Here is a 60,664-nt window from a genome sequence, read left to right as displayed (position 1 = left end):
ACCATCCTTCTAGCAAAGTTTCTTTATTATTTCCCTTTTCTGCAAATAAAGCTTGTGATATAAGCCAATGTTCTATTTGCCCTTTGGCCAAACAAACCAGAATGTCTTTTCCCTTACGTACTATCTCAAGTGAGTCTTATTTTGAATCAGAGAGAGAGAAAGATCTATAGATATATACAGATACAAAGAGAGATAGAGAGAGAAAGAGGCTCTGGATATACGAAGTATGAAGAAGAAGAAGAAGAAGAAGAAGAAGGGTGCAGTAAGAGCATCGGTCTCGCTCAGGTCATTGTGCTCGATGTTCTTGACCTTCTTGCGGTCGGGATCCGGCTTTTTGAAGGCCTGGATGACCAGAGCGGCAGCGGAAACCAGAGAGGAAGAGAAAAATGAGAGAACTAACGACCCTTCCACTCCTTGGCGATCTTAAGTTCTTGACGACGACAAGAAAACTAAGAACAACTCCAACAGCTTCTCTATAATTTCTGTATTATAGGGAAGCAAAAGTCAAAGCTTTAGCCTCTTTTTCTTCTCCAACTTCAACAAATTCCCTATTTTACAACAATCTCTAAAATCTCCATATTCTTCCTTAAAATTTTGGAGTTTGCTGTAAATATAGGGAATTTGGTTTTCTCTTTCCTTACTTTCCCTAAAATAGGGATAGTTATAGGGAATCTGTTGGAGCAAAAGAGGCTTATTTTTTCCTAAAATAGATAAAAATCAAAATATGAGGAATCTGTTGGAGTTGCTCTAAGAGAATTGATGAAGAGAAGAAAGAGATGGCGAGAGGCCAGAGAAGAAAGAGAAACTTAAATGAAAGGGTGAGAGAAAAAAGAGAGGCGAGAGGCATAGAAGTCGTGGACCCTTAGGGTTTCTAAAGTCAAGACGACATAGTTTTAACTGGTTCGGTTTTTTCCATGCTAAAACCGAAAACGGAACTGAACCGGTTACTTTAAGTTTGGTGCGGTTTTTTTTTCGATTCAGCGTTTTTCAGCTTCAGTTCGGCTTTCGGCTCGATTTTTTTTCTGTTTTCGATTTCTCGAACCCACCCCTAGCGACGAGGCTAACGGCAAACAATTTTTTTTATTTTCTAGGGTTTTGGCTTCTTGGTTTCAGGGTTAGGGCTTGGTGCTGATAACATGTTTTAGGGAATTTGAATATGGGAGAGAATGATCTATACTTTCATTGATAATAGAGGCCTCTTTATATAGAGGATTACAAGCAAAGAATCAGAGTCTTACAAGGAAACATAATCGTACAATGATTTGGATATCTAGGAAGATGTCTATAAGACTAACCCTATTACAACTTGGACAAGTCACTAGATCGATTTTGGGCCAGACACATAAACTAGATGTACTTAAACAATATATACTTTATTGAGATGCAAAAAATAAAAACTCATAGTACAGTAACGACTCACTCATAAGGGTCCTTTCAGAAATAGCTATAAACACACTCACCTTTTAAGACTGCATCCAAAATAAATAAAAAACTAAGAATCCCGAATAAAATACTTTTTTTTTTTTTAAGAGGATCCAAGGATTTCACTCCTACCCCCATGGTGACTCAAACCCATGACCTCGATCTTAGGTAGTGGGTGCTCTAACCACTGAGCTAACACCACTTAATCAGAATCCCGAATAAAATAATGACCTAACATCTTACAAAATAATGCAAGCCCAAAGATAAAACAAAAAATATCAATATAAATACCAAACAGATCCAAATCCACACTCAAGGGAGGTCCAATATCCAACTTCGAGCCCAGCATGCATTGGGAAAAAGGAAAAAAAAATGTAGAAGAAATCAACAAAAATACTCAAAATAGGAAATAGCTATAAACACACCCAAAATAAATAAATAAACTAAGAATCTCGAATAAAGTAATGACCTAACATCTTACAACAGAATGCAAGCCCAAAGATAAAACAAAAAATACAAACATAAAAACCAAACCGATCCAAATCCACACACAAGGGAGGCCCCATATCCAACTTCGAGCCCAGCATGCATTGGGAGAAAGAAAAAAAAACATTTAGAAAAAAATCAAGAAAATAGGAAGTAAGAGAAAAAAATAACTAAATGATTGCTATTGATGCGATTCGGACTTGGATGGGTTTGGTATTAGTTAAAACACTAAACCAAGACTATAAGTCCTTGACATCTATAAATATTACATATACCTAGTGATTTATCAAATCTCAGGTGGGCTTCAGCCCAATGAGGCTTGTATGTAGATATGCCCCTACATATCTTCATCACCTGATGATGCATTTATTTGAAGGGCAATCTTTGGAGCAATGTCCTATCCCACCACACTTGAAGCATTTATATGAAGGGCAGTCTTTGGCGTAATGTCCTATCCCACCACACTTGAAGCATTCATCTGAAGGGCAGTCTTTGGCCCAATGTCCTATCCCACCACACTCGGAGCATTTATCTGCTAAAGGGCTGTCTTCATCACTCGTTGAAGGGCTGTCTTCATCACTTGCTGAAGGGCTGTCATCACCCCATTGTCCTATCCCACCATACTCGAAGCATTTATATGCTGAAGGGCTGTCTTCATCACTCGATGAAGGGCTATCATCGGCCCAATGTCCTATCCCACCATACTCGAAGCATTTATCTGCTGAATGGCTGTCTTCATCACCTACTGAAGGGCAGTCTCTGTCCCAATGTCCTATCCCACCACACTTGAAGCAATTATCTGAAGGGCAGTCTCTGTCCCAATGTCCTATCCCACCACACTTGGAGCAATTATCTGAAGGGCAGTCTCTGCGCCAATGTCCTATCCCACCACACTTGAAGCAATTATCTTTAGCCCTGTCGGGCTCATTCCCATTGATAAGTTGCCGTGAGCTGAACTCTGAATAATATAGTCACAAGAAATTCAAATATTTTAGTGGACAAAAACAAAATTATGAACAAGGGACATATTCAAGTGTGCAAAGAGTGTAAAGATAACGAAGGAAAAGGATAACATTACAGTGTCCATATCAATAAAGCTCTTCTTAGCTAAAGAAGGATAGTCGTTAAGAAAAACCGAAACCATAAAACAAGAGAAAATACTCCTGCATTTCTAAATAATTTGGATACACACATCCAAGACCTCCCCTCTCACTTGCTTCCATTATGTCATGATTTGAACGTTCATTTTCTACACCCATTACCTAAGATTCAGGTCATGGGTTCGAGTCACCATGAGGGTAGAAGTGAAATCTTTTGATCCTCTTTATTAAAAATAAAAAAAACGTTCATTTTCTACACCCGTTTCAAGGATCGTTTTTATAAACAACCAATAAATTGAATATGGTTTAGTCAACTAATTGTTTCAAACATAATTAGAAAATTAACATTTACCAAAACGTATTTGATACTTTCAAGTTTATAAAAGAGTTGATTTAGTTAATATTTCAAAGATATTCATCACTATTCAGACGAAAAAACAAAGATATTCATTGTAAAGTGATTTGAAAATGAACGGTCCTTATTATAACACTATGATCCCGTTCCCCTGGTCAGCTACTGACCAGGGATGATTTGGTCACTGACCGTTCGATTGAGATCGGACGGTTGACAGCTTTCATCTCAGATCTCATCACTTAGCTATCAACCGACACTATAATACAATTACAAAAAAGGGAGAATTCGCACGCATTTGTGTGCGCAAATTGAGCGGCGGACGTACCAACATCTTGTGGGGTCAAATCTCTTGAGTATTTGCGATTCAACTTCTTCTGAATAACTTTCAGAACTTCCTCAACTAACTTGGAATCGGGGCTGGCATAATGACCAACAACAAATAATTACTAGTTGAGGACTTAAGGTCGTATAGTTAACCTGTCAGAGAAATGAACTAGTAAAAAGTTGAAAAGTTACCTAGTCTTGCGTGAATCAAACCCAGCTAGATCAGAAGCTTTGGTTAAAGCCTCCCTCCACTTGAGCACCTTGTCTTGCTTGAAATGTTTCTCATGTTGAACAAATGCAGCTGCATAACTCTCCCTCTGATTCCGTACATGTGATGGATCTACCCCATAAAAAATGGGTAAAACCGATAGTTGGTGTCTTTCCTTCAATTCCAATATATGAGCGAGTTCATTCAAGCACCATCTGGAAGAAGCATAGCCTTGTGACAAAATGACTACGGAAAGTTTTGATGCCTCTATTGCTTGGAGAAGGGCTGGTGCAATTTCCTCTCCCCTCTCGATTTCATCATCTATGTAGGTGTTGATGTGATTACTAACTAAAGCCGCATAAAGATGGCTTGTAAAAGTCTTGCGGGTGTCCTCCCCTCTAAAACTAAGAAATACATCATGCTTAAAGCTGCCAGGTGCAGAAGAACAAGAAGGAGAAGCCATATTACAGAAACAAGTAAATCAATCCACAAGTCCAGACTGGCAAACTCTTTCTTGGAGCAAAAATCCCTTGCTTCAAGAAATAATTAAAACAAATACTACATTAAGTGGTGGAAGTCTATATGTACAGTATAAATCGACAGATAACGATGATGAACGTACACTGGCATGTGAAGCAAAACAGATCAAGCAGTGTGGGAGAAGAGAGAATACAGTGAGATTGTGCTGATCTGATCACCAGTTTTCTGGATCAAAGCAATGTTGGATTTGCAAAGATTTTGAACTTGCTAGTAATTAAGAAGAGAATCTTTTTTTTTTCTTTTTTTTTTTTCAGTGAAGTAAGAATCGTTGGGAGTAGAATTCTTAGTAGCAGAGATAAAAAGAAGAAACCAATGAGGAAATTTCAAGGACTTTCGTCCAGTTATTGTTCACTACTTGTGATTCAAAATTAAAGATGAGGAACGCGTAGGGGCCTACAGGGCTAAGCTTTTCAGGCTTGACCAACTCACTAAAGATAAAGTCAGTAGGAACTAGCTAGGAACAAGCATGAACAAGAAAAGTTAAAGGAAAAAACAAAAAATGAATCCAAAAGGACAAGTCCCAAAATAAACCAATCAACCAAAATAAGAAGTGACAAAAACAAAAAAATTAATGAAGATAATAAATGAGAAAACATATAACTTACCAAGGCATGAGATTGATCAAAGCTTTCAAGACTAGTGAGTGGTAATTTAAAGAAAGATTTGTATCCCAACTCTGTTTGGGATCTTTCTCTGTCCTCACAGTACTTTAACTTATAACTCACGGATAATACAACCCAACCCATGAAGTAGTGGATTCACATTACATCCACCACAATGCCAATTTATCCTGCGGGAATGATCTGAGATGATAGAAGCATTTGAGCTGATCAGATCACCCCCACAGGATAAACCGATCTTGTGGTGGATGTAATTTCTAGTAATTAAGAAGAGAATCTTTTTTTTTTTTTTTTTTTTTTTCAGTGAAGTAAGAATCACTGGGAGTAGGATTCCTAGTAGCAGGGATAAAAAGAAGAAACCAATGAGGAAATTTCAAGGACTTTCGTCCAGTTATTGTTCACTACTTGTGATTCAAAATTAAAGATGAGGAACACGCAGGGGCCTACAGGGCTAAGCTTTCCAGGCTTGACCAACTCACTAAAGATAAAGTCAGTAGGAACTAGCTAGGAACAAGAAAAGTTGCAGGAAAAAACAAAAAATGAATCCAAAAGGACAAGCCAATCAACCAAAATAAGAAGTGACAAAAACAAAAAAAATTAATGAAGATAATAAACGAGAAAACATATAACTTGTTGGGATACTCTGTCGTCACAGTACTTTATCTCATAACACGGATAATACAACCCAACCCATTACATCCACCACAAGGCCCAGTTTATCCTAGTCTGATCAAGACCAAATGCTTCTAAGGTTTAGATTCCCATCTCCTTAGACGTGAGGTACGATCCTATAGAACAGATCCCGTTCAAGTAAGGTCGTGAACTACCAGCACATGCATACTTATTTAAACGCCTATATTATTCTCTTCTCCCCTATGGGGGAGCCTCTCCTTCTCTAGTTTTATTGTACTTTTTGTCACGCCCCTGATTTTACACACATGAAAATCGATATATATAACCCCATAATTATATATGCGTGAACGTCCAGTCATCAATACAAAATACCTGGAATCTTTTTCCCTTTAACTTACACAGATATTGATGCCCTGAACCCTCAAAGTTAATATACACTCGCTCCATTGAGTTATATATTACACAAGCTTACGAATTAAATTGTCAACAACAAGATAAAACGTAAATGCTCCTCAGAGCTCACTACAACGGAAGTTCAAATAACGGTAAGGTCACAAAGATGGTTTCCTACCGTAAAGCTGCAAAGGCGCTACCTCAGCTTCAGCCCCGATTATCCTAACCTGCAGGATTAACCCCTACACCGTTTGAATAGTGTACCGGGTTGCCACACAACAAACCCGGTAAGCTTTTGCAAGCCCGTATGAGTAACTCAAACCACACACAACTCACGCCAAAAATAAGGAAAACAACTCACGCTTTGATTCCTTAAAACACGAAATAAAGGAGAATAACTCACACTTTAATTTCCTTTCAAATCGAAATAAAAGAAAGCAACTCACACCTTGTTTCCTTTTAAAACGAAACATAGAAAACAACCCGCACTTGAATTCTATCAATAAAACATAGAAAGCAACTCACACCTTGATTTCTATCAATAAAACATAGAAAGCAACTCACTCCTTGATTTCTATCAGTAAAACATAGAAAGAAACTCACTCCTTGATTTCTATCAGTAAAACATAGAAAACAACTCACACCTTGTTTCCTATCAAATGTACCATAATCGTACCATAGAAAGCAACTCACACCTTGATTTCTATCAAAACGTTAATAAGGAAAACAACTCACACCTTGTCCCCTTAAAAACCATTAATAAGGAAGCAACTCACACCTTGTTCCCTAAAAATACGTAATGTCATGAGTTGTAAATAACCAATTCCCGTTACCCCATGAATTACCTATATGGCAGACAGATTAGAGCTCTAACTGAAAAACGTAACCACTCGTCCGGCCAAAGACGTGGTCACCTGAGATTCTGCCCAAGGTCTTAGACCTTCGATCCTCGGGCCGCAATGTCCCTTGGAGCAAAACATTAAAGGAGTCGCATTGGACCCAAAATGTTACACAAATCACAACGCTTTTGAAAACAATCGAAATCAACATTCCCATAATTATTGTTTTCTGAAAAAGCCATAACACAAAACAATAAAAAGCATCAATTCATGCCTATTGTTTTCATACCCAAATCTCAACACTTTTCTCAAATCTCAACGCTTTTCAAAACAAATCGAAATCAATCATTTCCACAAATCATTTGTTTTCCAAAAGCCACACCCCAAAACAATAAAAAGCATCATTTCATGCATATTGTTTTCATAAATCCACAAACCACCAAAACATATATATTTCACGTAAACATATATCTACTAATACATGAATACGTATGTATATATATACATCCCATAATATATATATACACACACGTAATCATCTACTCTAAAGTGCCACTAATACCATCTATAGTTTGCAGTTAACTAAATAACTCTCAAAACAATAAGGGTATTCCCGTTCGTGAAATGAACTTCGTGAGATTACTCACCTCGAACTCCTGCTGCGTCTTCAATACAGAACCGAACCAACACTATCACCAACAACTCGTCCAATTCACCTTTAGAAGCACCTAATCACCAATGATCAAAATCAGTAACGATTCACATTTGATTTAAGTCCGAAACCCTTGTTTTGAACTAAAATCCCCCAAAGTGGTGCCAATCGAGGCAAAACCACATCCGAGACCTTCCAAAGTCTCAGGAATACGCCCACGATCGATGTGACCAAACCACAAGTCGATCGGACGCTCGAATCCTCAAGGATCGAATAAATCGATCGGTATGAAACTGCAAAAATCATAACAATTCCATACGAACTCCAAAATTTGCATATTATATATCGAAACGCTCGTATCAACGAGTAGAACATATATAATACCAAAACCAATTCCTTAAGTGGCCGGAACACCGCCGGAACGCCGCCACAGACGGTGGTGCACCGCCACCGGCCAAAACACATTATTTCACAAAACTCCCAACATCAAAGTTCTTCATCTAAGCATGCTTGTGAATACTCAAAACTAGCTCGAAGTCAGAAAACAAGCATAAAGGGTCGAAAACTACCTCACAAGCCGTGAACAGTAATCCCAACTGAGTTGATCGAATTCCACGTCAACCGATCAAAACAAACACCATGGATCGATCAGCGAGCTTGTTCTGAACTCAACCCAAGAAGCCTGAAGTCATGAGGTCGCCGGAGTTGTGTTTTCCGGCCGGGTCCGAAAACACAAGGCTGCACCACCTTGCAGCGCCGCCGTGGAGATGAATCGGCGCTAGAGAGCACCACAGAGACAACCAGACGGAGGAGGCGATCCTATCTGGAAAGTTTCGTCGCCGGAGACCGCCGCAGTTCGCCGGAAAAGCCGGGTCGGGTCGGCCGGGTTCGGGTCGGGTCAGTCGAAAATCTTCGACTCTGAGGGCGCGGACGAGAGAGAAGAGAGAGAGAAAAAATGGCTTCCGGAAAAGGAAATGAGGAAAATGAAAATATATTTCTGATTTTTCCTATATAAACTAAAATGGAAACTTTTTCCAATAGCCATAACTTCCTCATACGAACTCCGATTCTCGCGTTCCACATGTCCACGAACTCGTATCGACGCACTCTACAACTTTTGTGAAGGAAGTTTTCGGAGAATCCCAACGAATAAAAAGTCAACCTTTGGCAACCCCCCTAAAACCATATTCTTCAATTAATTATTCGCCCGAAACACTTCCGCTCCATCCACGAGCCACGAAACCATCCAATAGTTATAAAATTAATTCCGGAAAATCCTCGGAAAATAATTGTGAATTTCCGGGGCATGACACTTTTACACCTCTGGGAGCTGATAGTTATCTCTAGACTCGATCATACAGGAGCACACGGAAAAGATCCAGCACGTTTTCTCATTCATCAAACACTATCAAGTACGAACTCTTAATTTTTAATATTTCTTTTCAAATGCTTGAAACATCTCTTTATCAGAAGCAAAAATAACATGAAGATATGCTAGTAGCTGCCATATAGCAGAGATGACTTTCCTCCTATTCAGAACGGCCATCCCAGGCATACCTCAATTTCTCTGCGCTTTCCATCATTGCCATTATCGTTTCCACCTCCACCATTTGCTTTAGGGCACTCTCGCTGCCAATGTCCGGAGCGCCCACACTTGAAGCAGTCATCTTCCCAGTAAGGGCTTCTCCTTCCACCATATGAGTAAACAATGTAGTCATTGTTTGAGTCATCCCCTCCCGCTTGACCACTTCCATGCATTTCCTGATCATTTGCAGAGGGGCAATCTCGGGCCCAATGTCCTGGGCGGCCGCACTCGAAGCATTCATTTCTCCCCACAGATGATCCATCTCCTCCCCCATAGTTGCTCCAACCCGAGGATGAGTAGGCTTCCGTTCCCATTTTCCTTCCATACATGTCTTGATCACCTGCTGAAGGGCAATCTTTGGCCCAATATCCTGGACGACCACACTTGAAGCATTCATTTTGTTCTACAAATGTTTTAAGCTCTTTGCCAGAGTTTCTACTCCCACCAGAAGAGTAGCCATGAGCTGAACTCTGAAAAATTAATACACAAGAATTTCACACATATTAGTGGACAACGACAAAAGTATGAATAAGGGACAAATTCCAATGTACAAAGAAAACAATAAAGATACCAAAGGAAATGATAACATCAGAATCCACATCAATGAAGCTCTTCATAGCTATACAAATGTTAAGAAACCAAAACCATATATATATATATATATATATATATATATATATATATAGATCGAACCACAGAAATACTTACTCGTACATTTCTATAACAATCTGAATGTATGTACATCCCAGTAGTTCTCTCTTGTTTTCGTTATACAATCTCATTTCATGATTTGAAAGTTCACTTCCTGTACTTATATGAGCATTTTCCAAGCATAATTAGCTATAATGAGCCATGTTCATGCTACCGCTAGCGGTACCAACTCCAGCCAAATGAGTGACCTACGGGAACACAGCCAAGCAGGCTACTGCTTGAGCCCCAGCTCACCCCCAGATTACCGCTAATGCGCCGCCACGCCGCGCCAAAACAGCATCAGAAGCTCCAGAAGCTCGGAACTAAAGCATATCAGTCCCACATCGAAAATAAGGAAGAGGTCAGCCTCTTCCCAACCTATAAAAGGTCTTCTCATCTCTCTTCATTAATTACGCATTTACTACTTACCTACTGTTACTTTGTCAACATAAATACATTGACTAACTTAGGCATCGGAGAAGAGAAGACCGCCCAACGCGGTCTCCCTCTAGCGCCCTGTGTATTTTACTTGACAGCTAGCGGAAGCTCTGAGAATATCACAAGTAGCGGTCCGCCCATCGGACCAGCGTTAACCAAGGTTTAGCTACCGCTTAACTTTAGACATTAACATTGACGTCGTCTGTGGGAATCGAACCCACAACCACGTGGAACCCTTTTCTCCTTGCAAGCGAGTCTCCGCTAGGCGCAACACCGCTAGCGGAACTTCTTGATAGGAGCATTTTAATGCGACCTTTTAATTGTTATTTCCTCATATTTATTTAGTTATTTCCTTAAATGAATCATTCTTGTTTAGGAAAGTTACTATTTTTAGAAAGTTTCTATTTTTAGTAAGTTTAATAAAAGTTTCTATTTTCAGGTCCTATGGAGCAAACAAACTGAAATGAGCTCAGGAAGAGAAAGAAAAGCTAGGGAACGTTGAGAGAGGAAACTGGAAGGCACTAGGAAACCACATGGCTTGAAGATGACGTTAGAGATATTTTGGGAGATTAAATATGATTTTTGCCATGGGAAATGATGGAGATAATGTGAAAATCAAAGAGATTACGTTGAGAAAATCTTGGGAGAGTTTCAAGGGATTGTGCAACAAGAAAAGGCTCAAAACAAGTCCAGATCCATCCCTCAATTCCCTCAAGATATGTTGGCCGAAATAAAGGAATTAAAATCTGCAGTTTTAATGTGAAAATCAAGAGAAAATCAAGGGGAGGATGTTAAGGATAAAGCCATGGAGAGATTTAAGGGAGAAAATGTTCAAAATGCGTCCGGATATCTTAGACAATGTCACTCCTAGATATTTGGCCGAAAATTATGAATAAAATAAGAAATAATCCTTGAAAATTCGGCAACAATATATTAAGGATTGATTTTGGAGCTTTTTGATTAGTTGGATGACACAACAGAGCTGACGTGGCACTACGTGATTGGTCGAAGCTGTGTGACATTATCAGATTAATTCCTTGGGAAATTAAAAGAAGGATCATGAAGCTTGGCCGTCCCCCTATATAAACCCCTCCTATGCTTGACGTTTACAACACACATTTTCATTCAGAAAAAACACACCACCACAACACACACCTCTCTCCCTAAGAAATTCCAATGAAAATTCTCTCCATTCTCTAGTCTTCAGAAGCTCTGCGTCTCAAGCAAGGAGGAGAAGAAGTCATGCAATACATCAAGATCTTATTCGCCATCCACCCTTGTGTCGTCCCTAGAAGATTGCTTGCTTTCAAGGATCTTCAAGTTCTTCGTCTCAAGGCTAATTTGTCATCCATCTTTCACGGTGTATTTCATACTTTCTTTTGTTTTCCTTTATTTGATTAGTAGAGTTATGAATTCTAGTTAACATGACATTAAAGACAAAGTTTAAATCCCGTTTATATGTTTTGAAATAAAGTTGTGATTTCTATATGTTGATTTATATGTTGCTTATATGAGATTGCTTTATTGATTTTGAATTATAGAATAAGTAGGGATCTTGATCTTGACAAGTGAATGCATTCAGCTTATTGTCGTGCTTTAACTGAATGAATGAGCTCATCAACAGGGTTATAGAGCCTTACATACAACATTATTAACAACAATCCCGCAGCATAGCGCGGGCGCTTTTGCTAGTGTGGATCTAATATGTAAACGTTGTGTATAAAGCATGTAAACCAATTCAGTGAATATCAAGAAAACATATTCTTCACATACTGTTTCTCTTTAACCACCCTAGTACAATCCCAAAGCCTCTGTAGATCTATTTCTCAAACAAATGATCAGTTTCCTCACTTTCCTGTAAAACTAGGGAAACTAGCTCATCAATAACAAATGGACATATCAATAACGAAACTAGCTCATCACTTCACTCATGCTAATTTTTGTAAAACTAGGGAAGCTATATAAAGCTGCAGGTACGTGGTGTATGAAAGAAAGCTGCGATACTAATGTTAATAGTTCAAAGTACTTCAAACCCCAGTCACAATTGGCTGATATATATATCACCTTCAGCTGAGAGGTTGCAAGCAACTCCAGTAAAGCTTCTGAGACAGCTGATTCCAAGTAGTTTCATGAGTGCTTCAGTACCACCATCTCAAAAAGTTACATGAGAAGTACCATTACATGAGCATTGAGAAGTACCATTACATGAGATCGATAAGTAATTACTAATTATCAAAAAGTTACAGAATGGTGCTCAATAAAAGCAATGTTTTGGAAACTAATTGCACATTAAACCCCATCTAAACAATGCATGGATATTCCTCTTCTTATATTAGAAAAGTACACACACAAAGTGGCTGTGAATATTGAGAACTTTTATTGTCCGATTATGATTATGATTGTTGTTCGATTAGAATTCCTTGTCTTTAGGGTACAAGGATTACATGTCCTATTAGGTTAAGTACGTGTTAACTCTCAATATATAGTACTCCATAGTTTGTATCTCTTCATTCACACGTATTTCTATTTGTCTTGCTATTCAACCATATCGCCATGGGCCCATGGCTAGCCTTGAAATTAATTCACCTGTAAGATCAAATATGGACATAACACATATCATCATAAAGTAATTGATGATTAGCTTAATATCAATCCTAGTTTAACATGGATACAAACAGTAAATCAATACTAGTGACTTAATGAATAGTGTATCAATTCATTAAGGATAGTAATCTATTGCTTAGTCTACAAGGAAGGCTACAAGTTGTGATACATTAAGAATCTAACTAGGAAACCTAAACCGATATGGATAGCTTTAATGGGAAGCTTCTTGAGGTTTAAGTCACCTATATATACAGATGAATTGGTCCCTGATTACTACCGACGTTTTGCATATTGTTCTGTCCATTGAGAAGCAAGTTGGTAAGTAACAGAAGGCTATATTCAGTGTTCGTGTTTGCAGTTGCATAAGATGGAATCCATGCCAGTAATTGCTGAAGGTAAGCCTTAATCCCTTTTATGATTGTGTGCATATGTTGTGAGCATGTATATGGTTATTTTACAATTGGTATCAGAGCATAGGCTCACAAGTATCAAAATCGTTTTAGGGTTTTGCAAAACAAACACAAAAAAAAAAAAAAAAAAAAAGAAAAGGGGTTTTTGCTTTACGGACCAAGTCACTGATCAGGTAACTGACCATGTAACTGGTCATGTAACTGATCAAGGTAAGTTACTTAAGTCAATTGCTGCATCTGGTTAAATATCAAGTTCACGCTTCCGCTGTGATTTTTAGCAGCAAATTGGGGAAAAAGCAAAAACAGGTTTTTCTGTGAAATTGATTTCGATTCATAGCATGATAATTGAATTTTGATTGTGCTCAAGAACACTAGTTGCATTCCCGGCGTGCGTTAGGTTAGAGTAGATGGTGACCGGATGAAATTTACAATTTCTTGATTGTTCTGTGGTTTCTTGGAATCGAAACAATTTTGATTGTGCTTGAATATGCATGATGAATTGATTGATGATATGGTATTGTATCTGTGATTGTGTAAAAATTGCATGAAGAACAAAAATCTCCCAGATTTTGTTTACACATTATTAAAATTGACAGATACGAGAGCTTAATTTTCTTACAAGGATGAATCTGGGTAGAATATAAAGTTAAAAGCTCATGGGTTTTGTGGTTTTCTGTTGGCATAAGTGATTATGATGCACAAAGCATTCTTCATTGATGTTGGCAGAAAACGATGATCAGGTAACTGACCAACTAGTCAGGTCACTGACCATGTAACTGGTCGGGTCACTGACCAAGTAACTGGTCAGGTCACTGACCATGTAACTGGCCAGGTCACTGACCATGTAACTGGCCAGGTCACTGACCATGTAACTGGCCAGGTCACTGACCATGTAACTGGCCAGGTCACTGACCAAGTAACTGGTCAGGTAACTAATCAAGTAACTGATCGAATAACAAAACTGAAATTGTGTTTTGTGTTTTAAAACTATGCTTCAGTTTTATCTTCCAAAGAAGTGGTCAAGTATGGTTTTAGAATACAAAACAGCAATATGCGTGCTTGATGAAAATAAATACGGATACTTAGAAATTTTTCTTCTGTCTAAAGATGTGGATAAATTTCTTTGGATAACTTGTTTTCATTGAACATGGTATATTGATAAAGAACTCCAGGATGTTATGCTTCTGCTCAAAAGTGTTGCTTAACATTATTTTTGGTTATGGACTGATATGAATGCAAGTATGGATTGTTTAGGTTTTCTGTATGTTCTTGTTTTGGTTGCTTAAAGCTAAATAAAACACAGAAAACTTAAAGTTATTTTCTTTACAAATTGAGAACTCACACGAATTTTTGTTTTGCTCCTTAGGTAACTCTTACATGAACTTGAACAGTGTCTTGATGTTAACTGGAACCAACTATAGAGCTTGGCTAGATTCTGTAGAAAACTATATGGGAATGCATGAGAACATAGACTATTGCTTCACTGAGGATAAACCTGAAGAGTTAACTGAAAAGAGCACTAAGAAGGAAACTGATCTTTACAAGAAGTGGCATAGATCCAATAGAATGGCTAAGAACCTCATTCGTACCTCTATGTCCAAGACTGTCAGAGGAAGTATAGAAGAACCTGAGCTAGCATCAGATTTTTTGGAACTCATAGGTGCTAAGTTTAAAGAAAGTGAAAAGGCAGAAGCTGCTAGGCTAACCAAGGAGTTTCATGATTTGAAGTACATGGGTTCAGGGGGAGTTAGAGAGCATATTATGAAGATGATCAATATAAATGGCAGACTCAGGGAGCTCTTGATGGGGGTTAGGGATGAGCAGGTAGTGCATTATGCACTACATTCCTTGCCTAACAGTTTTAGTCATCTTAGGACCAGTTACAACTCTCAAAAGGGAAACTGGACTCTAGATGAACTTATATCCATCTGTGTGGATGAAGAATCTAGGATCAAGGAAGAAAAGGAACCTGCTACAACCATTAACCTCATTGAGAAGCCTAAAAGGAAAAAGCCCCAAAATAAGCTCAAGCCTATCAAAGCCATAACTAAGAGTTCAACAGCTGCAGTGGCCAAGGAAAATAGGCCATTTAGGTTCAAGTGCTACTTTTGCAAAAGAGTAGGACACATGAAAAAGGACTGCACTGGCTATAAAAATTGGTTAGCCAAAAAGGGTAAGATTTTTTCTAATACAGTTTTTTCTTTAGAAATTAATCTTATAAATGTTGAACCACAGTCTTGGTGGATAGATTCAGGCTCACCTATTCATATTACTAATTCTTTGCAGGGATTCATAAGGAGGAGAATCCCAAAAAGTGATGAAGTGAACCTGTGTGTAGGCAATGGCATGAGAGTGGCAGTCAAGGCTATTGGAACCTTAAAGCTCGATTTAGGATTAGGAAAATTGTTAGTTTTGGACAATGTTTTTTATGTACCTTCCATGAGAAGGAATTTGGTTTCGGTTTCTCTTTTAGTAAAATCTGGTTGTAGACTTGTTATGGATAGTAATGGAATTCTTATTTCTAAAAATTCTGTTCAAATTGGTTCTGGTGTTATTATGAATGATTATTTACAGTTAAATTGTTCAATGGCTCAACAAGAAATTTTACTTGTTGAAAATAACACAAACAGTACTAACACTTTAATAGGTGTTAAAAGAACCAAACTAAATGAAAAGTCTGCATTTTTATGGCATAGAAGACTCGGCCATGTTTCAAAAGAGAGACTGAAAATTTTGGTGAAAAACAACATCCTAAATGAACTTGATTTTTCTGATCTAACAGACTGTGTTGAATGCTTTAAGGGAAAAATAACTAATACTAGAAAGAAGACTGCATATAGAAGCCAAAATTTATTAGAACTCATACACACTGATATATGTGGACCATTTAGGCATCAAACTATCTGTGGGAATGTGTATTTTATCACATTCATTGATGACTTTTCTAGATACAGTTATATTTATCTACTTTCAGAGAAGGCACAAGCATTGAAAGCCTTTCAAATCTTTAAGTCTGAGGTAGAAAATCAACTAGAAAAGAAAATCAAAACAGTGAGGTCAGATAGAGGGGGAGAGTTCTATGGAAAGTACACTGAATCCGGCCAACAAAAGGGTCCATTTGCCTTGTTTTTGCAAGACAATGGAATTAAAGCTCAATACACAACACCCTATAATCCACAACAGAATGGTGTTGCAGAGAGAAAGAATAGGACTCTTTTGAACATGGTTAGATGTATGATGTGTACAACTGGTTTGCCTAAATTTCTGTGGGGTGAGGCTTTAAAGCATTCAAATTATATTTGCAATAGGACACCTAGCAAAGCCATAGAAAATACTGCTTTTGAGCTTTGGTGTGGCAGGAAACCTAGTCTTCATCACTGTCATGTTTGGGGATGTCATGCAGAAGCTAGGATTTATAATCCAAGCTTGAATAAACTTGACCCCAAAACTGTTAGTTGCTATTTTATAGGTTATCCAGATAAATCTAAAGGCTATAAATTATATTCTGCTCATCATTCACCTAGAATTTTTGAAACACATCAAGTAAAGTTTCTAAGTGAAAAGGTTCACAATACAAACCTTGAGGATTTAACCTCAGATTTTGAGGAAATTGTGTCAGATGAGAATATAAGTGTAGCATTGCCTTTAGAACAAGATGTAACTGATCATGTCACTGGTCACGTAACTGACCATGTCACTGACCAAGTAACTGTCCCTGGTCGAGTAACTGACCAAGTCACTGACCATGTCACTGACCAAGTCACTGCCCATGTAACTGACCAAGTAACTGTGCCTGGTCAAGTCACTGCCCATGTAACTGACCAAGTAACTGTGCCTGGTCATGTCACTGACCATGTCACTGCCCATGTCACTGACCATGTAACTACCCAAGTAACTGTACCTGGTCAAGTCACTGCCCATGTCACTGACCATGTCACTGCCCATGTCACTGACCAAGTAACTGACCACGTAACTGGCCATGTAATTGAACCTCAGAATCCTCCAGTGGCTCTGCCTAGAAGATCACAGAGAGCAAGAAAACCAACTTATGGGGGGGAAGAGAGTGACTACATTGTTTATCTGCAAGAAGCAGAAATTGAAATGGACTGTGCAGAGGACAATGATCCAACTACATTTAATCAGGCCATTGAAAGTAGTGAATCTCATCAATGGCAGCAAGCAATGGAAGCAGAAATTAATTCCATGAGTCAAAATGCAGTTTGGGAATTAGTTGAACCTGACCCCAACCAGAAGCCTATAGGTTGTAAATGGGTTTTCAAAACCAAAAGAGATGCAAATGGCAATGTAGAGAGACATAAAGCAAGATTAGTTGCCAAGGGTTTTACACAGAAGGAGGGCATTGACTTTACTGAGACTTTTTCTCCAGTTTCTACAAAAGACTCGTTTAGGATAATAATGGCTTTAGTGGCTCATTTTGATATGGAGCTGCACCAGATGGATGTTAAAACAGCTTTCTTGAATGGCGAACTAGATGAAGTGATTTATATGAGACAGCCAGAAGGGTTTGTACAAGCTGGAAGTGAAAACTTAGTGTGTAAGTTAAGAAAATCAATTTATGGCCTAAAACAAGCTTCTAGACAGTGGTACAAGAAATTTGATTCTGTGATTTCTACTTTTGGATTTACAGAAAATCTTGTTGATGAGTGTGTTTATTTGAAGACTGTTGGGAACAATTTTATTTTTCTGGTACTCTATGTGGATGATATACTTTTGGCTAGCAGTAACATTAAATTGCTTAAAGATACCAAGAGTTTTCTATCAAGGAATTTCGACATGAAAGACTTAGGAGAAGCATCCTATGTACTAGGTATTGAGATTAAAAGAGATAGGGCACAGAGACTACTTGGTTTGTCTCAACAGAATTATGTTACCAAAATTTTAAAGAGATTTGGTATGGAGAAGTGTGCAGCTGGAGAAGTTCCCATGTCCAAAGGAGATAAGTTAACCAAGAAGCAAAGTCCCAATAGTGATGTTGAGAAAGAAAATATGGAGTCAAAGCCTTATGCCAGACTTGTAGGAAGTCTCATGTATGCACAAGTCTGCACTAGGCCGGATTTGTCTTTTGCAGTAGGGATTTTGTCAAGATTCCAATCTAATCCAGGCCATGAACATTGGGTAGCTGGGAAGAAAGTGTTGAGATACCTGCAGAGAACTAAAAGTCACATGCTAGTTTATAGGCAAGTGGAGGATCTGAAACTCATTGGATTCTCAGACTCGGATTTTGCAGGGAATTATCCAGACTCCAAGAAGTCCACTTGTGGATATGTGTTCTTGCTTGCAGGAGGTGCTATTGCTTGGAAAACCATGAAACAAACACTTGTTTCAACTTCTACTATGCAAGCTGAATTTATTGCAGTATATGAAACTGTGTGTGAAGGACTTTGGATTAGGAATTTTCTCATGCAGACCAAAGTATTGAGTCACATTGTGGCTGGAACACTTGTAATTTATTGTGACAATGAGGCTGCAGTTTTCTTTAGCAAGAACAGTAAAAGGTCAAATAATTCCAAGCATATTGATCTAAAGTATTACAGTGTTAGAGAAAGAGTAAAGCATGGTGAAATAGCTGTTTTGAGTATTGACACAAATTCACAGCTAGCAGATCCTTTCACTAAGGCATTGTCAGTAGCAGCATTCCAGAAACATACAGCAAGCATTGGAATTTTAGCTAATTTAGATGCTTAGGTTCAGTAGAGAGTTAGTCCAGTTGGAGCATTTAAAATTCTAAGGTTTTTTGAGTTCTTGTGTTTTAGTTGTGATCTTTTATTTTGTTTATCACAACTTGTTTGTAATGACAGATTTTATTATTAATAAATTTTGAGGTATTTTCAGATTTTGGTTATTACTGCAGTTTTTGTTGAATGTTCTGAAAATTATCGATTTTGTGTTTAAAGTTATACTTGCTATCAGATGGCTTAAATCATGTGAAGCATGATGTTAAGGTTCAAGCAATATCTTTAAGCCATCAGTGTTCAGTAAATTTGCTTGAGTTTTTGGTTTTAGAAACATAAAGTAGGACCTAATATATGTTTACTTGTTGATACACATTAACATATATTGTATCACTTCTGGTTTGACATATGTGGATTGCAGGAGCTTGTGTTTGTGGTTTTGAAACTCTGCATTTTTGTTAAAATGTATACTGTTTCTTGCTCTGCATAAGTAACTGTGATCTGACCATGTTGGAATGGATTTTCGATTTAAGTTTGTTATCTGGCGCGCACTTCAGTAAGTTAAGTAGGTTTTGATGTTCTCTGGTGCAAATCATCGAGCATGATATGTGTGAGTCCAAGGGGGAGATTGTAAGATCAAATATGGACATAACACATATCATCATAAAGTAATTGATGATTAGCTTAATATCAATCCTAGTTTAACATGGATACAAACAGTAAATCAATACTAGTGACTTAATGAATAGTGTATCAATTCATTAAGGATAGTAATCTATTGCTTAGTCTACAAGGAAGGCTACAAGTTGTGATACATTAAGAATCTAACTAGGAAACCTAAACCGATATGGATAGCTTTAATGGGAAGCTTCTTGAGGTTTAAGTCACCTATATATACAGATGAATTGGTCCCTGATTACTACCGACGTTTTGCATATTGTTCTGTCCATTGAGAAGCAAGTTGGTAAGTAACAGAAGGCTATATTCAGTGTTCGTGTTTGCAGTTGCATAAGATGGAATCCATGCCAGTAATTGCTGAAGGTAAGCCTTAATCCCTTTTATGATTGTGTGCATATGTTGTGAGCATGTATATGGTTATTTTACATCACCGTCATAATGACTTTGTCTTGAGATCAATTACGAGTAAACCTCCAAGACACAAGATGAAAATAGTTTCGTTTTCAAGGCTAACAGTGTTGGATAGATACGAATCAACGGAGTTTGAGGCAGGAGGATACAGGTGGAAACTAGTGCTCTTCCCAAATGGAAACAAAGAGCGCGCGCAGCGCGCGTGGATAACCACATCTCTCTATACTTGGAGATGTGCGGAGAAAAAGCTATAAGAGCCGGGTACATTATCACGGTGGATTACAAGTTCTTTTTGCTTAATCAAAAGTGGAAAAGCTACCTAGTTCTTGAAGATGTCAACAAAAAGGAGAAGTATTGTATCTCTATAAAACCATTGTTGGTGGTTTGGCTGGTTTCGATCGATTCATCCCTCTAGAAGAGTTTCGTGATGCCTCTAATTAATGGTTATCTCATGGATGACTTTTGCGTTTTTGGAGCGGAGGTCTATGTTTCTAAAAGGAAAAGAAAAGGTTTGGGAGAGTTGCGTGAATTTGTGAATCTCAATACCGTTATGTACAAGCATGTATGGATGATTTCCGAGTATTCAAAGTTAAACTCTAAAATCACCGGAAACATCACATATATATATTTGCTCAAAACCATTTGTTGCTGGAGATCAGAAATATTGCATATGGAGGCTTGTGCTGTATCCCAAGGGATTAAAAGACTACTGGATCTAAAATACTTGTGGAGTTTACCCTACGCATTGTGGATCAAATATATGGCATGCCCCGAATTGGAATTTCGGTTGGAAGGAGTTGGGTAAACTAGAAGACAACCCGAAACTTCTTAAAAATGATTGTTGCATAATTGAGGTCGAAATCGTTATCCGAGGAATTATTATTGCATGAAATTTGTACACCATAAGCTGCAATGTCATAAAAGATAATTGCATAGTTGTGTAAGAATCCTATAGTACTATCATTTAGTCATATGTTTAGCATAAAAGTTTGTTTGTTGTTTGAGATCGAGATATTAGTTACTATAGTTCCCTATAATTTCTTTGAAAATGATGTTTGTGTATACATTCATTTAAGGCTAGTATGTTTCAAAAAAGTAAAAAAGAAAACAAAGACATGCTTACAATGGCCGCAAACTAATCGAATTGATCGAGATATTGAGCTCATAGCGACTAACGCCGTCTCCGGAGTCCCAACATAACTAATAATTAAGCTAACAAATATATAGATTTTGTGGAAAATATTCTTTTGTACTGTACGTGACGTCCAATCAAACCGGATATGTAACTGTATAGGGTGGCCGACAATGGAAAGAGAGAGTTGAAATGTGGAACCAAAAGTGAAGAAAAACGATACCAAACTTGGAGCCGAAGTTGAAGAATTTCTAGCATTGAAGATTACGTACAAATCAGAACAAGACCTCATCTACCTCAGAAATCTCCTGGGAAATTTAATCTTTGATATTTAACTGAATCCCGAGTCCACAAAAGTGGGAGAGTCACTAGTGGACCACAGTCAGGTGTTGGGCCTGGGACTGGTCCAAACTTGTTGGGCCAGGCTGGGGCCCCTACAAATAGAGCTGGGATTTGCAGAGGGAAGTGAAAACAAAGCGAGATATGGAGGAGAAAGAGAGAGAGTTAGGGATTCCCGCCAAACAAGACCGGCCGTAACACTTCCCGGGCATAATTTCCCGCCATATTAAACATTCCTCTTTATTCCAACCCTCCTTTCTTCATCATACATACATACTTCTCTCTTCACCCACAGGGCTCAATACACACTCTCACACAGTTAGTTAGGTTAGAGAGAGAGAGAGAGAGAGAGAGAGAGCAATGTCACGTCGTCGAAGCAACGGCGCATCCCCATTGGTTAACCCACAGCGCCAAATCACTTCCTTCTTCGCCAAAGCCACTTCCTCTCCATCTCCAATCCCTAAATCTAAATCTAAACCCAGCCCGGGTTCCAGCCCTAGCTCCACCACGCCTTCGCCTCTCCAATCCAAGCCTAAGCCCGATCCCGATCCCAATCCGAAGAAATCGTTGTACGGCCAAGAGGTGGTCGGCAAGAGGATCAAGGTGTACTGGGCGAGTGATAGGGCCTGGTACGAAGGCTGTGTCAAGTTGTTCAATAAGGAGAGTGGTAAGCACTTACTTCAGTACGACGATGGCGACGAAGAGACTTTGGATTTGGCCACCGAGAAAATCGAGTGGATTCAAGAGACCGTCCAGACCTTTAAGCGCTTGCGCCGCGGTCCTTTGCCCACTCCCGAGGCGGAGGAGGAGGAGGAGGTCAAGGAAGACAGTGATGATGATGATTCCGGCGATGAGGATTGGGGAAAGAGTGTGGAAAAGGAACTAGTTGAGGAGGAAGACGAGGTTATGGAATTGGAGGAGGAGCAAGATGATGATGATGATGATGAGGGACTCCAGCCCAAGCCCAAAGGAAGGCGCGGCGGCTCCGGTGGTAAACGGAAGTTGAGCGGCGGAGGGAATTTGGGGTCTGCTAAGAAGACCAAGACTGGTGGACATGTAGCCACTAATGGCCTCAAGCCTAATTTGATTCAGCCTACTACTACTACTACTAATGCTGCTGAGAGTAAGTAGTAGCTATCTAAGTTCTCATTTTGTTTTATTTGATTTTGTTTACGGATAGAGAAATGTGCCATACAAGGAATAATGGATGTTTTGTTGTACAGAATTGCTACATTTTAATGGGGGTTCCTTTGCTTATTTAAATTGCGTGTATTTTCATGATTATGGGTCTGCTTGAATTGTCATTTCTATATTGAAATTGTTATTCTTTGCCAGACTTTAGAATATTCCACAATCAGAATTAAATTGCCAAGACTACTGTACCAATTTGAACTATGTTTTCAGGCTAAATGTGGATGTGATTGTATTTCATTACAATCATTTTTCTCTCTATTTATTTAGATATACCTTTTTCAGTGCCATCACAGGATGCCCAAGTTAATATACCTTGATTTGGTCACTCTACCTAGAACCAATAATGTGATTATGCATATGGCAATGACAGCCTTATAATATAGGTTTATGTCTAATGCCTTACTGAATTTGAGTGTGCTTAACTGTAGGCACAAAGGCGGTTAATGGTATCAATATTGGTGATGCCTCAGAAAGGTTTAGCAAGCGTGAAGCTGACAAGTTCCGTTTCCTTGGGGAGTAAGTTCTTAAACTTACTCATTATGCATTCCTAGGCCTCTCCCATTGTATGCCTGTTTTAATTGGTCATTGTGCAAAATAAAAATAAAAAAATAAAAAAGAGAAGAAGATGAAGAGTGATACAAGAAAATGGCTATTTCGTTATTGCATCACTGTTAATTTCACACTTACCTTATATATATGGTACAATGCTATACTGACAACATGAGTCACAATATTTGTTGTCACCCCGTGATCATAATAAAAGGGAATACTTTCACATTAGCATGCCAATTCTGAATTTATTTTCTTATTTGGAGGCATTTAGCAAATGTTCATTTTGATTCCGAGCTTCATACATGTATTCAATTGCTTTGGTCTGGATACAGAAAACGCAGGGATGCCAAAAAAAGACAACCTGGGGATGCAAATTATGATCCAAGAACTCTATATCTACCTCCTGATTTCTTAAAGAATTTATCAGGTGGCCAGGTAATTACTTTTCGTTAAATAGGTAGTATAAAGAGATTTGAGGCACTTTTTCATCATGAACAATATTAATCTAGTGGTATGTACTCAGAGACAATGGTGGGAGTTTAAGTCAAAGCACATGGACAAAGTTCTATTTTTCAAGGTATGCTTGTCCTTTATGGTATCCAAGTAGTTGTATGTTATGGCACACAAATTCTCAGGGTAACTGCTCTAGTCGAATGATGAAAATCTTCTCCTTTTGTTTTCTTTTTTGTGCAGATGGGCAAGTTCTATGAACTTTTTGAAATGGATGCACATATAGGAGCAAAAGAACTTGATCTTCAATATATGAAGGTAATTGATCTTGAAACTTTATCCTGATGCTGACTATTGTGTGTGTGGAGACATAACTTTGGATCTTGACCGTTCAGTGTTAAGATTAATTTATTTGTAAAGGCGTCCAATGTAAGAGATACAAGCTTCTCTCTTCTGAATAGTCTGAGATTTTTATCAGCATTGTTTTGGATTCTATAGAGATTTTTAGTTGTTTGTTTCCCAAGTAGTAATTTGACCTTGTTTAAATTTAGGGTGAACAACCCCATTGTGGATTTCCAGAGAAGAACTTTTCAATGCATGCGGAGAAACTGGCTAGGAAGGTCAGCTTTATTCGTGTTGTTATATCTCGAGACATTTTTGTAACTTCATCAAAGTTTAACATTTTCATTGGCATAGCAGGGTTACCGAGTTCTTGTCATAGAGCAGACAGAAACACCTGAACAGATGGAGCTTCGTCGCAAAGAGGGTGGCTCTAAAGATAAGGTATGCTCATTTTGCATAGAATCTCTGAAGTTTTCAGTGAAACTAATCTTATCCGTTATACCCGTATGTTTTTTCTTCTCCTCTCAGGACAGCCACCTTTTGATAACCTATTTTCAAAGTTTATTACAATGCACCATATAATTTCATTTTCATCTTGAAGGTATTCATGAAAACTGGTCCAAACTTTTGAGTTTTTCTTTGCAGGTTGTGAAACGTGAAGTATGTGCAGTAGTTACAAAAGGAACACTAACTGAAGGAGAGATGCTGTCCGCAAACCCTGATGCTTCTTATCTAATGGCAGTGACTGAAACCTCTCAAAATTTAGCAAACCAAAATGGCGAGCGTATTTTTGGAGTTTGTGTGGTTGATGTTGCTACCAGTAGGGTTATTCTTGGACAGGTAGGATCAAAATATGTCATCTTTTGCCTGTGTTTGTTTGGAAATGTGTGCCTGCTCTAATTGGTCTTTCTTCATTTCCTTTGTCATTATCTGTTAGCTGTTTGAGGACATATGTGATCGTCAGAATTGTGATATTGCTACTCCTTTTTGCTGCTCGTAAGCCAAATAAGATTTCTCATGCTTGTGTCCATATATGATAATGTCCTTTCTCGTTTGCTTCTTATATGTCAGAATGTGTGCCTGCTGTAATTAGTCTCTCTTCATTTCCCATATTTCTTATAGCTGTCTGAGGACATATGGGATTATCAGATTTCTGATATTGTTATTCCTTAATCCTTATTGCAATTTCTGCCCATATATCATAATGTACTCTGTATCTTGGCTGCCTAATGAGTCACAAGTTTATGTATGGTTATGTTTTTGACTATTGTTTATCCATGTGCCAGTTCGCAGATGATTTAGAGTGCAGTGCCTTGTCTTGTCTCTTGTCTGAATTGAGGCCCGTGGAACTAGTAAAACCAGCAGAACTACTTAGTCCTGAGACAGAAAAAGTACTGCTAAGACATACAAGAAGTCCACTAGTGAATGAGTTGGTTCCACTTCTGGAATTCTGGGATGCTGAGAGAACTGTTTGTGAAGTTAAAAGTATCTATAGCTGTGCTGATGATTCTCATATGGAAGAACATGGCTTGGGCTGCATGCCAGATGTATTGTCTGAGCTTGTGGGAGCCGGGGAGGATGGCATCTGTGCACTTTCAGCTCTTGGGGGTGTTCTTTTCTACTTAAAGCAGGCTTTTCTAGAAGAGACATTGCTTAGATTTGCAAAATTTGAGTTACTTCCAAGTTCTGGTTTTGGTGGTATCATATCAAAACCATACATGGTTCTCGATGCAGCTGCACTAGAGAACCTGGAGATTTTTGAAAACAGCAGAAATGGAGACTCTTCAGGGTAAAAGTTTTATGTCTAGTTAAAATTTTCTTGTTTTCTTTCATTGAAATCTGGATTCTTAGTTATTGTATTTCTCTCTGCAGGACAATGTATGCGCAATTGAATCACTGTGTGACTGCATTTGGGAAGAGATTGCTTAAGACATGGCTTGCAAGACCTCTGTATCATGTAGAGTTAATTAAGGAACGCCAGGATGCTGTCTCAAGTTTACAGGTAAATGTCATAGACATCTTTTCTTTCAATTTTCTTTTCCCTGCCGCTGAAAGTTTCCAAGATCTTGCTGGTGCTCTAGCTTTCTTTCTTGTTCTTCAATGTATAATGTATAAAGTATGCAGAGGGCTTAAACTGGACGCCATGCACTTTGGCCTTTGTTGTCATACAAATTTTCTAATGTATGCTTCTTTGTAGGGAATCAACCTTCCTCACGCACTTGAATTTCGAAAAGCAATGGCTAGGCTTCCGGACATGGAGCGCTTGCTTGCACGGGTCTTCGCTAGCAGGTAACGCTAGAAACAGCCAGTTGGTTTTAATGTCAAATTACAACTATAGTAAACATATGCTTATTGATACCATACTGATGGTTCAAAAGAATGATTTTCACTAAACTGAATGTGATGGAATGCAGTAAAGCTACTGGAAGGAATGCAAACAAAGTGGTTTTATATGAGGATGCCGCCAAAAAACAGCTCCAGGAGTTTATTACAGCTCTACGCGGTTGTGAATTAATGGCGGCAACAAGTTGCTCTCTTGGTGTCAACTTGGGAAATGTTGAATCTCGACAACTTCATCATTTGCTGACACCTGGTATTATTTGCTTTTTGTGTTTGGAATTGACGATTTGTATAATTTCAATAGTTTGGCTTCTTCTATTTGTTTTGGTATATGCATATATATTATTCATTGTTTTCAAAAGTCTTGGTATTTCATTGTTTGCAGGTAAAGGTCTTCCTAATGTCAACTCAGTTTTAAAGCACTTCAAGGATGGCTTTGATTGGGTAGAAGCCAATAGTTCAGGTCGTATAATACCTCATGAAGGAGTTGATACTGAATACGACGCTGCATGTGGAAAAGTAAAAGAGATCGAGTCTCATTTAACTAAGTACCTTAACGAACAGAGGGAATTACTCGGAGATAAATCGGTAAGAACGTCTAGGAAACAATTTGGTAATATTTGGTTCTTCTAAGTTCAATTTCACCAAAATGTGGTATTCTGTTGGTTGGTTACAGATCACTTATGTCACAATTGGAAAAGAAGCATACCTATTGGAAGTTCCAGAAAGTTTGCGTGAGAGTATACCTCAGGATTATGAATTACGTTCATCCAAAAAGGTAATAGAGAACTTGTAGATGATGAATAAAACAGACTAGATGGTTGTTATATGTTAGATAACCAGTCTTCCTTCTCTTTCTTCCTTAAAAATGCAGGGTTTCTTTAGGTACTGGACACCAAATATTAAGAAGTCATTGACTGAGCTCTCACAAGCTGAATCTGATAGGGAGTCCTCACTTAAAAGCATTTTGCAGAGGTTAATTGGACAATTCTGCGAGCATCATATTAAGTGGAGACAGTTGGTCTCTGTGACTGCTGGTATGCTATCATTGCCTTGCAGTCAACAATTCCATGAATCTAAAATATTTGATGTTTATCTTTCGTCCATGGCTGATGTTGACCCTACATATTATTGTAGAACTGGATGTTTTAATCAGTCTAGCAATTGCAAGTGATTATTCCGAGGGACCCACCTGTCGGCCTGTTATCATGAGTTCATCAGATACAGATGAAGTACCCCTCTTGTCCGCAAATAGTTTGGGACATCCTGTTCTTAGAAGTGATTCTTTAGGAAAAGGTACATTTGTCCCCAATGACATTACTCTTGGAGGTTCTGGTCATGCAAGCTTTGTCCTTCTCACTGGCCCTAACATGGGTGGGAAGTCAACTCTGCTTCGCCAAGTTTGCTTGGCTGTGATTTTAGCCCAGGTAAGATGGTAGTCTTTTATTGTGGTCTGATTTATACTCGGTAATTTTTGCCTCTAATTTGTAGTCATTTCATTGCTTTTTGTTCGTCAGTTAGGAGCAGATGTGCCTGCAGAGAGCTTTGAGCTATCTCCTGTTGATCGAATCTTTGTTCGGATGGGTGCTAAAGATCATATTATGGTAGGCCAAAGTACATTTCTGACGGAGCTGTCAGAAACTGCAACAATGCTGGTGAGATTCCCTTAATCTTGATAGTAACTCAGCACAAAATAGCTAGATATTATAATGTACTGTACTGATTTCTCAGGAAAGAGAACGCAACCATAAAAAATTAATCATTTGAACACATTTAATTGATACTTGCCATGTCATTTGGAGATTTAGTTTTGTATTTTTGTCAAATTTGGAGATATATGATTGATATATCTCATGAATAGAAATGAAATATTACTGAGGATTGATCTGTTACCTTATCCACATCTGATCTTGACCATTATAGCACTCTATGAAGAAGTTCAAAAGCACATCTGTTTTCTTAGTTACTCAAATATATGAAAGCTTATAAAAAAAATGTCGAACTATATGTCTCATCTTTGTGTCAGTTCCCTGGGTCCTGAAGTGTATAATTCTGATGAGCCAAAATTTATAACCATATATGTTTTGATTTAAGCATTTTATTATTTTAAACTTGTTTTTCAATTTCTATGCAGTCATCTGCTACTCGTAACTCATTGGTAGCACTGGATGAACTTGGACGTGGGACATCAACTTCAGATGGACAAGCCATTGCGTAAGTGTCCATCATACTATCATACTGAATATTTATATATGCTTTTGGCTTTGACAAAATCAGTTATTGAGATTGATTTTCACTAAATTGTCAGGGAATCAGTTCTTGAACATTTTGTCCACAAGGTTCACTGTCGAGGAATGTTTTCTACTCACTATCACAGGCTAGCTGTTGATTATCAGAATAATTCTCAGGTAAGGTCTTTTTCTTCTGTCGCTGAGTATTGTAACACGGTTCTTAATAAGATCATGTATTGGATTGAATAACAACCACTAGGGTTTACATTTTTGATATTTTTTTTATCTGCATCTGTGTCTTTAAATATTGCCTTCTGTGTTTATCCAATTAGGTTTCACTCTGCCATATGGCATGCCATGTTGGAAATGGAGATGCTGGTGTAGAAGAAGTGACATTTCTTTACAGATTGACTCCCGGTGCTTGTCCTAAAAGCTATGGTGTCAACATTGCTCGGTTAGCTGGTAAGGATCTTTGCTTTTCTGGGTTCCATACAAGAATCCTTAACACAAGTCAGTACAATTAGTAGTGAAGATGTAAATATTGGTTCTCCTTTGATCTAGAATAGCAGAAATGATCTAAATATGGGTACCTTTATTGTCTCATCTGCATTATTCCTGGACATATGAAGCATTGTTCCCAGCTAGTGTAGTTTATGGACAATTTATCATGCAAGTAGGATAGAATATGATATGCATGATTGGGAAAATTTACGAGTATCAAACATTGTTGCATACTATAAATGCTCTGCGGAACCTTGAATTTTACTCATCTTTAATTATTAGTCAATTCACTAATTGTTTCCTTTGAAATAGAGCTCCAGTTCTTACTATCTTTTGCTTCAGGACTTCCTATTTCTGTGCTTCAAAAAGCTGCTGCTAAGTCCAGGGAATTCGAAGCTGCATATGGTAAACACTTGAAGCAATCTGAAGATAGCTTTCCCTTTCAAAGTCCAGTTAACAAGATGGTTGAGTGCATCCAAAAGGTTACCAACATCGTGGCAAAGTTGACTAGTCACGAGTCTACTGAGGGCATCAACATTGACTCCCTGACTGAAGTTTGGCATAAAGCAAGATTGCTTGAGCAACAAAGTTGAGATGGATGGTGCACTTTTAGTACTTTCAAGTCTCAGGTAACTAAATTTTGGCACTCCATGAGGATTTTGACAACTTTTTTCACTACTCGGGAACCATTTGTTGGAGGGCAAGTTCAGTCATTGATAGAATGTCCGACTGAAAGAAGAATGCATATGGCCTGCGTCTGCTGATTGGATTGACCAACTCTTTAGATTCCAAGTTAGATTTACCGCAAAGATTTGGGGCAATATATTTGTTGAAGCGAGGAGAAGGTAGTTATCCTCCTCTTCAATTGTAAATGATGGTTGTAATGTCAATGTGTTGGTTCAAATTTTTGAGAGCCAGGCTGAGGCCGAAGGTTGTTGATTAATTTCCAAGGTGAATACAATTGGTAGATTAGGTTGTTCATCCTACTAGTAACCTAAATGCAGTTGCTGAGTTGCAGTTTGTTGATGATATTGAATTGTTGTGATTGTTGGGTATAATATGTACATACCTGCAAAGACTAGGAATTAAAACAGTATCACCATTACTGAACTGGTGGATTGTCAACTTGTGTTAGTACTTGGAGTAAGGAGGGCGAAGACTACCAGTAAGCACCACAAAGAGGTGCCTCACAAGTCACAAGCAAAACCACAGTAAACTGCAAGCCAAAACCATTATACATATGGTATACTAGATAGATGCCTGTCCATTGTCAAGGTCGGTCTACTGCTATCTAGTTTCTCGGCATAAACCCTCAATCAATACCAATCAAGTGTTTGACAAATTCAGATGATACCAGTTGGGTATTATTTCAGATACATGAGGACTAAGGTCTTTGTATGAATTTTTGATAGTTGCTGGTGCTACTCCGGTAACGTCTGCGATATCTTTGAGAGGCCTCTTGTTACTATCATCTGAAAGCTGAGTGATGATGTAAATCACTGCTGCGGCTATCGATACAGGGCTCCTCCTTATATCAAATTCTTGCGACTTGTGCACAGCTTGTTGAGCTGCTTTGATTGCTTGATTGTTCAAGCCAAGAGAGGAACAGAATCGCCTCATATAGTTCCCAGCATTTGCTACTGGAAATGGCTTCTCCATTAACCCCAGTTGCTTGATTATGTATTCCTTTGCTCTACCAATCTCTTTCTTTGAGGCTCCATTCGCGACGGAGAAGATTTCCTTGAGAGTTCTGGGCTTTTCTTCATGTTTACAAGCAATGTATAGGCAAGCAGCCAATAATGCATCTTGGTTTCTTCCCTTGCTACACCTATGATCTTCAAGAGTCTTGTACATTTCATTTGCCCGGTTCTTGATGGTTGAAACAAGGCCCAACCTATCACACATTGTCTCGATGGTTTTGAAGGCCATTATCAAGCCCCGGTCCGGATCCCTATTCGGAGCACGGAGGACCTCTCCGTTGGGCTTGGCCATGACGGTGGACAGTCCGCCACCGGACAATAGTGGGTTGGCTGCAGCACCAACACGGTTGGGGTCGTCGCGAGTATTGTCGTCGGCGAAGGTTCGCCACTCGTTGGTCTCGTCGATGTAGTGGGACTCGAGCACTAAGCCGCAGTTTTTGCAGACGGCGTCGCCGGTGGAGTGGTCGAACACCACATCGGTTTGAAAGCCGCATTCGTGGCAATACATCCTGATTTTTCGACGTTAATGATCTGCGTACGTTAACGGCGAGGTCTAGTTGAGAGCGCCGGGGGTGGAGTTGGGGACGGCGATGCCGACGCCTTTGGAGTGGGAGAGGGGGCGGTGGTGAATTGGCGCGAAAATGAGGTGGGGGTTGGGTTAGTCTAGGGTTTTGGGGGAAGATGACCGGAGTGGGACTGTACCGTTTTGAGGGTTATGGTGTGCATTCAGACCCTGTTGCACCTATTTATAGACAGACACTCAAATTCTCTTTCCCCATACAATTAGGGAGGTCGTGTCCAAGTACAAATAGGAAAGTCTAGTCGTGTCCAAGTACAACAAATAGGAAAGCTGGAATTTGAAAGTCCAAGTAGAAGAAGCTGGAATTTGAAACTAGCCGTGTCCAAGTAGAAGTCCAGGCTGGAATTTGAAACTAGTCGTGTCCAAGCTGGAATTTACAGCCTGGAAACTTCCTTCAGACCAAAATTATCAAGCTTACCGGCCTGGTTTTACTCTTCCAATAGGTAATAGATTAATATAAAAACACTTGGCTTTTAAAAACCGTATCATTTTTTCTTTTCTTATTTCAAAACTTATACCAGTCGTGCTCCCGCGTCTACGGAGCTTGGAGCTTGGGTCGCAGAAGCACAATCGGGTCCACGTGGCTAAAAGGAGAGATCTGTAGTTCTTCAATCTCAAACGGGTACTGATTTTTCCATTGGTTTTGCCAATTTTCTAATCTGGGGTTTGGCTTTTTTGTGTTTATATATTGCCGATTGGGTATCTTTGAATATGATTTCGTTGCATTCTTGTGAGTGCTTGATTATGCTGTGTTTGGTTGGTAGGAAAGTGTAAGGAGTGGAGGGAAATTCTTGTTTTTCATTGCGGGTTTTCATACTGTAAAAATTTGATAGCTTAAGAATTATGCTGTAAAAAATAACTTGAGAGTTAAGGGGTGACAATAAGCCTGGGGTTAACTCTTTCTGTGAAAACAAGGGATTACAGTGGTTTAATTTGTTCTTTTTATTAATTATTCCAGGTGTCATGGATATCCCTCTGCCTCTTAGTAAATTGGCTATGCATTTGGTTAATCACGACGACAAGTAAGTCTACCTCACCTGGTATTATATCACTATTTATGGTTTGTTTGGTACTATTGGAATGTTTGGATATGTCGGCTTTTGCAGAATTGATTTAGACAGAATTTTAGTACAAGGAGGAATTGCATAAACCCATAATGTGTTTGTTAATTTGTTTTTCTCTGTTTTGGTCAGTAATTTAGCAACTCCTATTCCTATCTCTCTTTTAGCTCGGTAGATTTTTACTTTGCGGCAAAACTGCGTTTATTTGTGAATTTTCAATGATGAATGTTTTTAGGTTCATAAAATTTATACTATAAGGTGTAATTTGCTTGAAAATATGTTGACTCCCTCTCTACTCTATTAGGGACAAGAAATATGTAGTTCTAGTAGCACCCGGAAGTTTCAATCCTCCTACTTACATGCATTTACGAATGTTGGGTAAGTTACTGCAGCATTATTATTATTTTCTCATTAACTGGAAGTTTCAATCCTCCTACCTACATGCATTTACGAATGTTTGGTAAGTTAGACCTGCATTATTATTATTATTTTTTGTCACGTTTGATTGCCAAATTTTGAAATTACGTATAGCAGGTTGTACTCTGTTTTGCATTGGGTAATAGACTCATAGGTTTCTGGTGTGAGGGATTATGATGATGAAATGACGATTGCCTGTTAGGTTATAGTTGAGAAACTTTTATTTAAAGTGCTAAAATAGTCTTACTATGTCATCATCATAGTGATATGATGCGGCAACTCAATCATCAAAATCAGAGTCATTGTTAATAGACCAATATCATTTAAAACTGAAATTTTTGTGGGCTCTGGTATATATTATTAAGCTTCTGCTAATTTTTAGAGTTTTCACTGATGAGACAACTAGTCATGTCATCTTTCTCTTAGATAGGTTAAGGTTTTAGTCAAGCATATGTATTTCCTTTATATTTCATAAAACAAGAAATGAATCTCATTTTTGAAGTTAAGGATGGAATTGCAGGTTTGCAGTGAACTTGTTTCTTTTATGTCAAATATGTAGTGTTTTAAAATAGAGATAAGGCCTGGCTACAGTGAAGAGTATGAAATGCCTACTTGTTGTAAACTGTCTTATCAATGGCTCATTCATATCATTTAGTGTATGCAACTTTTGTTATGTTGATGAGTGTCTTAAGTTAGTAGTCTTTCTACAGCTTTGGGATATCTCGACTTCCACTGAAATTACAAGTCTGCTGTATTTTGATCATTTTCTTTTGTTGTGCACAGAACTGGCGAGAGACGCATTGAAGTCTGAAGGCTTTTGTGTGATTGGAGGTTATATTTCACCTGTTAATGATGCATACAACAAGAGGGTATGTAACCTTTAATAGTTTCCTGTAGGCTTGAGTGGAAAGAGCTTGCATAAGCACAATGGGTTACTTGGATGAGTTTGTTAATGCTTGCTGATGTTTGGTTACCTATTTCTGCCTTATAAAATTTTGTAGCTAAGTGACTGAGTCATAAAGTTTTGTAGCTAAGCGACTAAGTCATAAGATCAAGTACTCAGATATCACATATCCCAGTCTTACATTCACTGACATGGTCTGACAAAGTACTCACTTGGTCGGCTATGCAGGGACTTATATCTGCTGAACATCGTATACAGTTGTGTCATCTAGCCTGCAAAAGTTCAGAGTTTGTAATGGTTGATCCCTGGGAGGTAACTCTCTTTCTCTCTTGGTGCACTGTACAGGTCCTCCTGGACCTGGAATTTTGAGTCATACTTTTGTTCTGCAGTACTGTCTATATCTTGCTTTTCTGCTGTGTACTTATGTTAGTTTTAAACCATTTTTACAGGCAAGACAAAGTACCTTCCAACGATGTTTAACAGTACTGTCTAGAATCAAGGGTTTCTTGTCTGAGTCTGGGCTGATACCCAGTGGTAATGTTGCAAAACTGTGATCCCTTATTTGCTTCTAAGCGGTTGAATTGAATAATTAAAATTTATCATCACATAGATTGTTCTTTTATATGTATGCATATAAACAGGAGTTCCAAGCACATTTGCTTATTCTTGCCCAAAAGCTATATGGCTATAATGTAATAGGAAATTGTCGGGAAGGCTTTGCCACTTGAAACCCTGTTTTTCAAATGGAGTTGTTTTCCCTGGAAACTTGCTTGCTCACTCTCAACATATTGTAGCTTATAAAGCTCTGATTCCGTATAAGCTCTAGGCTCTAGCACTTAATTTATCACATATTTCTTCGAGGACTTTGCTTGATCAACTTAATACATGACAACTTTGAACCCGGTATACATATCTACTTCCTCACTAGAAGTATGACAATTTTTCGTTGTCCTACTCTTGATAGAATCCCTGAAGTGCGTGCTTGTCTGTGGTTCTGATCTACTCCACTCTTTTAGCATTCCTGGAGTTTGGATTCCAGACCAGGTATGTCTGTAATATGGTGATAATGTTTAGCCTATTCTCATCTTCCTGTACTTACTACGTTACCTCTTGTAGAGAACTTTATTAGTTCAGAAACTTGTTAATTGAAGAGTGTTATGTACATCAAAAGGTGGCATATGAAGATGATTTGATCATTACTTCCAACAATTACACATGAGTTTAAACTTTAGTGGAAAAATTTATGGTCGGATATGGACTTCATCCATTTCTGGTCAAAACAGAACGTTATCTGCCATAACTCCTTGTCCTTGTTTATCAGGTCAGGAGCATATGTAGAGATTATGGTGTGGTTTGCATTCGCAGGGAGGGACAAGATGTTGACAAGATAATGTCAAATGATGATATTTTGAGGGAGAATAGGGTAACTCCATCTTTGGTTTTCCAGTTTTCTGCTTGTATATTCTGAAAATTAATCAAACTCTCACTCGGTGGTTTAAAACGCTGGGATTTGCTTAGCTGCAGATTTAGTTAACTATTAACCAAAACAATGTAATGAACCAGATGAAATTTGCACCTGGGTCTTCTTGGCTCATGCATGTATAACTGAATACATACGTACATATGTGTGTGTGTGAATATATTATGGAAATCACTTGGTCTGAATGAAAAGACTAGGATTTCAGTCATCATGGTTTTAAAGTTTTCGGGAGTTATAACCTTTTACTTGATTCTAGTTTTCTTGAAACCTTTTAATGCCTCACAAAGTATAACCTTTGTTGCCTGCATAGTTTTGATTTAAACCGTCTTTACAGTCAATTGCTTTGTGGTCCATTAATGCTTGTTAACTCTACTAAATGTCATCTTTATTACAGGGTAACATAAGAATTGTGGATGAGCTTGTACCAAACTATATAAGCTCGACAAGAGTAAGGTAAGATGATATGTTCGTTAACAAAAATATTAAGAGGAATTATGAACTGACAATTTACAATGTAATTCAGGGATTGCATCTCAAGAGGGTTGTCGATAAAATATCTGACTGCAGATGAAGTAATTAATTATATTAAAGAGCAGCATCTCTACTTGAACTCAAATGACAGTTGACAACTGACGATCATGATTTTCCAAAGTGCACGTTTATCAGATCATTGTGTAGAAACCAATAATCAGTCGATTAATAAAGCACATAACTTTAGCAATGGATTGTCCACTGTTAAAAGCATTGTTATTTTCTACCGGCGTTTTATCTTTCATTTTATTCACATTTATCCCAGATTGTTTCCCTTCAAATCTTGTTCCAGTGATGGCCACTGTTTCAAACTTTAGTCTAATTAGGTTGATGAGCCCTATTCTCCACCAGTCCTTTTGCTTAAACCACTCTTAATTAGCAAGACATTGGTCTTGGACAATAAGAACAAATGGACATGTTGGTACAATTAGTAGTGAAGATGTACACACTGGTTCTCCTCTGATCTAAAATAGCATAACTGATCTAAATCTGAGGCACCATCACGGTCTCTTCTGCAGTATTCCTCGACTAATGAAGCATTTTACCCAGCTAGTGTAGTTAACGGACAATTTATTATGCATGTGGCAGAGAATATGATCTGTGCATGATTGGGAAAATTTATGAGTATCAAACATTGTTGCAAACTATAAAAGGTCTGCGGTACCTGTGAATTTGACTCTTTTTTAATTATTAGTCAATTCACTAATTTTTTCCTTTGAAACAGAGCTCCGGTTCTTACTATCTTTTGCTTCAGGACTTCCTATTTCTGTACTTCAAAAAGCTGCTGCTAAGTCCAGGGAATTCAAAGCTGCATATGGTAAACACTTGAAGCATTCTGAAGATAGCTTTCCCTTTCAAAGTCCAGTTGACAAGAAAAGTTTACCAACATCGTGGCAAAGTTGACTAGTCACGAGTCAGCTGAGGGCATTGACATTGACTCCCTGACTGAAAGTTTGGCATGAAGCAAGATTGCTTGAGCAACAAAGTTGAGATGGTGCACTTTTAGTACTTTCCAAGTCTCAGGTAACTAAATTTTGGCACTCCATGAGGATATTGACAACTTCCTTCACTACTCAGTAGCCATTTGCTAATTGTCTTACCAACTCGTGTGTTGGAGTGCAAGTTCAGTCATTTTTGATAGAATGTTAACTGAAAGAAAGAATGCAGATGACCTGCGTTTGCTGGTTGGATTGACCAGCTCCTTGGCTTCCAAGTTAGATTTTCCATAAAGATTTGGGGCAATTTATTTGTCGATGTGAGGAGAAAGTAGTTATCCTCCTCTTCAATTGTAGATGGTAGTTGTAATGTCAATGTATTGGTTCAAATTTTCAAGAGCCAGGCTGAGGCCGAAGTTTGTTGATTAATTTCCAACGTGAATGCAATTGGTAGATTTGGTTGTTCATCCTACTAGTACTGACCTAAATGCAGTTGCTGAGTTGCTGTATGTCAACCGACTCTACTTTTTCTTTTTCTTGGTGATTTGATGGGCAGAGTGGAGACCTACCTTAGCCTGAGAATCTCAATAGAAAGAAAAAAAGAATCGATATTTCTTTTCATTTATATGTCAAGACATCAGATGAGAGAGCATTGATGTGATATGCTCTGTTACAAGATGGAAAAGGAAAAAAAATGAAAAAATTACTAGTGTGTGTGGGTTATGTTTTATTAAACTGCACTTTGTTGATGATGATCGGCATCTCCTTGGTGGTGGTCATCTTCTCCGAGGTTTGAGGTCTCATCATCATCATCATCATCATCGGAGTCCTCCTGGTAATGATATTGATATTGTTGATGGATGCTGTTCTGAATTGCTGTGATTGTTCGGTATAATATATACATAGGTAGGATAATTCCGCTAGCCCTCAGAATAAGTACCTGCAAAGTCGAAACTTAGATCAGCACCCTTATTAACTGCACCACCATTACTGAATTGATAGATTGTCAACTTGTGTTTAGTACTTACAGTAAGAAGGGCGAAGGGGTATTCTTCGTCACTACCAGTGAGCACCACAAAGAGGTGCCTCACAAGCAAAACCACCGTAAACTGCAAGCCAAAACCATCATATATATATATATATTAGATAGGCGCCAGTTCATTGTCAAGGTCAGTCTACTGCTAAGACTACATATCTAGTTGCCACATGGAAAGCAATTAGTCAATTTATCATTATGGCTTTGATTTGGTCAACTATAGCTGGGGATAACGGTGAGCTACATCTCCTCCACTAAACCCCATACTGGCACGCGCATTCTTTTTCGTGGAGACTACGTTTGCTCAAACTTGGTGGTGCATTAACATTTTAGCTTTAATTTCAAAGTTAGCAAGTGATCCATCGAAAATTATAAGAGGGAGGATTCGAACGCGGAATGCACTTAAAATGTAGGGTTAAATGCGCTTAGAGAATGAATGGTCGAAAAAAAAAAAAAACTTACAAGGAGAGCGAGTGATCGACAAAAATTGGCACTTCGATCAGCTGTAGAGGAGCATACCCTCTCTAATCTGGGGCTTGCTGATTCCTCATCTTCCTCTCTTCTTCTAGGAACCCGCACGCTATCTCTGTAAATGACAATCACATATAAAATTACAGAGGATGTCAGAAGATGCCAAAAATCATAATGTTATCTTTTGTGTTAAGAGTTTCAATACTAGTCATCCGATGTTATTAATACACTAATTAGTTCTGACTTATTCTCTAATTCTAACACTATTGGAATAAACGTGCCTTTAACTGTAATTAAGTTTCTCTCCTGCCTGCATAGTGCATATGCATTTTGAACCTTTGATTGCAATCAAATATAATAAAACTCTTGTCTGTTTCCCAAGCAACGAGAATGCGGATAAAAGCAACCGCCCTATGTAAGTAAATAATTCTAACCTCCACCAAGAAATTATTTACATTCTGTGAAAAGTAAAACAGTGAACTAATGTACCTGACGGTTACTGCTGATTCATCCAGCTGAGACTTCTTTGGAGGAGGTGCTGTGTATCCAGGTTCATACTTCTGCACAAATTTAATTCATTTATGGTTGAGTTTAGTTGAGCTGAACCTCATAAAGTTGAGTTGATTTCTTAAGGTTAAATATTTCATTAAAAACACAAATCAGTTTCACTTCTAAGCTAAGCTAGCTAGCATAACTAACTGAAAATGACCAAATACGTATTTAATTATATTCCTTGAATTCTAATATTGAGGCAACCAACTAAGAATCAGAATTCCTTCATAGAAACCCATTAGCTAGGAAGTGTTATTTACGTTTGCGTCGTAAGGAAGGCACTAATATTCTAAAACCCAGGAGAAAATGAAAGAGACGGGCTTTGAAGGTAACTACAAAAAAAGTTAAAAGAAAAGACGAATTTTTGGAAGCAGCCCATGAATCCAGACAAACCAGAAAACGATGCAAACGTGGGTTGATCATCTCAAAATCAAAAAATGACATTCCACCCAATTCCATTTCAGAGAGTCAAATTCGCAGACACACCAAGCCGCCAAAATTCATTTCATAGAAACAAAACGAGAGAAAAGAATTAGAAGGAAGAAAAGAAGTATGAATTACCTGGAGACAAATTTCGCAGGTTGTGTTTCCTTTCTCATTGCACCACCTCTGTATGCAATCTCTGTGCGCAAACTGGAGTCAAGTAATCAAAACAGAACCAAAAAAAAAAAAATCATCAGTTAAAGCTAGCTTGTTCGTATCAAATTCAACACACCCCAGAAAACAAGAACAAAAGCAAAAGCAAAACAAGTGTGTGCGTTTGAATTAACCTTAACAGTTCCAGAGCAAGCACAAGGAGATTCCAAGTTGTTGGATTCTTCTTCATGGCAAATCCTGCAGACTGAAACTGATGATGAACATGATTTGAAATCGTGCTCATCCTCAACGTATATGATGACATCTCCCATATTTTTTGAATTCTACAACTTTCGAAAAGGCCTCTGTCTCTCTCTCTCTTTATTTTCAAAAACTCTGTCCTCTACTCCTCTGCGTGTTTACTACTTCTTTCTCTTTCTCTCTTTGATTGGGGAGAGAGCGAGAGAGAGACAATGGAGTTTAAATAAAACAAACATGTCTGATATTCCAAAACTGCCCTTCCTTTCATTTATCCGAAAAGAAATGAATATTCACTTCGGGGAATATGATTTGTCAAAATTGGCCAACCTTTCTGTTACGCGTTCTAGCTTTGACAATTTTGACGACGCCATAAGTATGTATGGACTCCATTTGCATTTTGCACAGTCAAAGACTCTTCTGCCAACTATAAATATGTCTAGAACGTTAACAAAAACATGAACATAATAATAATAATAATCATTAATTTCAAGGTTATATAATTTTGGGTTTTAATTAGTTATTCTAATAATTTTCTTTCTCATTTAAGAAACTTCATTGTCATTTGAACATGAGAGTAATGTCAACAATACTCAACGTGACTACCATTGGTCAACATGTATCCTAATCAAATCTTCACATATTTTTCTTATAGAAAAAACTGTGGATTTGATAGCATTTGGCCCTTTATTATCCATAAAGAACCGATAATGATCTTCCATAAAAACACAAGATGGGAACAACTCCAATGCTAGAGCCTAGAGGCAATGATTAAAATTATTAGTCTAATCTTGATACGGTACTTGCACTTTTTAAGAAGTTATTTGCGTTGACGCTCCCTATTGCATATACTATCGACAATAGTCTATCATGGTGATTAGCTAATTGTAGGATCTTAGAGTCTGGCTAAATTCCTTGTAGTAAGGATACATTAGAGATTGTAAGAGAGTTCGGCAATACTATAGAGATTGTCTGGCAATACTATATATATGTTAGGGAATGCTAAGAGCAAGTCCACTGGTTTGCTCTTGACTGGGCATAGTCAAGAAAAACCAGACTATATGACCTTGAGATGGATTTTGCTCATTCCACCGGTGGTTTTTTGCCCGGGCAAAACCAACCCTTTCTTGACTACAGCCAAGAAAATAGTCATCCCCATGATTATTTCCATGACCGGCCAAACCCAGATGCCAGCTAGGCCCAGGCCATATAGTGGCTGACGTGCGGAGGAGCTCAGCAATGGTCGACGCGCCAAATGGAGGGAGTGGAGGACTGGGCATCGACGCGTGGCGCCGCAAGGATTCACGTGGGCGACGTCATCACCAGACCCTCCATGCGTGGCGCCGCAAAGGCAGCTCGACTGACTCCACAGAGCGGCCGGACGATTTGCTCCTCCTGGGTTGCTTCGATCTTGGCCTGGGGGAAGCTTCTGGGCGGTTTGACGCCACAGAGCGGCAGGACGAGGTGAGGCGACCTCGGGGGGGGGGGGCGAGTCCTTGGCCGGAGGACGGAGAAAAATCCGGGTCGGGTCGGACGAAAAACAACGGGTCTGGTGCAGCTGCGAGAGAGAGAACCGGAGGGGGGGGGAATGAAAAAATGAAAAATTTTCGTCCTTTGAAACAAAATAGATTTTTTTTTTTTTTTTTTTTGCTATTTATAGAAAATTTTCAGATTTCAAAAATTCATAATAAATTCATACGAACTCCGAATATTGCGTTCCATGTATGCGCGAGATCGTATCGACGATCTCTATAACTTTCTTGAAGGAAGTTTTCCCAAATTATGTATGTGTAAAAAGTCGATTTTCGAGACCCCCCTAAAAGTATATAATAATGAACAGTGTTGACCGGGCAAGAAAAACAACGGGTGTAAACCCATGTCCAGTGGCAGTGAATAGTAACTTGATTGGTCGAATTCTTGACTTCTCGACTTTGCCTTTTCTTGACTACGGGTGCACTTGCTCTAACAGCTATGCTCTAACTCTAATGTTTCAAGCCCATATTATTGCGTCTCTCTCTTCTCGAGCATCGCAAGATCAACATTTCTAAACTTAGAATTATCACAGCAAGGCAAATCTCACTCTTACAAATGGACAATTAGATATGAACTTTGCCTACTTAGGTTTGGTCAGAGGTGTGCCGAAGATAAAACATAGCAATGGCAAGGAACATACAAAGCACTTGCATGTTCACCTTACAAAGCAAGAACAAAAACCACTCCAAGGAATGCAGTTGGTGCTTTGGCCATTCCTTGTATAACATATTGTAGTGGAATTGGAGTCTATGACCGGAAGGTGATTGTGGATATTTGATGTATTTCTTTTGGGTGTACAAATTGTTCTTAAGTAGCAGTTGTTGTTGTTGTGTTTGTTGTTATTTTTTTTTTTTAAAGATGTGTAATGAGTTTTATTGGGTAACTCACATATTTAGTTTTTATGAATGTAACTGTTGGACTGTTGGTTGGTTTAATACCAAAAAAGGAAGGGAAGGGTAATTTTCAAAAACTTTGTAGTGCAAAAGACAATTGTGGAGACAAAAGAAACCCAAAATTAGAAGGCGGATTATTAAGGACACGGAACATTCGTAAAGCGAGTTAAACAAAAAAAGGGAATGAGTTGTAACGCGGACCCAAATATTTCACCAAAAAAAAAAAAAAAAAAAAAAGGACAGAGGGGCAGTGCTGACTTTGGCGACATAATTTGATTGGAAACAGCTCTAATTTGCCGATTGCTAGTGAAATTTTTTTTTGTGATACTTTTTGTTTATTGGTCCGTCGGGGTGGGAATTCAAATTGTGTTTGAACGAGGAGCCTTGGATCACCGTGGATCAACGGTCACAATTGATCTGGAATTTAAATGGAGTGGAGTGGGCCCCGCTCGTCTATGATTAAAAAGACTCTGGAAACGCGCAGCCGCAGCACCTATGAATGTGATTCGGTGGACCCATTTGAGTCTTTTTTTTTTTTTTTTTTGGGATGATGCATGTTCTTGCCCTCTCTTGATATTTAGAGTTTTAAAAGGGAAATTAAAATGATATATGGAGGAAAATAATAGTTAAAGAAAAGACAATGATAGAATTAGCCAATCAGGAGCAGAAGCAAATATGGAATTGTGACATTTGTTCTTATCCAATTCCCATCATCTTTGGTCTTATCGTCTCTCTCACGGCCTCGCAGGTTTATCTAATTATTATTATTATCTTTTTAGGCACAGGCCACAGCAGTAGGAATAGTGACCAAGACAAATGGCAGAATAGGAATACACATAAAAGTGAGAATAGGAATAGGGATGGCTAATTAGGAGGCTGGCTCGACAAGGTCGGCACTAACTTGCCCATTGTGTGGGGACGTTTGGAAATTGGAAGCTCCTCACTCCTCACCACGCCACACCACTTGTTGTTCGTTTTCTCTTTCGAGAGTGGACGCCAAGTTCATCTTTCTTTTCTTGTCTATATTGGTCGACGGCAAAACCTCATCTTTTGTTTGGGCCAGGGCCCATATTGTAATTGGGCTCCTCCATCATGTCTCAAATTGACTAGTCTCAGACATCTAGCATCGCTTGTTTCCATTACCCTCTTCTCTTACTTTGGGCATGCGCCAAATAGAAACTCCGACCCCAAAATACATCTTACTATCGAGGCCAGTCTTCTTTTATATCAAACTTCTATCTTTCCTCACTCGCGCAATGTCGGAATTAGATACTGCTGGACACACTTTAGTATCATCTTAAGTAATATTCGATCAGGATACTAGCCTAACGTACACGTCCGAGCTGCCATCATATAGGGTTTGCCAACACGTGAAACATCAACCACATAGGCATAATTAGTTCAACATTATAAATATAAATTGTACCAAACTGAGCTATATATGCCACATGCCCAAAGAGATGTGATGGACAATCGGACGACATTACCGAGCATCAAGGGTACCAAGGATAGTTGACATGTCCGTTGATTAACCTCTCTTCTAGACTCTTCTTCAGAAACCGAGTAGTATATAGTATATGTCAAATATGTCCCAACTGACGCACAAGGCAGGCTAGGAGGCTTTCTCACCCGGCCAGTAGCTCATTGCAGACCATGACTATCCCCGGTATCTCCATACGTACAGTGCACTCTTTATATATTCTTTAACTTTATGTTTACGTGGCACTCTTTATTCTTCAAAAATACATACAGTGCTTCTAAAATTGAATATTCTAACATCTTTTTAATTAATTTTATTTCTGTATTAATAAAGATGTAATCATGCAGATGCAAACATACAAGTAGCTCTCTAGCTAATGAAGTCGTTTTTAGAGTTACTTGATAGAGTTACTCTGAGACCACTCGTTAAGTGGATGAGAAGATGAGATCAAGTTGCACTAGTAACGTACAGCAATGGATTTGGACTAAAACGACGTGATCGGTCGAGGATATAAATTGAGTGATTGATCGAACCAATATTTCTGTTGGCCTGGCTTCTGGTTTTGGGAGTGGCGCTTTCAAAATTGCCAATTATCTGGGACCCTGCCACTTTGAATCAGTCCCTGCGTATATACAACATACTGTAGCAAACTAAACCCTACAAATAAATATCGTAGTTGATATACATGGAATCTAAATGATTTCATAAATATCTCCATGTATAAGAATAAGGAGCACTTTTGTCAAAGGAAAGTGCATGATCTGTTACCATCATGCATTCACTTGGATTTTAGGACAGGGGCTATATATTTTGGTCTCTGTTACTATAAGAAAAAGTCTAGGACTGTCACTCGGTCGGTTCGAATCGGTTATAGGTATTATCAACTTCAAAACCAAAACTTTCGGTTTCAAAATTGAGCTACCAATTACCAACCAAAATTTTCGGTTTTTAATCATATCTACTAAATTCGGTATTTCGGTTTTCGGTATTACCAACTTTAGAACAATTAATTCTTTGTAGTTTGTAATATAAATTAGAATGAACAAAATTAGGTTTTTCAATTTCATAACTGTAAACTTCGTATTCATCTACTAATCATAGTTTTCTTTTGTATATATGACATCAAATTTTATCTATTTTCAATAAAACTAGGTTATTTAACCATTTTGGACTAGGTTACTCAAAATACATGTGCTATTAATTATGTAGTATATTGAGTAATGTTCATACTATTATGAAAACTTTTATGTTTATTTCTTAATATACATGTATGTGTATTGAAAACCATAATATATAAAAGCTAATATTTAGATAATCGGTAAATTCGGTATTTACCAAAATCAAACAAACTTTTTCGGTAATTTTTTATTTCAGTTTTATTGGTTTCGGTTATCAAAAAGTCGGTTTACCAAACCTAAAGTATCGGTTGGTATCGATCAGTTTGGTAATTACCAAACCAAGTTGCAGCCCTAAGAAAAACAAAACCAAAATGGATGCAACTAAATATCTGATATTTATATTGTTAGGCTTAATATATTAGCCAGATATTATATATAGATTGGGGGCCACCAGCTGTGAATTATTGTATTGGATGAGGTAGCTGCTGAAGTTGGATGATTGATGGTAACATGCTTGGTAGACTGCTTCTTAATTTAGTTGAAACTTTGATTCAAATGTAGCCCGCGGTACCACTTCTGATATTATTTTGGTGCAACGCTCAGCCCGATGTTGACCATAAGCTGTATAACTATTACCATACCATAAACAAATTAGTGCATGACTTTAATTTACACGTCATCTCCTAGTCACTTCCTAATTGGTTACCCATAATAAAGACTCCATATTAGAATGAAATTCACCCGTAACCCTAAACCCGGGGCAAACACGATCAAGAGGCTAGGGTTGCTATTGTAGACAGACGTTCTCACTTAAATTTTGGCTTTGCAATTGAGTATAGAAAACGAGAAAATGATATGCAAAAAAGTATTAGATGAAGTTTCTCTATAAATATAAATCCAAACTAAGTTAGGAGATATTAATCTTAATTCATCAATGGCTAGAAGAAAGATTGATGAGTTCGTTGCCGGTCTGCTACTGCTATAGTAATATAAGCGTGACGACTTGCTGCACTAGCAATTGCGGCATTGCGCAGTTAATTAATTTGGTTCAATTAAGTCACATCGAGAAGGATGGACCAGCTGTTTTGATGTGTAGTTAGTAACAGTTAACTATGAGTGGAGCTCCAAAACTAGGAACATGCAGTTGTAATGATTAAATATATGATATAATAGACAAATCCCACAAAAGCAAAATTAAAACCAGAAATTATGAATAAACCCACGGCAGAAACCCACCCTCTATAAATTTGGATGCCCTTCTCCATTGTGTTATCATCAACAACATCTTGAGGTCCAAAATCTCCTCATCTTTCAGTCAGAGTTAGTTTTCATTCCATAAGAATGGAAGGGGATATTAGTATGAAGAAAATCGTGGTGGCAGTGGACGAGAGCGAAGAGAGCATGCACGCACTTTCCTGGTGTCTGGGAAACCTTTCCTCTCAAAAAGCCACTGCTGCTGCCAATACCAGTACCAGTCTTGTTCTTCTCTATGTCAAACCACCACCTCCACTTCATTCCTCCTATGACGCTGCAGGTTCGATCTCTTAAGCCCCGATTCGATCATTACTTTGTCTTACTTTCTTTCATGTATTAAGATCGACAGAGTAGCTGGGTCATGAGCTAATTCCGATCATGTTATGTTATGTTATGCAGGATACATGTTTTCGAAGAACGATGTAGTCGCCGCGATGGAGAAGTACGGGAATGACATGATAAATTCAGTGATGCAACGAGCTGAAGCTGTCTACAAAAACTTCAATGTCAACGCCAATGTAAATATCGAGAGAGTGGTTGGCAGCGGAGATCCGAAAGATGTGATTTGCAATGCAGTCGAGAAGCTTCGAGCTGATACCTTGGTCATGGGATCCCATGGCTATGGTTTCTTCAAGAGGTAGCTACCAGTACCAATTCCGGTTTCCTATCAATCATTTGACTGACCAGTTATTTATAAGTTGGAATATTGAGTATTAATTTGAGTGTTGTTAATTTGCAGGGCTCTTCTTGGAAGCGTGAGTGATTATTGTGCGAAACACGTCGAGTGTCCAGTTGTGATTGTCAAGCATCCTGACCACAAATAGTTGGTTCATCCTGGCCAAAATGAGTTTCTTTGGTGATTGATTTATCTTCAAATCTGGTGTCTGCTATATATGCTGGGAATTAAGTTGTGTAAATGCAAAACTTGTATATGCGATTTAATGAAGATCATCAATTATACACTCTAAGATCATGACCAAGACTAATAGCCTGAGTAGATCTGCATCTAATTCTAGCCTAGACAGCACCAGCTAGCACAATCACACTTAACCCCTTTAAAACTTGAAGCCAGCTTCAATTCAAACCGGCTGACAGCTTGGTATGATTGAATGATTGGAGATTTGGAGGATCACATTTCAATATTCTTTAAAATAATCATGCCCACCAAAAGTTGGGTACTAGACTACCTAGTTTACCATCTTTCACTACAATATCCACTGAACAGAAACTCAACAGTATGGCTAATTTGAAAAATAACTGCAAAAGTTTACCAGAGAAACAACTCCAATGACCTAAAGAGAATTGCAATTACCAAAAACAGAACAATGGCTGCATAGGATTCAGAGGGTTATCATAGAATTTTTGAAGTCAACCTACAGTAGTATTAATTCCATAGATGATATCATTTTCTACCAGACTACCACCCGTTAACTAGGGTATATACACAAAGCTACTGTTTTAAAGACATATTCAAAACAGTCTCAACAACATTACACTTCTAAGTAGTTAGATCTGTGCAGCGTTGGGGAAAGACCCGATCTACAGTAGGAAAGTTGTTCATTCCATCTTCTCATTCATCCTTTTCCTCTGCATACAGAAATTATCAGAATTACATAATCAGAAAGGGAAGTTCAATTCTCGACAGATATCACAGAATACATGCAAATGGAATTAATCGTACTTAAAAAAGCTACTTTCATTAGTGTCAGAATGAATCACTAATTATAGCCCATACTTATAGTATTATCATATAATTATATCACATAACGATGTTTCATTAATGTCCGAATGAGTCACTAATTACAGGCCATACTTATATTATTATCATATACTCATACCATATAACAATATGACGTACCTACTGGCATCACAATCATTGCCCTTTTCCACATCCTTCTCAATCTACGACTGCATAAAGAAATGAGCATTTAGCTATCAAATTAATTTAACTAAACAAAGTATGTCTTTTGTTTTCCTTTTTCAACTAGATAAAGCCAAAAAAGTAAACTAGGAGTCCATGTAAGAAACAGGAGTAGGAAATACTGCAAAGAACAGGACCACAATAATTGCTTAAAGGATTTGGCAAATCTTACTATCTGTCGTGCAAGCGGATAAAAGCGAAAACACAGAGACTTAAAGGGATCAAGACATGCTTGTGAAAGACCAGATCACCATGCCATGCCTTCTCAATCATGTTAGCACCTCCAACTACAATGAGGCCAAAGAAAACCAGAAAGCGAAGACACGATGGCCAATACAACTGTGTATACAACCGCATCTGCAAATAGTGCTGTGAATGCCCCTGCAAATATAAATTAATAAAGAAAACCAAGCATTAGCGAACAGCAAGTAGCTCCATATTTCTGCTTTAAATGACCAAAACAAAAGGTAGTATTGTCACATTGAAAACATAGATGTCCACTACTGTCAAACAACAAATGATGAAAGATATCAACCCGCGAGCAGTGAAGAGACTGCACAATCACAAGCACCCAAAAGTCAGATCAGCACACCATTTTAATTGTAACATCGTACCCCAACTGGGAAATAAAGCATTAATAGGAAGGAAATGTTGCAAATAAGATAGAATGCTGTTAGCATTTAATTAATCAGGTGGAATACAAATCATATACTTATATTTGGAAAGGGGAAGAAAGAAAAAATGACTGACTAAAAAAGCTAGTGTAACTAGTGTGCTTGGCTTCTACATGGTAAAATAAAAACTGCAGCTTAAGAACATAAAGTTTCCCATAGTCAATGCAGTTTCATGTAATGCAATTTGAGCAGTAGATAACTGCTGAAGAGGAAAAAAAATAATACGGGTTCCAACAGGCATTTACCTTGGGCGCAACTCAAAGTCAACGTAAGCAAGAAAATAAGGAAGATCAGCAAAGAGCAGAGAGGCAAAAGAGGTCAAATTTAGAGTAACTCTGTTCTGCTGCAGGACCAAAAACAAAGCTATAAAAATAAGAAGAGATGAAATGCAACATAGTTAATATGAGTGCAGTAAGCTATAGAAAGATGATTCAACAGAATAGACACCTACAATTTGTTGGTCAAGTGGGGCAAGAATGGAGTAGAACGAGAATTTAGATCCCATTTCGACAAGAACATGTGAAGTGATGCTATCCAGTCCCTCCCAGTACGTGCGCACACAAGATTCAAAAAGTAGGACAAGAAGTGAGAAACAGATAAAGGTGGGGGACATCTGCAAAATAAAGAGATAAGTTAAGCAAGCGGTGGATGAATAGTACATGATTTAATCACAATCTTATTTGATTACCAGCTTGAACAAGGAGAAATACTAGAGTCGAGTGGGGCCTAAAATGTAGATAGAATCCCAGACAAGAACAAGTGAAAATGCAAGAGGCTTAGTAAAGCAAGAAAGTAAAATCAAGACAAGGAAAAGAAATTCAGGCTTTCCCTAATCCCTACCTAGCTCCTGTGTGTTTTGAGTATATAACCAACATGAAAATTATGGAAAATTCTCATCAGATCTAGACTTGAAACAAACCCCTAGAAATGTACATTATACAACCAGCAAGCATGAAAATTACAATCGGAAAGCTAATCTAGAAAATCTTAAAGTAAATTCTGAGTGAGAGGCTCTCTCTCTCTATCTCCCTCTGTGTTGTGTTCGTTCATGCTACTATTTCTTCATTTCATATATAGGTAAACTCTCCAAACAGACAAACAAATCATGCATGCATATACTAGTAAACTAAGTCCTCTTCTTCCTCAACTCAACTCCATTGGTAACCCTAAGCAAGCAAGAACGCAAGAAAGCAAGAACCAGAGAGAGAGAGTAGCTGGGAGTTTTACCTCTCGCAAACAATCCTTAATGTCGAGCAGCAACAGACGTGGAAAATTCTTGAGGCGCTGACGGAGGCTCCACCTCGACCACTCGGCGTTGAACTCCACCACCTCCATCGCTCACTACTCCTCTCTGCTCCGCTCCCTATTTGGCTTCTCAAAGACTCACACTTTGATCATGTAAGGAAATAAGGAATGCCTGCCTGCCTGCCTGCCTAGCATTAAAACGACGCCGTTTGGTCACTGAGCGGCCTTTCTCCTATTATTATTATTAAATGAAGGAAAACGAAACGACGCCGCTAAGGGGAGGGGGGGAGGATTTCACCGAGTAGTAAAACGATTTAGTTACTGCGAATCCCCGCCAATGAAGTAGATTATTTACCACAACCACAGTCACCGTCCCGCGTCTGTTTGGTTATAATATTTTGGGAGCTAGGAAGCGAGATTAGAAACTTACTTTGGTTGTGTAGAGATGAAGGCTTGTCATCGGAGGCCTTGATCCGATAAGGCTCCGATCCGATCCATTCCGTTTCCGATCCGCGATACGTCATCATGTTTCTGTTCGACTGGTTCTACGGCGTGCTCGCTTCCCTCGGTCTGTGGCAGAAGGAGGCCAAGATCTTGTTCCTAGGGCTCGATAATGCCGGCAAGACCACCTTGCTTCACATGCTCAAAGATGAGGTCAGCCCCCTTATTCCAGTTTTTCCTTTACTTCAATTTCAATACATAGATTAGATTCTTCCTTTATGTTTGAGACGATTTGGAAGTTATGCTAGATTTACCAGATCTGTAATTTTTATGCTAAACACTACATACCTGTACAAACTGTTCAAAACAAACTGCTTACTGCTCAGCTCTTAATACAAGAGTTTACTTGAAAACAATCACAATCCATCTAGTGAAAGACTTGAATTTATGCCCAAAAAATTCAGTGTTTAGGATCAATTTCGGTGGCGGTACGGTGCTTACATGTGTGTATTAGGATGCCAACTTGTTTGGAAATGGATTGTTGTTTGTGTGATATAATTTGAGCTTATGTTGTGTTGGTTTCAGAGGCTGGTGCAGCATCAACCTACACAATATCCTACGTCCGAGGAGTTGAGTATTGGCAAAATCAAGTTCAAGGCCTTTGATTTGGGAGGTCATCAGATTGCTCGCAGGGTCTGGAAGGATTACTACGCAAAGGTTAGCTATGGTGTGCTTTATGTAAACGCTGATATTGTTTTTTTTTTAATGCCTCCTGGATTCCTGTGTAAAGCTAAACCTGCTTGCCAATTGGTCTTTGTCCAAATCAGAAATTAGTTACTTTGTTATTCACCATTGTTCAAAATTTCATAGTTTTGATCTGAAATTTTTTTTTTTGGGGTCTTCTTTCACTATTGTTGAGTCCTAGATTTGCTGTCATTACTAGGTCCAGTGGACAGTCTACTATCCTGTTTGTCACTTTTCTTTTCGTTTGGTTTTTCACAGTTCAGATGTCATTTTATTTTGATTTCCATGAATCTATTATCTTTGTTTTGTTCCTGGCATTCATTTTGTGTTCTACTGTTTATCCTTACCGTGCATTGTTTGTATAGAATGTGGATATGGTATACACTTTACCGCAGTACAGAATTCAGTATAAAATACAGACATGTAGGCCTTAATAAGGCTCCTGAACTCCTGAAGGGGTTAGCATATGGGTTGGCATATGAACCAATTCATTATCCGCTGGTGCTTGTACAGGTTCAGCATGTTAAGCATATGCCATGCATACACGATTTTAAAATGGCCAAACCAAATAAATGGATCATTTTGTGAAGTTGATATGAGCCTTAGGATACTTAAAATAGTCTAGCATCTCTTTAGTTGCATATTCTGTGCTCTGTATATGACTTTTGGTAACCATTGAACTTCGTTCTGGATAAGTTTCAACTTCTCTCTTGTACTTTTCTCTTCAACACACAGACAAAAAAAAAAAAAAAAATCGGCTCTCATCATCTAAGATAAGTCTTGCAGCTTGTGGTAATAATTTGTTCACGGTTTGCTTTACAGGTAGATGCTGTGGTGTACCTTGTGGATGCCTATGACAAGGAGAGGTTTGCTGAATCAAAGAAGGAACTAGATGCGCTCCTTTCTGATGAAGCCCTTGCCAGTGTCCCATTTTTAATTCTGGGGAACAAGATCGACATACCATATGCTGCTTCAGAAGATGAGTTGCGATACCACCTTGGACTGTCCAACTTCACCACAGGCAAGGGGAAGGTAAACCTAGCCGACTCAAATGTCCGTCCATTAGAAGTCTTCATGTGCAGTATTGTACGTAAAATGGGCTATGGCGATGGTTTTAAGTGGCTCTCTCAATACATTAAGTAGGTTCGAGGATGGTCGATGAAATGTTCTGGAGGCTCCTGAACTACCACAATATGTCCTACCTTTAATCTTGAAATAGTTTATTCTGTCCTGCTTTGTTTAGGCTCTTAGAGGGCTTTTAAATTGAATCTATTGTCTTTGGATTTGTGTGGAAGGAAATATCAATGTCACAGCTTTGTAAAATCTTACTTGTGGCCTCCAATCCTTCTTAGCCTTTATTGTAGATTGAAATACTCTGTTCGCAATTATCTACTGTCTAAAAGAGTAGTTTCATGTTGAACCAGATAGGGTTTAGGTTGTTATTTATGCTTGTAGATTGTATCTGGAAGCAGTCCTGTAAACATATTGCCATTCATATGGATGCCAGTTTGCCACAAGAACCACCTACATTTTCATACAAACTAAACAAGCAGTCAGTTTCAGGTTCACGAACGCGAAGATTTTGATAAACGAAATTACTCATAAAAAAATGGAATTATCCGTAGACAACGGGTGTTTAGTTAACAACTGAACCGGTTATGGTTGAACCGTTCCTTAACCTCCTTTACCATGATGTATAGCAAAAGAAGAATAGGTTAGACGTATGGCTTCCATAACTTCATGAAGAGCTGGTCAACTTGTAGAACTAAACCCACCCCAAAGCCAACGACCCCCATCTAATTTTCTAGGTTATTAAATTTTGTATACCAAGTCCACCAGTATATATGTCCGTCACAAGATGGAGCTGGTTAACAAACCCGCCATGCAACTTAAACTCCCAGCACTAATATCTTATAGCTCTGCTTATAAAACGCTCGAAAGCTCAACATTTTGTTCATCGACTTCTCGAAATCCTGATGGGCAATTCCATGTCACACAAGCAAGTCCATGGCACTGGAAAAGTCATACTGTCGGATGGGTCGGTGCACGAGTTCAATAATCATGATCTAACAGTTGCTGAGCTGATGCTAGAGCACCCGCAACAAGTAGTGGTCGAATTCCGGGCAGCTGTCTCAGCAAAAAGACCAATCCCATTACCCGCAGATACAAAGCTGGACAAGAAAAAGATTTACTTAATGTTTCCAATGAAGCGAGGGAAACCATTGTCAATGTCATCCGAAGATATTCGCGGTGTTCTTTCAAGTGCAAATTCACTTTTACGATCAAGATCATCATCACTGAAATTCTTGCCTCTGTTTGCAAGGATATGCCCTGCAGGAGATGCACATGCTTTTGTGTTGCCAAAGAAGGAATATAGCATGGAGAGGACGTCAGAATCAGAGGTGGTGAGGTCGTATCTGCCGGAGTTTGACATGGAGGAAAGTTTGGATGCGAGGCCAGAATTTTTGACTAGGCAGCTTTCCGGCAAGGCTACTTGGAAGCCTAATTTGGATACCATTAAGGAGAAGAAGGTTGAGAAGAAGCTGTCTCATTGGTACCTTATGTTCAAGTGGTAGATATGAAGTACCACATAAACCAACCAACACGCCAACATGCAATGTAGTACAATTTGCTAGTTATGGTGAAGTTTGTAGTAAATTTGCGTAATTCAGGACATGAAGAATGTGATTGTTGTACGTGTATAAGTTTTTTTTTTTTTTCCTTTTTTTTGAAAGGGTGTATTAGTTACTGTATGTCATTAAGTAGAGCTAATTAGATGTAAGAGATTGATACTGGTTTGGCTCTATGAGAAGTTGAACCTGTTAATTTCAACTGTTTTCTGTTTATTTTTTGTTATCCCTAAATTGTCTGAGCAATGAGTATTTTCTAGCTATTTGAGAAAGAGGTGCTCTCAATTGCCAATTCAACGACTTTCAAGTACGTCGTCAATTTACTCGATTAATTAGATTATAGAGACCTCAATTCCCTAGCCTACTCACCATAGAACGTCAGCGTTGTGATTATCACTAGAAAATCACAAGTACATCGAAGTGCTAAGTATGAGTTCCCACTCTAGGACACTCCAAATTTCTAGTAGACTCACTATTCACTACAACTAGAGAAACTGAAAATTTTCAGTAAGATGGTCAAACCAACAATATGATTTGACGCATGAATGAAAAACAAACAATTCTTATATTCACTCCTTGGATGAATGAGCATATTCACCCTCTTTTGTGATTAAGGTATAATAACTTTATAATTTTCTAATCCGACCATTTATGTTGTATAACGTAATACAAAGATTAGTTCTGTAAAAAACCAATCAAATTGATGACTTTTTAGTTATTCATTTATATGAAATACATGGACTATTCATCATAATAGTAGTAAGTGCTGTTAGAACAATCTATTTGTTTGATTCAATTAGATAATTAAACATTTTTTTATTCGATTGATTTTTTACAGAGATGATCTTTAAAGGCTTATTTAAGATATAGACTGTTGGATTATAAATTTATTAAATAAAAATATGTTAATCGACAATAAAGTGAATATGCTCGTGAACCTAAGAATTGTTCATAAAAAACATGCATATGTCAGAATAAAAAATGTTGCGGCGTAATGATTTTTACGATGACTTTCCATTTTTATCCTTAATTGAAAGCGATCATATATAACAGTTAGACGACATGTGTCAAGTTTTTATTTGTGAATTAGAACCCTGGTGGTTACGGCGCAAAAGCTCATGGTCAGTCAGTGAGGCTTAGAAGCTCACCTTCATGGTCCGGGACCATATTGTGGAGTAACCGAGAATTATTTAGTTATTACATATATTTTTACTTTCTAGTTTTATGCTTTCCTAGTTTAATTAGAATTAGGGTTTGTAGTCTATAAAAGAACTTGCTTAAAGAAATTTCTGTCTTTCTTCAGATACAAAAACTGCAGTAATATTTTGGTGGTGGGTATCCAATTATTAAGGGAGAGGTAATGGCTATTCAAGAAGTGTAATCACTAATCAATGCACGCTTGCAGATTGAGCTATACATAAATTGGAGCCTGCCAAATTGCTCTTCTTCCCAAATTTGAAAAATACCAACCACCGTAATTAAAATTTAACCTTTTTTTTGTCTCTTTGTAACTTTTATTATAAGTTCTGTTCTGGTAAGAACTTCGGGTGCTGGGATTTTGTGTTTATGAAAGATTGAAAGTTGAGGAATTTTCCGTATACCATTCCAGCAAGCCGTACGTTACCACCGAAAAGCAAACCCTAAACTGTGTGCTTAATTCTGTTATCTGGTTTTTATAGTTGTGCAATCAAGCTTTATAAATTTTTGTTTCCGTCTAATTAATTACAAGAAAGGAAGATAAACATAAGAATATATGCTTCATCTGCATGGAACAAACGTGGTGTGCGACTGGGAATCTCCGAGTGCCAAATGCTGGTCGATCGAGGATTCTATGTGCTGTAATCCAATACCACATTCAGCTAACTGCAAGTGATAAAGTTCCATATCAAGCCAAGCAAGACCCGGTAATGGAAATCTCTAATATTGTGAACGCAAAGAAACCTGATAAGGAAGTCTCAGAAGATGCTCTCTAATATTTAAGACGCCAAATCTACTAAAGATTTTCAGGCAGAGAGCGAGAGATGTTGTGCGGAAGCGTAACAAACAAGGTATTGATATGAATTCAACAGTAACAAACAAAGCAAAATAAAACAACTTATTTGCAAACCACAAAGAAACACCAAGATTTATAGTGGTTCACTCAATCAGTGTGATTGAACTACATCCACTTACGGAGCCGGCAAGATATTCCACTATGATCAATTTGGAGAAACATACAATTAGAGTTTATGAACAACTCTCTCTACCCAAATCCCCAATACACCCAAACCTATTAACTCTCCTTTGATTCAAATAGAGAAGAAGAAGAATTCTTACTTCTCATATACAATACATAGCAACACCAACAACTAAGCTTAAGAAGCTTCAACTATGGAGTAGCTAAGTCACCAACAAGAATAGGAAGGCTTATGAGTATTCAAGGATGGCTATCAATTTGTTTCTCCCTTCTGCTTCTCTCTGCTTCACGTTCCTCTCATTATTTTCCCATACGGCTGCAATGCCCCAATTCTGTCTATAATTATGTGCTATGTCTAGCACACGCAGTCATCATGAATACCAACACTAGGCTGCCAAATTCAACAAGCTTTTTGACTCTTTCTCTACTTTCCAGCTGCCATATATTCTCTTTCCATGGCTTTATGCAGCTGCTCCATAATTGCCTTGTCCACATATGTATTATTAGACTTGGCACATGCAAACATGGGATGCAAAACATGTGGCTACCCACTCCAAAAAGTCTTCAATTCTTTCGGCTGCTATGCCTTCAAGTGAAGACAACATCAACAATCTCCACCTTGGCTTCACTTGATACAATAACATCACAAGTAGAATATCATATACCAATTTGCCGCTCCAACATCCCCGTAGGGAAGATCAAATTTTACGAACACCAATCAAGTTCAAGCAATGCTTGAACTTGCTCAATGGAACTGGTTTGGTCAACATATCAGCAGGGTTGTCTTCAGTTCCAACTTTCAGGAGCTCTATATCACCATCCTCCACCAGTTGACGAATCTTGTGAAATTTGACATTGATATGTTTAGTGCGAGCATGAGTAACCTGGTTCTCTGCCAAATGAATAGCACTCTGACTATCACAATAGAGATCCACATAATCTTGAATTATTCCCAAGTCCTCAAGCAAACCACGAAGCCAAACTGCTTCTTTTGCACCCTCTGTTACCGCCATGTATTCAGCTTCTGTAGTCGACAAAGCAATAGTAGATTGCAAGTTCGACTTCCAACTCACCGCTCCACTAGCAAGAGTAAACACATAAGCTGTAGTAGATCGGCACTTATCCAAATCACCTGCGAAATCAGAGTCCACATACCCAACAACACACTGACTCATCTTATCCTGCTGAAACACAATTCCAACATCCACAGTACCAAGAATATACCGTAGAATCCATTTCACTGCTTGCCAATGACTTTTTCCTGGGTTATGCATATATCTGCTCACCACACTTAAAGCCTGTGAAATGTCAGGTCTAGTACACACCATACAATACATCAAGCTACCAACAGCACTAGCATAAGGAACTTTAGCCATATATTTCCTATCATCATCAGTGCTAGGAGACATAGAAGATTTAAGCTTGAAATGAGAGGCAAGTGGTGTACTTATAGGTTTAGATTTATCAACCATGCCAAACCGCTGTAGTATCTTCTTCAAATATTGTTTTTGTGACAAACAAACCTTGCCTTTCGATCTATCTCTTTCAATTTCCATGCCCAAAATCTTCTTAGCTTCTCCCAAGTCCTTCATTTCAAATTCACCACTCAACTGTGATTTTAATTTTTCAATTTCCACCTTGCTCTTAGATGCAATTAGCATATCATCAACATATAAGAGCAAATAAATGAAGCTCCCATCATGTAGCTTGCGAAAGTAAACACATGGATCATAAAGACTCCTAGTGTACTTCTGACCAAACATAAATTTATCAAACCGCTTATACCACTGTCTTGGAGACTGTTTCAAACCATACAATGATTTATGCAGTTTGCAAACCAATTTTTCCTTACCAGCAACTTTGAAACCATCTGGCTGAGTCATATAGATCTCTTCTTTCAATTCACCATGTAAAAATGCAGTTTTGACATCAAGTTGTGCTAACTCAAGATCAAAATGTGCAACCAAGGCTAATAGAATACGAATAGAAGAATGCTTCACAACAGGAGAAAATACCTCATTGTAGTCTATTCCTTCTTTTTGTGCATAGCCTTTAGCTACCAATCTAGCCTTGTATCGAGATCCTTCCTTTTTAGCAAATACCCATTTGCAGCCAATTGCTCTCTTCCCATGTGGTAACTGAACCAACTCCCAAGTCTTGTTCTTGTGAAGAGACTTCATCTCTTCATCCATTGCTTTTTCCCATTCTACACTATCTGCATGTATCACAGCTTCTTCATAGGTAGAAGGAATTTCTTCTTCAATAATTGGAAGTGCATAAGTTACCATATCATTTAGCCAAGCCGGCTTTGGAGCATTTCTTTTTCCTTTTCTAAGTGCAATAGGTCCATGTTGCTGTGGAGACTCTTGAGCTTGAGCGTCTACTTCAATACTTGAATCTTCATTTGTAGAATCATCTAGCTCAACTGTAGGACTACCTGGATCAATTGGAGTTTCATCAACTTTTTCTTTAAACTCCACCTGCTTCAAACTCTCTATGGTCATCTTCTGTTTTTGAGAATCAGTCTGCTCACTCTGATTAACCATAACAGCCTCATCGAATGTCACATCTCTGCTTACAATAACTTTCCTCACATCTGGACACCAAAGCCTAAATCCCTTCACACCATCATTAAATCCCAAGAAAATAGCTTTCTTGGCTCTCGGATCAAGCTTGCTTTCCCTGACATGAAAATAAGCAGGACAACCAAAAATATGTAAGTAATGATAATCAGTAGCAGGTTTTCCAGACCATACCTCCATGGGCGTTTTACCCTCATTTGCAGCAGTAGGCAACCTGTTGATGAGATGGCCTGCATATGTAACTGCCTCAGCCCAAAACTCTTTGCCTAATCCAGCATTAGACAACATACATCGAACTTTCTCTAGTAAAGTACGATTCATGCGCTCTGCCACCCCATTTTGTTGCGGTGTCTCTCTAACTGTGAAGTGTCTCACAATGCCCTCATCTTGACATAACTTCAAGAATGGATCAGACTTGTATTCACCACCATTATCTGATCTGAGTCTCTTAATTTTCCGACCTGTCTGAGTCTCAATCATCTTCTTCCACTTCACAAATATATCTAAGACTTCATCTTTATGCTTCATGGTATACACCCATACTCTTCTAGAGAAGTCATCAACAAAAGAGACATAGTAGTGTTTACCTCCCAAAGATGCAGTTTTGGTAGGTCCCCACACATCTGTGTGAACATAGTCTAGAGCACCTTTAGTCTGATGAACTGCAGTACCAAACTTCACTCTAGTCTGCTTTCCCAATACACAATGTTCACAAAATTCCAATTTGCAAGTCTTTGCACCCTTCAACAAACCTTGCTTCACTAATCCCTGCATTGCTTTCTCACCAGCATGTCCAAGACGCATATGCCATAATCTGGTAGTATCTGCATCATCTGTAGTCTCAGAAATTGCTGTTTCACTTGTCACTGTACTCCCTTGTAGAAAATACAAGTTTCTATCTCTAGTACCTCTCATCATCACAAGTGAACCTGACACAACTCTGGCAACTCCATTCTTCAATGTGATTGTAAGACCCTTTGATTCTAAAGTTCCCAAAGAGATAAGATTTTTCTTCAAGTTCGGAACATACCGAACATCTGTCAATTCTCTAACAACCCCATCATGCATTTTTAGACGAATTGTACCAATCCCTCTAGTTCTGCAAGGACTATCATCTCCCATCAAAACTACTCCACCATTTAGTTCTCTTAAAGTAGAGAACCATTCCTTGTTAGGACACATGTGGTGTGTACAACCCGAATCCAGAATCCATTTCTCAGAGTAATCAAGTGAAGATGAGCTTGCCAAAGCAAAATCAATCTCATCCTCTTTAACATCATCAAAGGTAGATGAACAACTCAATGCAAAACCAAAATCATCATCATCTTCAGATTTTGCAACATTCACTTCAGAACCCTTCTTGTCTCTAGTCTTCAACTTGGGACAATCTTTCTTCCAATGCCCCTTTTGGTGACAAAAAGCACACTCATCTTTTGCAGGAAATTTGCCTCTTGACTTGGAACGAGAATTACCTCTTTTTCCACCAAAATTTCTATCTCTAGATCTTCCTCTTACTACAAGTGCTTCACCTGTCACTTTCTGCAATTGCTTCTCCTTCTTTCGACACTCATTATTTATCAATGAATTACACACATCATCAAATTTCACAAATTCTTTTCCATGCAACAAAGTTGTAATCAAATGCTCATACTCGTCAGGGAGAGAATTTAGCAAACACAAAGCCTTATCCTCATCACTAATTTGCACATCTAAATTAGCCAAATCTGCAAGTATCTTATTGAAATCACTGATGTGTTCAGACATAGAAATACCTTGCCGATAATTGAATCGGAAAAGCCGCCTCTTCAGGTGAAACCGGTTTTCAGCACTCTTGATCATGTATTGGTCTTCCAATTTCTTCCACAGCTGTTTTGCCGAAGTTTCTTTCATGATAAAGAACTTCATATCCTTTGCAAGGCACAATCTGATAGAACCACAAGCCCACTTATTAATCTGCTTCCACTCCTTCTCACTCATATCTTCTGGTTTGTCTTCAAGAGCTATATCCAATTCTTGTTGACACAAGACGTCCATCATCTCACACTGCCACATGCCAAAATTGTTTGTTCCATCAAACTTCTCAACTTCAAATTTGGCATTGCCAATTGATGGCCTAGTAGTCGACGACGATGAACCCGAACTCGAATTTTTCTTTGTGTCAACCATTGAATCCAATCAATACACAACTCCCAAATTCAGAACCGGAGCTCTGATACCAGTTTGTTGTGCGGAAGCGTAACAAACAAGGTATTGATATGAATTCAACAGTAACAAACAAAGCAAAATAAAACAACTTATTTGCAAACCACA

General features: G+C 38.4%; 11 protein-coding genes across 14 annotated transcripts in view; 6 read left to right on the top strand and 5 right to left on the bottom strand.

Moving 5' to 3' along the window:
- LOC121050474 overlaps positions 1–94 on the top strand; it is a 1,315-nt gene extending 1,221 nt beyond the window's left edge. The window contains exon 2 of the mRNA XM_040510497.1: positions 1–94. This exon is cut by the window's left edge and continues 130 nt beyond it. The gene's annotated coding sequence lies outside the window, so the exon portion shown is untranslated.
- Positions 95–1,878: 1,784 nt separating this feature from the next.
- LOC112180589 (probable disease resistance protein At4g19530) lies at positions 1,879–4,768 on the bottom strand. Of its 2 annotated transcripts, XM_040512109.1 has the most exons (4): positions 4,518–4,768; positions 3,880–4,428; positions 3,689–3,780; positions 1,879–2,866 (listed from the first exon to the last, which is right to left on the bottom strand). In XM_040512109.1, exons 2-4 carry the CDS (start codon positions 4,356–4,358, stop codon positions 2,259–2,261), a joined length of 1,179 nt encoding a protein of 392 aa, XP_040368043.1. In that variant the 5' UTR covers positions 4,359–4,428; positions 4,518–4,768; the 3' UTR covers positions 1,879–2,258. The 2 variants fall into 2 exon arrangements, with proteins under 2 accessions (XP_040368043.1, XP_040368042.1); XM_040512108.1 differs by having other exon boundaries at positions 3,880–4,768.
- Positions 4,769–9,105: 4,337 nt separating this feature from the next.
- Positions 9,106–9,774, bottom strand: LOC112178461 (DNA-binding protein HEXBP-like). Its single transcript, XM_024316603.1, has 2 exons — positions 9,709–9,774; positions 9,106–9,627 (listed from the first exon to the last, which is right to left on the bottom strand). Exons 1-2 carry the CDS (start codon positions 9,772–9,774, stop codon positions 9,106–9,108), a joined length of 588 nt encoding a protein of 195 aa, XP_024172371.1.
- An 11,777-nt stretch (positions 9,775–21,551) lies between these two features.
- Positions 21,552–30,193, top strand: LOC112176461 (DNA mismatch repair protein MSH6). Its single transcript, XM_024314389.2, has 21 exons — positions 21,552–22,675; positions 23,175–23,262; positions 23,631–23,733; positions 23,822–23,875; positions 23,992–24,066; positions 24,300–24,368; positions 24,448–24,531; positions 24,736–24,930; positions 25,377–25,879; positions 25,963–26,092; positions 26,288–26,379; positions 26,505–26,683; positions 26,816–27,018; positions 27,107–27,208; positions 27,305–27,467; positions 27,568–27,857; positions 27,948–28,085; positions 28,565–28,644; positions 28,739–28,838; positions 28,994–29,123; positions 29,505–30,193. The coding sequence occupies exons 1-21, from the start codon at positions 21,913–21,915 to the stop codon at positions 29,753–29,755; spliced, it is 3,792 nt and encodes a 1,263-aa protein (XP_024170157.1). The 5' UTR covers positions 21,552–21,912; the 3' UTR covers positions 29,756–30,193.
- Positions 30,194–30,238: 45 nt separating this feature from the next.
- LOC112176462 (transcription initiation factor IIB-like) lies at positions 30,239–31,659 on the bottom strand. Its single transcript, XM_040511665.1, has one exon. It carries the CDS (start codon positions 31,368–31,370, stop codon positions 30,489–30,491), a length of 882 nt encoding a protein of 293 aa, XP_040367599.1. The 5' UTR covers positions 31,371–31,659; the 3' UTR covers positions 30,239–30,488.
- A 294-nt stretch (positions 31,660–31,953) lies between these two features.
- On the top strand, positions 31,954–37,225 carry LOC112176463 (nicotinamide/nicotinic acid mononucleotide adenylyltransferase). Of its 3 annotated transcripts, none has more exons than XM_024314396.2 (10): positions 31,954–32,064; positions 32,401–32,464; positions 32,808–32,881; positions 33,704–33,789; positions 34,053–34,136; positions 34,274–34,358; positions 34,789–34,868; positions 35,146–35,247; positions 35,699–35,757; positions 36,590–37,225. In XM_024314396.2, the coding sequence occupies exons 2-10, from the start codon at positions 32,406–32,408 to the stop codon at positions 36,624–36,626; spliced, it is 666 nt and encodes a 221-aa protein (XP_024170164.1). In that variant the 5' UTR covers positions 31,954–32,064; positions 32,401–32,405; the 3' UTR covers positions 36,627–37,225. The 3 variants fall into 3 exon arrangements, with proteins under 3 accessions (XP_024170164.1, XP_024170163.1, XP_024170161.1); XM_024314395.2 differs by having other exon boundaries at positions 36,560–37,225; XM_024314393.2 differs by having other exon boundaries at positions 35,828–37,225.
- Positions 37,226–37,358: 133 nt separating this feature from the next.
- Positions 37,359–39,874, bottom strand: LOC112176464 (E3 ubiquitin-protein ligase MARCHF1). The gene is made up of 6 exons (XM_024314400.2): positions 39,600–39,874; positions 39,391–39,462; positions 38,767–38,837; positions 38,269–38,392; positions 37,799–37,879; positions 37,359–37,710 (listed from the first exon to the last, which is right to left on the bottom strand). The coding sequence occupies exons 1-6, from the start codon at positions 39,735–39,737 to the stop codon at positions 37,501–37,503; spliced, it is 696 nt and encodes a 231-aa protein (XP_024170168.1). The 5' UTR covers positions 39,738–39,874; the 3' UTR covers positions 37,359–37,500.
- Positions 39,875–45,901: 6,027 nt separating this feature from the next.
- LOC112175470 (universal stress protein PHOS34) lies at positions 45,902–46,914 on the top strand. The gene is made up of 3 exons (XM_024313147.2): positions 45,902–46,221; positions 46,341–46,578; positions 46,681–46,914. The coding sequence occupies exons 1-3, from the start codon at positions 46,029–46,031 to the stop codon at positions 46,763–46,765; spliced, it is 516 nt and encodes a 171-aa protein (XP_024168915.1). The 5' UTR covers positions 45,902–46,028; the 3' UTR covers positions 46,766–46,914.
- Positions 46,915–47,037: 123 nt separating this feature from the next.
- Positions 47,038–49,920, bottom strand: LOC112175469. Its single transcript, XM_024313146.2, has 7 exons — positions 49,764–49,920; positions 48,988–49,149; positions 48,782–48,879; positions 48,343–48,415; positions 48,035–48,243; positions 47,800–47,849; positions 47,038–47,528 (listed from the first exon to the last, which is right to left on the bottom strand). Exons 1-7 carry the CDS (start codon positions 49,869–49,871, stop codon positions 47,512–47,514), a joined length of 717 nt encoding a protein of 238 aa, XP_024168914.1. The 5' UTR covers positions 49,872–49,920; the 3' UTR covers positions 47,038–47,511.
- Positions 49,921–50,178: 258 nt separating this feature from the next.
- Positions 50,179–52,386, top strand: LOC112180665 (GTP-binding protein SAR1A). Its single transcript, XM_024319230.2, has 3 exons — positions 50,179–50,435; positions 50,808–50,939; positions 51,789–52,386. Exons 1-3 carry the CDS (start codon positions 50,307–50,309, stop codon positions 52,107–52,109), a joined length of 582 nt encoding a protein of 193 aa, XP_024174998.1. The 5' UTR covers positions 50,179–50,306; the 3' UTR covers positions 52,110–52,386.
- Positions 52,387–52,869: 483 nt separating this feature from the next.
- Positions 52,870–53,712, top strand: LOC112180825. Its single transcript, XM_024319384.2, has one exon. It carries the CDS (start codon positions 52,943–52,945, stop codon positions 53,540–53,542), a length of 600 nt encoding a protein of 199 aa, XP_024175152.1. The 5' UTR covers positions 52,870–52,942; the 3' UTR covers positions 53,543–53,712.
- Positions 53,713–60,664: the final 6,952 nt, after the last annotated feature.

This window comes from Rosa chinensis, chromosome 7, assembly GCF_002994745.2.
Source record: "Rosa chinensis cultivar Old Blush chromosome 7, RchiOBHm-V2, whole genome shotgun sequence".
NCBI lineage: Eukaryota > Viridiplantae > Streptophyta > Magnoliopsida > Rosales > Rosaceae > Rosa > Rosa chinensis.
This window is presented reverse-complemented; position numbering and strand designations above follow the sequence as displayed.

Coding starts and splice junctions, on each gene's coding strand:
- LOC112180589 (XM_040512108.1), bottom strand. CDS start 4,358: ATGGCTTCTCCTTCTTGTTCTTCTGCACCTGGCAGCTTTAAGCATGAT. Junction 3,781..3,879: donor TTTGATTCACGCAAGACTAG/GTAACTTTTCAA, acceptor TCATTATGCCAG/CCCCGATTCCAAGTTAGTTG. Junction 2,867..3,688: donor TTTGACCCCACAAGATGTTG/GTACGTCCGCCG, acceptor TATATTATTCAG/AGTTCAGCTCACGGCAACTT.
- LOC112178461 (XM_024316603.1), bottom strand. CDS start 9,774: ATGAAGAGCTTCATTGATGTGGATTCTGATGTTATCATTTCCTTTGGT. Junction 9,628..9,708: donor GTATCTTTATTGTTTTCTTT/GTACATTGGAAT, acceptor TTAATTTTTCAG/AGTTCAGCTCATGGCTACTC.
- LOC112176461 (XM_024314389.2), top strand. CDS start 21,913: ATGTCACGTCGTCGAAGCAACGGCGCATCCCCATTGGTTAACCCACAG. Junction 26,380..26,504: donor GCACGGGTCTTCGCTAGCAG/GTAACGCTAGAA, acceptor GATGGAATGCAG/TAAAGCTACTGGAAGGAATG. Junction 28,645..28,738: donor TCAGATGGACAAGCCATTGC/GTAAGTGTCCAT, acceptor CTAAATTGTCAG/GGAATCAGTTCTTGAACATT.
- LOC112176462 (XM_040511665.1), bottom strand. CDS start 31,370: ATGTATTGCCACGAATGCGGCTTTCAAACCGATGTGGTGTTCGACCAC.
- LOC112176463 (XM_024314393.2), top strand. CDS start 32,406: ATGGATATCCCTCTGCCTCTTAGTAAATTGGCTATGCATTTGGTTAAT. Junction 34,137..34,273: donor TAATGGTTGATCCCTGGGAG/GTAACTCTCTTT, acceptor CCATTTTTACAG/GCAAGACAAAGTACCTTCCA. Junction 34,359..34,788: donor GTCTGGGCTGATACCCAGTG/GTAATGTTGCAA, acceptor TACTCTTGATAG/AATCCCTGAAGTGCGTGCTT.
- LOC112176464 (XM_024314400.2), bottom strand. CDS start 39,737: ATGGGAGATGTCATCATATACGTTGAGGATGAGCACGATTTCAAATCA. Junction 38,393..38,766: donor GAATCAGCAGTAACCGTCAG/GTACATTAGTTC, acceptor TGTCATTTACAG/AGATAGCGTGCGGGTTCCTA. Junction 37,880..38,268: donor GTCGATCACTCGCTCTCCTT/GTAAGTTTTTTT, acceptor TTTGGCTTGCAG/TTTACGGTGGTTTTGCTTGT.
- LOC112175470 (XM_024313147.2), top strand. CDS start 46,029: ATGGAAGGGGATATTAGTATGAAGAAAATCGTGGTGGCAGTGGACGAG. Junction 46,222..46,340: donor TTCCTCCTATGACGCTGCAG/GTTCGATCTCTT, acceptor TATGTTATGCAG/GATACATGTTTTCGAAGAAC. Junction 46,579..46,680: donor GGCTATGGTTTCTTCAAGAG/GTAGCTACCAGT, acceptor GTTAATTTGCAG/GGCTCTTCTTGGAAGCGTGA.
- LOC112175469 (XM_024313146.2), bottom strand. CDS start 49,871: ATGGAGGTGGTGGAGTTCAACGCCGAGTGGTCGAGGTGGAGCCTCCGT. Junction 48,416..48,781: donor GACTTTGAGTTGCGCCCAAG/GTAAATGCCTGT, acceptor GTGATTGTGCAG/TCTCTTCACTGCTCGCGGGT. Junction 48,244..48,342: donor TGGACATCTATGTTTTCAAT/GTGACAATACTA, acceptor TTATATTTGCAG/GGGCATTCACAGCACTATTT.
- LOC112180665 (XM_024319230.2), top strand. CDS start 50,307: ATGTTTCTGTTCGACTGGTTCTACGGCGTGCTCGCTTCCCTCGGTCTG. Junction 50,436..50,807: donor TTCACATGCTCAAAGATGAG/GTCAGCCCCCTT, acceptor TGTTGGTTTCAG/AGGCTGGTGCAGCATCAACC. Junction 50,940..51,788: donor GGAAGGATTACTACGCAAAG/GTTAGCTATGGT, acceptor TTTGCTTTACAG/GTAGATGCTGTGGTGTACCT.
- LOC112180825 (XM_024319384.2), top strand. CDS start 52,943: ATGGGCAATTCCATGTCACACAAGCAAGTCCATGGCACTGGAAAAGTC.